Below are 72,089 nucleotides of genomic sequence, written 5' to 3'. Positions count from 1 at the left end.
TAACATTTAAGGTTCATGGAATAGGATGCCTGCTGAATCAGATATAGCTGGCTATACATTATTTACAATACATTATTATTATGAATTCTTAAGGTTTTAATGAAAATTAAACATCATTGGAAATTTTGGTATTAAATTCCTTTCAAAACCAGTTTTTGATACATAGGCCTAGGGCTTGTGATATAGCTCAGTTGGCAAGTCTGTTGTCTCCTGAGCCGATGTCCACGAGTTCGAGCCCAAGAGTAAATATCGAACACAGTTGTACCGGATAGTTTTTCAATAACGATCCGCCAACTGCAACGTTGATAAAGTCGCGAATGCCATAAAGATGGTAAAACGACTATAATCGAAACAAAAAAAAAAAAAAATACATAGGCCTAAAAATGCTGTAACCCTGTATTACCTATACCATACACCTTAATGCTATCTATTTTGGTCAAAGCCAAGAAAACTTCAAAACGTGTTACTAATTACCAATTTTCGTCAAGGTTTATTGAACGCTGTACAGTGCGAGTTGTAAAAGCCTCAAATTCCAGTTGGTACGGAAGTAATCACACAAAAAACTATTCGATCGACTGCCTCTCAAAATTGACCATTGATAGCTTCCACCGCAAGACCACAATTATTGGTTACGGTAGTTAATCGTCAAGCGCATAAATTTTCATTCATTTTCCCAAGGAAGCGAGGAAGCAGTTTTCTCGAAACAACAATTTGGCTAGGACGGGTGTTTTCGGTCAGTGTCGATATAAAGAAAATCACATACATTTAACTATCATGATCGTTTCCGACTCAGAGTATAAGACTTTACGATTCTATCGATCACATCGTTTTATTGTTTCCTGCCTCGAATTTCAAGAAACCCTTCTCGAAGTAAAATGCAAAACTGCACCAAATAGAGTCATCATTCAATATTAACGGAGGCCCATCTGCAACTGTCTACCTTGAACTTAATTAAACAATGGATTCCGAGGGTGCAAGATTTTTGAAGATTGACGGTCCGGCTCCAAACGATCATCCGTTAGTTTTGACTGCAATGATCACCAGCCGACCAATAATAACTATGTTTCGCCTCTGGTTATTCTGTCGCGCCAGTACCTAATCGAATAACATTTTTCACACGACCGACAAAAATCGCAGATGGGAATAGCAACTTACCGTGACATAACGTTTCGGCCATTCGTGTCATATTTAGACGAACGTTTGGGACTGACAGTTGAAGGTCATCTCGGGTATGTTCACGCGCAAATTTAAAAATGAACCTATTCAAAAGGGTTTAACTATATATTTTTTAGCTAGAAATACCTTCAAACATAATTTTTTTATGTGGTTTGAACTGTAATATGGACTGAAATTCGTAGTTGATCAATATTGATGGAATACTTTTTACAAATTATCTTGAAATATAATATGAATTAGGTTTTTAAATTGGATCAGGAAGATATTATGTTAAACCAAAAGGTTTCATTAAAACAACGGATAAATTTGAATACCTTCTGAATTGCTGATTTTATTTCAGTCTCTTAAGAGACAGCTCAGGTTTCTTTATTCTCTTAGGTGTCTTTAGTCTTTTAAGTCTCTGTAGTCTCTTCAGTCTCTTTAGTCTTTACAATCTAATTAAATAGTTTGTTAAGTCTCTTCAGTCTCTTAAGTCTCTTTAGTCTCTTTAGTCTGTTTAGTCTCTTTAGTCTGTTTAGTCTCTTTAGTCTTTTTAGTCTCTCTAGTCTCTCTAGTCTCTTAAGTCTCTTTAGTCTCTTTAGTCTCTTTAGTCTCTTTATTCTCTTTAGTCTCTTTAGTCTCTTTAGTCTCTTTAGTCTCTTTAGTCTCTTTAGTCTCTTTAGTCTCTTTAGTCTCTTTAGTCTCTTTAGTCTCTTTAGTCTCTTTAGTCTCTTTAGTCTCTTTAGTCTCTTTAGTCTCTTTAGTCTCTTTAGTCTCTTTAGTCTCTTTAGTCTGTTTAGTCTGTTTAGTCTGTTTAGTCTGTTTAGTCTGTTTAGTCTCTTTAGTCTTTTTAGTCTCTTTAATCTCTTAAGTCTCTTTAGTCTCTTTAGTCTCTTTAGTCTCTTTAGTCTCTTTAGTCTCTTTAGTCTCTTTAGTCTCTTTAGTCTCTTTAGTCTCTTTAGTCTCTTTAGTCTCTTTAGTCTCTTTAGTCTCTTTAGTCTCTTAAGTCTCTTTAGTCTCTTTAGTCTCTTTACTCCCTTTACTCTCTTTAGTTTCTTTACTCTCTTTAGTCTCTTTACTCTTTTTAGTCTCTTTAGTCTCTTTAGTCTCTTTAGTCTCTTTAGTCTCTTTAGTCTCATTAGTCTCTTTAGTCTCTTTAGTCTCTTTAGTCTCTTTAATCTCTTTAGTCTCTTTAGTCTCTTTAGTCTCTTTAGTCTCTTTAGTCTCTTTAGTCTGTTTAGTCTCTTTAGTCTCTTTAGTCTCTTTAGTCTGTTTAGTCTGTTTAGTCTATTTAGTCTTTTTAGTCTCATTACTCTCTTTAGTCTCTTTACGCTTTTAAGTCTCTTTAGTCTCTCTAGTCTCATTACTATTTTCAGTCTCTTTACTCTCTTTAGTCTCTTTAGTCTCTTTACTCTTTTTAGTCTCTTTACTCTCTTTAGTCTCTTTAGACTGTTTAGTCTGTTTAGTCTGCTTAGTCTGTTGAGTCTCTTTAGTCTCTTTAGTCTCTTTAGTCTCTTTAGTCTCTTAAGTCTCTTCAGTCTCTTAAGTCTCTTTAGTCTCTTTAGTCTCTTTAGGCTCTTTAGGCTCTTTAGTCTCTTTACTCTAACTGTTTAGTCTGTTTAGTCTGTTTAGTCTGTTTAGTCTCTTTAGTCTTTTAAGTCTCTTTAGTCTCTTAAGTCTCTTAAGTCTCTTTAGTCTCTTTAGTCTCTTTACTCTCTTTAGGCTCTTTAGGCTCTTTAGTCTCTTTAGTCTCTTTAGTCTCTTTAGTCTCTTTACTCTCTTTAATCTCTTTAGTCTCTTTAGTCTCTTTAGTCTCTTTAGTCTCTTTACTCTCTTTACTCTCTTTACTCTCTTTACTCTCTTTACTCTCTTTACTCTCTTAACTCTCTTTACTCTCTTTATTCTCTTTACTCTCTTTACTCTCTTTACTCTCTTTACTCTCTTTACTCTCTTTACTCTCTTTAGTCTCTTTACTCTCTTTACTCTCTTTACTCTCTTTACTCTCTTTACTCTCTTTACTCTCTTTACTCTCTTAACTCTTTTTATTCTCTTTACTCTCTTTGCTCTCTTTAGTCTCTTTAGTCTCTTTAGTCTCTTTACTCTCTTTAGTCTCTTTACTCTCTTTGCTCTCTATTTACTCTCCTTACTCTCTTTACTCTCTTTACTCTATTTATTCTCTTTACTCTCTTTACTCTCTTTACTCTCTTTACTCTCTTTACTCTCTTTACTCTTTTTACTCTCTTTACTCTCTTTACTCTATTTATTCTCTTCACTCTCTTTACTCTCTTTACTCTCTTTACTCTCTTTACTCTCTTTACTCTTTTTACTCTCTTTACTCTCTTTACTCTCTTTACTCTCTTTACTCTATTTACTCTCTTTACTCTCTTTTGTCTCTTTAGTCTCTTTACTCTTTTTAATCTCTTTAGTCTCTTTAGTCCCTTTACTCTCTTTACTCTCTTTACTCTCTTTACTCTCTTTAGTCTCTTTAGTCTTTTTACTCTTTTTAGCCTCTTTACTCTCTTTAGTCTCTTTAGTCTGTTTAGTCTGTTTAGTCTGTTTAGTCTGTTTAGTCTCTTTAGTCTTTTTAGTCTCTTTAGTCTCTTAAGTCTCTTTAGTCTCTTTACTGTTATTAGTCTCTTTAGTCTCTTTAGTCTCTTTAGTCTCTTTAGTCTCTTTAGTCTCTTTAGTCTCTTTAGTCTCTTTAGTCTCTTTAGTCTCTTTAGTTTCTTGAGTCTCTTTAGTCTCTTTAGTCTCTTTAGTCTCTTTAGTCTCTTTAGTCTCTTTAGTCTCTTTAGTCTCTTTAGTCTCTTTAGTCTCTTTAGTCTCTTTAGTCTCTTTAGTCTCTTTAGTCTCTTTAGTCTCTTTAGTCTCTTTAGTCTCTTTAGTCTCTTTAGTCTCTTTAGTCTCTTTAGTCTCTTTAGTCTCTTTAGTCTCTTTAGTCTCTTTAGTCTCTTTAGTCTCTTTAGTCTCTTTAGTCTCTTTAATCTCTTTAGTCTCTTTAGTCTCTTTAGTCTCTTTAGTCTCTTTAGTCTCTTTAGTCTCTTTAGTCTCTTTAGTCTCTTTAGTCTCTTTAGTCTCTTTAGTCTCTTTAGTCTCTTTAGTCTCTTTAGTCTCTTTAGTCTCTTTAGTCTCTTTAGTCTCTTTAGTCTGTTTAGTCTCTTTAGTCTCTTTAGTCTCTTTAGTCTGTTTAGTCTGTTTAGTCTATTTAGTCTTTTTAGTCTCATTACTCTCTTTAGTCTCTTTACGCTTTTAAGTCTCTTTAGTCTCTCTAGTCTCATTACTATTTTCAGTCTCTTTACTCTCTTTAGTCTCTTTAGTCTCTTTACTCTTTTTAGTCTCTTTACTCTCTTTAGTCTCTTTAGACTGTTTAGTCTGTTTAGTCTGCTTAGTCTGTTGAGTCTCTTTAGTCTCTTTAGTCTCTTTAGTCTCTTTAGTCTCTTAAGTCTCTTCAGTCTCTTAAGTCTCTTTAGTCTCTTTAGTCTCTTTAGGCTCTTTAGGCTCTTTAGTCTCTTTACTCTAACTGTTTAGTCTGTTTAGTCTGTTTAGTCTGTTTAGTCTCTTTAGTCTTTTAAGTCTCTTTAGTCTCTTAAGTCTCTTAAGTCTCTTTAGTCTCTTTAGTCTCTTTACTCTCTTTAGGCTCTTTAGGCTCTTTAGTCTCTTTAGTCTCTTTAGTCTCTTTAGTCTCTTTACTCTCTTTAATCTCTTTAGTCTCTTTAGTCTCTTTAGTCTCTTTAGTCTCTTTACTCTCTTTACTCTCTTTACTCTCTTTACTCTCTTTACTCTCTTTACTCTCTTAACTCTCTTTACTCTCTTTATTCTCTTTACTCTCTTTACTCTCTTTACTCTCTTTACTCTCTTTACTCTCTTTACTCTCTTTAGTCTCTTTACTCTCTTTACTCTCTTTACTCTCTTTACTCTCTTTACTCTCTTTACTCTCTTTACTCTCTTTACTCTCTTAACTCTTTTTATTCTCTTTACTCTCTTTGCTCTCTTTAATCTCTTTAGTCTCTTTAGTCTCTTTACTCTCTTTAGTCTCTTTACTCTCTTTGCTCTCTATTTACTCTCCTTACTCTCTTTACTCTCTTTACTCTATTTATTCTCTTTACTCTCTTTACTCTCTTTACTCTCTTTACTCTCTTTACTCTCTTTACTCTTTTTACTCTCTTTACTCTCTTTACTCTATTTATTCTCTTCACTCTCTTTACTCTCTTTACTCTCTTTACTCTCTTTACTCTTTTTACTCTCTTTACTCTCTTTACTCTCTTTACTCTCTTTACTCTATTTACTCTCTTTACTCTCTTTTGTCTCTTTAGTCTCTTTACTCTTTTTAATCTCTTTAGTCTCTTTAGTCCCTTTACTCTCTTTACTCTCTTTACTCTCTTTACTCTCTTTAGTCTCTTTAGTCTTTTTACTCTTTTTAGCCTCTTTACTCTCTTTAGTCTCTTTAGTCTGTTTAGTCTGTTTAGTCTGTTTAGTCTGTTTAGTCTCTTTAGTCTTTTTAGTCTCTTTAGTCTCTTAAGTCTCTTTAGTCTCTTTACTGTTATTAGTCTCTTTAGTCTCTTTAGTCTCTTTAGTCTCTTTAGTCTCTTTAGTCTCTTTAGTCTCTTTAGTCTCTTTAGTCTCTTTAGTCTCTTTAGTCTCTTTAGTTTCTTGAGTCTCTTTAGTCTCTTTAGTCTCTTTAGTCTCTTTAGTCTCTTTAGTCTCTTTAGTCTCTTTAGTCTCTTTAGTCTCTTTAGTCTCTTTAGTCTCTTTAGTCTCTTTAGTCTCTTTAGTCTCTTTAGTCTCTTTAGTCTCTTTAGTCTCTTTAGTCTCTTTAGTCTCTTTAGTCTCTTTAGTCTCTTTAGTCTCTTTAGTCTCTTTAGTCTCTTTAGTCTCTTTAGGCTCTTTAGTCTCTTTACTCTCTTTACTCTCTTTAGTCTCTTTAGTCTCTTTACTCTTTTAGTCTCTTTAGTCTCTTTATTCTCTTTAGTCTCTTTACTCTCTTTACTCTCTTTACTCTCTTTACTCTCTTCACTCTCTTTACTCTCTTTACTCTCTTTACTCTCTTTTGTCTCTTTACTCTCTTTACTCTCTTTACTCTCTTTACTCTCTTTACTCTCTTTACTCTCTTTACTCTCTTTACTCTCTGAACACTCTTTACTCTCTTTACTCTCTTTTCTCTCTTTACTCTCTTTACTCTCTTTACTCTCTTTACTCTCTTTACTCTCTTTACTCTCTTTACTCTCTTTACTCTCTTTAGTCTCTTTACTCTCTTTACTCTATTTACTCTCTTTACTCTCTTTACTCTCTTTACTCTCTTTACTCTCTTTACTCTCTTTACTCTCTTTACTCTCTTTATTCTCTTTACTCTCTTTACTCTCTTTACTCTCTTTACTCTCTTTACTCTCTTTAGTCTCTATAGTCTCTTTAGTCTCTTTAGTCTCTTTAGTCTCTTTACTCTCTTTAGTCTCTTTACTCTCTTTACTCTCTTTTATTCTCTTTACTCTCTTTACTCTATTTATTCTCTTTACTCTCTTTACTCTCTTTACTCTCTTTACTCTCTTTACTCTTTTTACTCTCTTTACTCTCTTTACTCTCTTTACTCTCTTTACTCTCTTTACTCTCTTTACTCTCTTTATTCTCTTTACTCTCTTTACTCTCTTTACTCTCTTTACTCTCTTTACTCTCTTTACTCTCTTTAGTCTCTTTACTCTCTTTACTCTATTTACTCTCTTTACTCTCTTTACTCTCTTTACTCTCTTTACTCTCTTTACTCTCTTTATTCTCTTTACTCTCTTTACTCTCTTTACTCTCTTTACTCTCTTTACTCTCTTTAGTCTCTATAGTCTCTTTAGTCTCTTTAGTCTCTTTAGTCTCTTTACTCTCTTTAGTCTCTTTACTCTCTTTACTCTCTTTTATTCTCTTTACTCTCTTTACTCTATTTATTCTCTTTACTCTCTTTACTCTCTTTAGTCTCTTTAGTCTCTTTGATTAATACTGTTAATTTTCAGCAGTAACAGTTCACATAGTGAAGAAATGAACTGCAGCTTCTTGAGGGTCAGTCAAAACTGCGTCACTTTTTTGCAAGAGACCTTCAAGAAGTGAAAATTCTGGTGCCATGGGCAGAGCGCTTGACGAAACTTCTTACCGCTGCGTCTGAGTACAAACTTCATTATTTATACTGTTTTCTATTTATTAGCAACGAAGAAAAAACTACCGGTGGCTAACCAAGCCTAGGCCTGACAGCAAGTGTCGTCGCCGTTGTTGTACTACCATTCTGATGCCTTGGAGCGATGCCTTCCATCGCTCAGCATATGCTGCTAGGAACGATTATTGTACCGATTCGCTCTATGCTCATTACTCTAATTGCTAATCGCGTTTATGAAGCGTCGATCGCTAAGCTAAGGCTGCATTGTGGACGATTATTGGTTGCAAAATTTGTCTTACTTTTGCAATTTTCATTGCTGCGAGTGAATACTTTTTTCTTCGTTTTTGCAAGCTAGTAGATACACGTATTGCAGCAGCTGTCGATGCAGAGATCCAAGCGGCTCTAAAAAAAACCCACCAGATAAGCATCTTTCACATTTGCAAATTAGACGAACGAAACGAAAAGTGTCAGTTGATTGGCAGATGAAAATGATCACACAATTGCCAGGCAGTGACGTCTTAGTTTAATTTTTCGATTGTGTGAAAATGTTAGCCATAACATAAGGACAACATTAATGATATTACATAAATTTTAAGAAGTTGCATAAAAAGATAGTTGAATAAAACAAATTTAAAATTATGAAAACAAAATGCACTGACCATAGCTCAACATTCTAAATTAAGTTTATTAATATATCTCCAGGTTAGTAATATGAATGCTAAATTTGTATTTCTTATTAAAATCTTAACGTTTTCGTTACTGAAAGACTCTCAAATGTTTTGAAAAAAATCGGAACTTCTTGAAATGTTCTAGCAGTTGAACTAGCCATTAAAAAACTGAAAGTAAACCTGACTAAATAACTACACGTTAGCAAGTTAAACGTTGCGGTTGAACTGACACTCGGAATCAATAAGAAACGAACGACTCTGCAATGTAAAAATTCAGGAAGAAGAGAAGTTCAGTTTCACGAGTTGGGATGTACCTATACCGGTGTGGCTAGCCGAAAGGGCTAAGGAAACGATTCAATTTATTTTGCTTCACGCTCGAAAAGCGTGTAGAATCACACCTCAATTACTACCAGCTGATTGACAAGGCACCGCTTCTTTGGTAACCAATTGCATGTCAGACAAAGCTGAGAAAACCGCACAGCCCGAAGAAAAGTGCAAGTAAAATAAACACAATTTTCTTCCATTTACGAGTTACAGTTTTTCCCATTCACTAATCCATGCACTCAATCATTGACCGAACCCATTGAAGATAAACGCAAACACATATTGCGGTGCTGTATAATGCAGCACTATATGTACGTTTAACGTTGCCATTTATTAGTCTTTGGAGGAGATTGTTGCATGCCTTTGGCAACTGACAGCCCCTGGCTCAAGAGCTCCCCATATGGCATGAGACTTGGAGGCCAACAAACTATTTATTCTCTCTCCGCTTCACCCCAAGCCATTTGGAACCGATCATCGGTGGCTAGCAAAAAAAAACCCCGTCAAATATAGCAAACCAAAAAAGCGCATCGAATCTAGTCCGTTGGCCTCCAAAAGTTGATTCCGATGAGACTTACCTCGATCGGAGAGCTGCCTCGTCGATCAGCTGGTTGGGCTGAAGCCAACACGAGGCCCAATAAACAGTACACCAAGTGCAGCCACCAGTCAAGTCACGCAAGTAAATCTCCACGTGGGCATCGGTAAAAATAACCAGACGAAAAACGAGATACAGAGAAAACCAGAATAGCTGGCTAATCAGTTCAGTGTAGTTGCCAAATTGCCACAGAGAATCGACCTAATCGCTAACCTGTGCGTGAAAATTAACAATCAAAAATGGCTGTAATCCATTGCAGAAGTCACACATACCCACATTATCATGAGCGATCCGGGGCCGGCCTGTTTTTCTCCGCAAATAACAGACAAAAACATAGTCTAACAAGTTTTTCTACAATTTCATGTTTTCCAGCCACATTACAAATACGGCTAGGGTAGGTGTGTTAAACCAATGTTAAAAACTTGCACCTTCAAATCGAACCGACTGACTTCTTATTGCAGCAAGATGCTCGGTGCAGCAAGAGCATTATAAACTGGGCCAGGTGAGGCTCCTCGAAACGTGGAACCATCATCAGCTGAGAAAGCATTGCGTAATGCGCGTAAATATTTCTATCATGAGCTGGTTAAACCGGCATTTAAGCGAAAGGTATAGAACGCTTAACAGTTTTGTTATTTCTTTTTTGATTGATAGGTACATGCCTAGCCACAGAAAACAGATGTTTTCAACAGGAATTTGTCTCAACTTTTTTTTTTTTTTTTGAAAATTTCAGTAGAATTTTCACGAGCCATAATTTCCCCAAGATCAATGCTCCAGTACCGGAAGCATTGGGTTCTGCTACAGAATTTTTTGCCGTTAAGTTTGAACCGAAACACGCACCAAATTCTGTTGCAAAACCCAGCTCACTTTACCTCATTTAAGTTCCACTTGAGGCTAAACGAGAAATTTCGAAACATTTTAAAAACATGAACCCTATAAATAAAAGGTCTGTATTCTGTGAACTTCTATTGTAGATTCTCTATGGAAAGATTTTTAGAAAATGAGCTATTTGGTGGTAAGAAGTGCAAGCCCCTGTTTTCAAACTTCAAAATTGGATTAAAGTGGTTAGGAGGTTTAAGGGGAATAACTTAGGCTGACCATTTTCTTGTAAAACTAAAAAATATTTCAGACAAAAAAAAATGTGTGTTTTACTTCGGACTAATATAATCTGTGTAAAAAATCATCATTCATCAATGCTTCTAACTTTAAAAAAAGTAATTTATGCAAAAAGCTCCGAAGTGCAGTTTTCAGCAGGAGTCAACATTTTTTCAGCAAATGACAAAAATGACAAAAATGACAAAAATGACAAAAATGACAAAAATGACAAAAATGACAAAAATGACAAAAATGACAAAAATGACAAAAATGACAAAAATGACAAAAATGACAAAAATGACAAAAATGACAAAAATGACAAAAATGACAAAAATGACAAAAATGACAAAAATGACAAAAATGACAAAAATGACAAAAATGACAAAAATGACAAAAATGACAAAAATGACAAAAATGACAAAAATGACAAAAATGACAAAAATGACAAAAATGACAAAAATGACAAAAATGACAAAAATGACAAAAATGACAAAAATGACAAAAATGACAAAAATGACAAAAATGACAAAAATGACAAAAATGACAAAAATGACAAAAATGACAAAAATGACAAAAATGACAAAAATGACAAAAATGACAAAAATGACAAAAAATGACAAAAATGACAAAAATGACAAAAATGACAAAAATGACAAAAATGACAAAAATGACAAAAATGACAAAAATGACAAAAATGACAAAAATGACAAAAATGACAAAAATGACAAAAATGACAAAAATGACAAAAATGACAAAAATGACAAAAATGACAAAAATGACAAAAATGACAAAAATGACAAAAATGACAGAAATGACAAAAATGACAAAAATGACAAAAATGACAAAAATGACAAAAATGACAAAAATGACAAAAATGACAAAAATAACGAAAATAACAAAAATAACAAAAATAACAAAAATGACAAAAATGACAAAAATGACAAAAATGACAAAAATGACAAAAATGACAAAAATGACAAAAATGACAAAAATGACAAAAATGACAAAAATGACAAAAATGACAAAAATGACAAAAATGACAAAAATGACAAAAATGACAATAATGACAAAAATGACAAAAATGACAAAAATGACAAAAATGACAAAAATGACAAAAATGACAAAAATGACAAAAATGACAAAAATGACAAAAATGACAAAAATGACAAAAATGACAAAAATGACAAAAATGACAAAAATGACAAAAATGACAAAAATGACAAAAATGACAAAAATGACAAAAATGACAAAAATGACAAAAATGACAAAAATGACAAAAATGACAAAAATGACAAAAATGACAAAAATGACAAAAATGACAAAAATGACAAAAATGACAAAAATGACAAAAATGACAAAAATGACAAAAATGACAAAAATGACAAAAATCCAAAAATGACAAAAATGACAAAAATGACAAAAAATGAAAAAAATATGACAAAAAATGAAAAAAAATGACAAAAAATTAAAAAAAATGACAAAAAATGAAAAAAAAATGACAAAAAATGAAAAAAAAAATGACAAACACCCTTTGGAGCAAGGCCGTGCGAACGGGGGGGGGGGGGGGGGGGGGGGGTTTAGGGGTTTAACTTCCCTCCATGGAGATTTTTTCTAAGTAAATTTCAACGTTGTAAATGGAAATTACTTGATCTTAAAACGTGTTGAATAAGTGTTAACAAGAAAATCCGAAATTTTTCTCGCCTCCGGCGGAAATTAGTCTTAGCTCTCCCTAGATTTGGGACATTTCATTTTACAAAATTACATATATGCGTTCCCGAATTTGAACTTATTTTTAATTGTAAATTTCGATTTGCAATTCAATCAACATATTATATTTAAACTTTAAACTTGACGATAAAAAACACTACCTCATCTTTAGAATGATTTTTTATTAAGAACGAAGTGTAACGAAGTGTAACGAAAGAAATTCAGAGTAATGAAACGAACCATTTTACCATCAAAATTGATCGAATACTAATTATATACATCAACAAGTTGGAAGCCATGTATCATGACTCATGATGGTCATCAAAAATAGCAAAATAAAATTTAAAACGTAGTATCCTCTACTTTATTACTAAAAATTTTGAATTACAAAAACATCTTGCTGATATGAAATATTCTCCAAGAAACCAATTTCAGCCTCAAATTTATTTTGTGTTCTTGTTCTTCTAAATGGTCAACATCACATTCGAAAGCGATGAATGAAATTGAGTTTCAGATATTTTTTAAAAATATGCGCAAAAGCTAATCGTTTTGCAGGTTCGAACAAATTTTGTTAAATGAATTCTTTTTTTAAACTTTATTTTGTAATGTCAGAAATACTGTAATGACAGAAATAATGATATCTTTCCAAATTTTTCAAAACTGTAAAATTTAGCTTTTTCATATCATGCATCATCTTCTTTGAAATATTTTTCCTTAATTGAATTTAATTGAGATTTGTTATTTCATCAGTTATCAATGATTGATTTCACCTAAAACTGATACATTTTAAAGCTTATGAACTCTATACAAAACGCAAGGTGAAAGATAAAATTTGACAAATAAAACGAGTTCAGCGCGCTTAAATCTACCAAATCAACGATTCGATCAAAGACACCAAAATGCTGCTCCTTCTTAGCTATAAATCAAATTCTATCAATAAGTTTTTATAATGGTTAAACGAGTTTGTTGGAAAACAAATTTCTTCTTCACATTTTGTTTTAACTTTCGAATAAATTTACCGAATTTTAAAGTAAAAATATTTAAATTAAAGGAAATACTTTTTATAAGTTAGTTTTTGTTTTTTTATTCTACAATTTTGTTTTCTGAAAACATAATTTTCTTGAAAGCCTTTGAAACTAAATTTAAAAAAAATAAAATTTAAGTTTCCAATATATGTCCTTTTCAGAACCCAATATTCTAAGTGAAACCGACAAAATATTAAGAGTTTGAAATTTTAAACTTTAAAACCTTCGATTCAAAATTTATAAACTGATAAATATAAAAATTTAATTTTTTAATTTTTCATTATATTATATCATTTATGAAACGATCATGATTTTAAATTTATCGTTATGAAGATCGAAAATTATTTGAAGTAGCAACTTTACAGTTAAATGTTAATGCTCAATGTTAACTTAATTTCTATAAACTTTGTATTTTCGATGTTTACAAAAATACTTGAAATAATTTTTTTTTATTTTATCAATTTCTTATTGATTATGCCCAATCTGTAATTTGTCAGTTTAATTTAACATGTAGTATCATAAATATAGAAAGTTATTTAGCTCATTTTTATCGACTGGCAAAATTTAAATATGGAAAAAGGTTTTAGCTTTGACTTTGATCACTGGCAGTCTTGAAATAAAATTATATATTTTCTTGTTTTGTATGTAGTATGTATGTAGATAATCCACCATGGGTGCACGGATTCACCGCAGTTTCGCCAACGTATGCGCTAAATTGCATTCTTTAGATTATAAGTTCGGCCAATCTTCAATGCAAATAAGCACATACCCGACACCATGGCTTCGTGTGAACTGTCATGTTATGAATGAATTTCGTGTATGTGTATGTCTTATTTGTAGAACGAGCAAACAGTTTCGCAGCCGTATAAAATTCATAACATTCTCAGTGCTATGAATCTACGACAGGTATTCCGCATGCGTGTAGATACCTGCCCAGCTGGCAACTGCTTGAACGTTCTTATATAATATAATCAATAAATGAAATAGTTATACAACAGAATAATCTCACCTTTATACCCAATTTACCTCAAGACACACTAAGCTTACCTTTAGCTGTAACCGACCTTAATCAGTATGATAACCATATTTATTTCCATCTGATCTGAAATGAACAATTTTTAAAGTATTAAAAATTGCGATGCAAAATATTAGAGAAAAAAAAATCGAAAATGATAGTTCCATTTTAAGTACAAAAAACTAAGAACAGTAAACATGACAACGTCCTACTAATAATTATTCAAGGAAATTTTATTGTTAAAATAAATGAATAAAAAAATTGTTATAATAAATGTTTACATTATGTTGGCGATGTACATGCTGTAGGTAATAAACAATTAAATTACATGGAATTCAGACGATAGTATGTATGTATGTATGTAGATAATCCACCATGGGTGCACGGATTCACCGCAGTTTCGTCAACGCATGCGCTGAATTGCATTCTTTCGATAACTAGTTCGGCAGATCTTCAATGCAAATCACCACATGCCCGACCCCATGGCTTCGTGTGAACTGATATGGAATGAATGTGATATGTGTGAATGTAAGTATCATTTGGATGAACAAGTCAATCACTTACGCAACCGTTATAAGATTAATAACATTTTTAATGTTAATAATCCAAGACAGGTATTACGCATACGTTTAGATACCTTCCCAGTTGTCGAGTGATTGGTTGTTCTAATATTTGTAAACAATAAAACAACATTCATTGAATTATGCAATCTTACCTTTTTATGCATTCCAAATCTTACCTTTTGCCTTTTCTTACCAATATACAAAAATCCTTACCGCAACTTTAACCTCAGTTCTGTTTACCGACCAAATCCATCTTTTCTGAAAAGCTGAATATTTTGAGAAAAACGTGAGACCTTAAAAACTAACTGGGGACAATCTAGAAAAAAATTAAATATTTTCTTGTTTTCTAGATAAAATTCAATTATCAATTATTCAATAAATTCTTTTTTTTTTTTCGAGAATCCACATTTCAAATCGTGATTATTTTTTTTTTCAAAGTCAAGATAGTACAGCGGAATTTTTTAATCAATCCGTTTACTGAAAATGAAGAAAAAAATGTGAAATAAAATTAATAGTAAATAACAATCATTATCAGTTTCAAACAATTTCTAATCATGGTTGATTTTTAACCTTATCTGACATTTATTTGAGGATTCAGTTTTTTTTAAATCTTGAGGTAATACATTTTATGTATTTTATTTTTGTGTATTAATTCTTGAGCCCGAAGCTTTATTCGAAATTTTGATTTTTATTCTTTTCCTGGTGCTTCGGAAAAAAATATTTTTAACTTTGAAAACTTGACTGCTTAGAATTCTGTTCCAAGCAAATTTATAGTTCAGAATAAGAAACATCATTTTGATAAATCAGTGACTTACCGGAAATAGCATTGATTTGAAACATTATTGATTCGGATTGGTTTTGAAAATTTTGATTTATTTTATCAGAAAAAAATGTGTTATGTTGTTTGTTAATCATAAGTGAAAAAATTGTTTAAAAAAATCAATTTTCTTGTTTATAGTATGTTTTTGGTGTTGTTATTATTTTTGGCAAAATTTGAATTTTGAAAATCCCCCCCCCTCCCCCCCCATGAACCTTCCTTCGCACGGGCCTGCTTTGGAGGTTTTATTTTTAAAATAACTTGATTCAAATTTAAGTGTTGCACTATATAAAAAAAATATCAAGTAAATTTTGTGATTGTTATTTAAACTCAAAATCAAAGTGAACCAATTATAAATTCGGAGATGAATGAAACTGAGGTACAAATTGCACCTTGCTGTTTTTCCGTTTCAGCAGCAGAAAGATATCAATAAACAAAGATACACACGAATTAAGTTGTAGCAGAAATAGTTCCTGATAAAAAAACAATCGTAAATCTTCTACAGGTGGGCACAAGCCAGAGCACGAGCCGAAACATGAAAAGAGACCAGACCAGTGGTCATCTTCAGTAGATTGAACAAGCTTTAAATTATTATTTTTGTGGATTGCTCCTCCCATAATCGTAAAACAATTTACCAAAAAACAAATGTTCAAGATACAGGATTGCATTGTCTGAACTTTGCTATACCCATGAACCTAGAGATAACACATCCAGTGGTCAAGAGAGAGCGTCCATGTGCGACATAAATTTTTGGTTTATTGAATCTACGATCCCGTCTCCCGATTGTTATCTAAAGCATATATCCTTGATTGAGGAAAAAAAATTATCGCTAACGAGAAATCAATTTTCAACGCCTCCCACATTTTTCCGGAATCGTTTGTTGTTTTTTTTTTTGCTTTCGTCTTCAAACCCACCTTCCATCGTCTAGTCTAGGTGAAAAAATTGGTCCCAGCTTTCACTACCTGAGCTCAATGCTAGTTTCGGCACGTTCCCTCAGAGAGACCACATCGGCAGTTGGACAAAATAACCAAAAAAAAAAAAATAGCACCAAACCCGGCAGTGAATCGGCGGCGCGGCGCTTCAGAAGGTCGCTTTCGATTCCGAACAGGTGAATTCATTAGCTCGATCACATTGCGCAGAAGGACGAGTTTATGTGCTGAGTACAATTGGCTCGGAAAAGAGAGGAAGTCCTTTTTGACGCCGCATTTTTCGTAGGTTTGCGGGTAAAGTGGCTTGATAAGTTATGAATCAACAGCACTGGTGCATTTTTTGAGTAAGTTAAAAACAAAAAAAACTTTTTAAAAAATGTCAAGGTTTTTCAAAGTTTGATCTAAGAAATTCAATCTTTGTTGTTCCTGTTTTAACACAAAAATCATCATCCTTTAGTCATTGTGAAAACCTCTTGGCGCAACCTGTCATTTTAGTCGCAGTGTGTCTTTTAACCAAGAATGGAATAGGAGATATTAATTTAGATTATTTAAATTTCAAAGAAAAACATGTTCATTATCAAGAGATTAGCTGACGGCAATCTACAAGGCATGCATTCATAAGCATGATCTTGTAGTGTTAGATTGGACATTGTAAAATATCGTATAATTGGGAGCTAAAACTTTATAATCCGAACCCTCATCAGTGGCGAAAAGTACGCATTAGTATAAAAGAATATCTCAGCTAATCTGCAAACGAATCGAAATTTGTCCTTGCTGTCGCAATAATGGGGCTTAAACTAATTTTAAGCGTCCATCAACATTTGAAACGTTCCATCGATCTGTGTGTTGATTGGTATAAGTCGAAAGCTCCGTTGCTATTATGCAGACAACGTACGTCATTACAACAGACAGCTCGGAATACCCCACGCAATAAGCGGTCAATTCCACGATTTTTAAGGTATTACCGTCACACATTGGCAATAATGCACATGTGCGCTGAATTTGTGTTCACTTTACATTGACCGCCATCTAAGACCGCGCCGCTTGTCAACTAAGTCGCTACGAGATCGGCAAAATAAATCGTGAGAAAAGTAATTTGGTGTCTAATTTTCCATTGAAGTTGGAATGAATGAATCGGTTCAAATCGATTGGCTTGACCGTTGGATATGTTCGCTCAGAGGATAAGCGTATTCGATCAGATCTTTTTATTTGTCTTCAATTACACGCTTTTTTATTGTCAATTAAAACTTTTAATTTTCACTATTCTCAGAAAACTGTTTTTAATGCCCATGTTTTTGTATTGTTATAATTTGACGTATATGTAGAATTTGAGGACAAAGCGCCTGGAATCGATTGCATTCCTGCTGAAATGCTCAAAGCCGACCCTGCCTTGTCAGCACAAATGTTGCACCGTCTTTGCAACATTCCCGGCCGACTGGATGCAGGGTATCCTCGTAAAGGTCCCAAAGAAAGGAGACCTAACCTAAAGTGCGGTAACTGGCGTGGCATAACTTTGATCTGTACAACCCTTAAAGTACTCTGCAAAGTGATCCTGAACAGGATCCAGGACAAAATCGACGCTACACTCTGACGGCAACAAGCTGGATTCCGATCCGGACGATCATGGGTGGACCACATCACAACGCTACGAATAATACTGTAACAAATCAACGAATTCCAGGACTCTCTTCTGCTGGTGTTCGTTGATTTCGAAAAAGCATTTGACCGACTGAACCACGAAAACATCTGGGCTGCTCTTAGACGACGAGGGTGTAGGGAATATAGTTAGAAAATAAGAATAAATATCTCTGAATGAACGATATATGAACAGCTAGAAGATTGGCAACACTTATTCATGAGAGCACGCTCCGATTCGTGTACTCGGAAATTTTGGTTTTCGGGAGCGTTCGTTTCAATAAGAGAGCCTGTGTAGAGTTTTCGCAGAAAACAAGTTGACAGATTCTACATGAGTGTAGAGAGCTTGGAAGTCAGTTTACAGACTAATTTTGTGAGCGACGGATCGCGTCAGCTTCGCGCTATTAAAATATTCGGTCGGTTTCGACAATGGCGTGGTCGGTTTGTTTGAACGATTCGTGTTTTTTTGTTTTGTGCTTGGAACATCTGAGAGACCTGAAGTCGGGATCTTTAGTTGGAAGTGGAACCGGTATTGAGGATGATGCGAATGGACGGTGAGTAGAATGGTGGAAACTGTGAAGAATTGATTTGAAGGATAGAAGATAAAAAAGAAAGGAACGAGAGTAAAATGGCGGGTTTCGGTGTACTACTACTTCGAGGTGATGTTTTTTTGATTGTTATTGATAGTGTGGAATTTTGTACAATACAATTATTTTCGGGCATGTGAAATTTGAATGTGCATTAATGGGTGATGCAGCGGATTTTATAGTGATGCGGCAGATTTTTTCTGTCGGTTGTTGTTCTCCGTTCGTACAGATGTGAAATTTTTACAGCTGTATGGTTGTTTGTGTTAGACGGTAAGATCAATAATTTCGGTACTTATTGTCAGTGGCTGGTTTCCGAATCTGATAAGAGTCAACTGGTACGTAGTAGATATCGACGGCTTTCCAGCTTTATTTCTGAGGATTTTTGAGCTCAAAAATGGATGAACGTTTGCTTGAGAGCAGCGCTAACATGATGTGAGAGGTGCAAACCCCTGAGAGGGGCAGTGCCATGAAATGGGAGGTACAAACCCCTGAGAGGGGCAGTACCATGAAATGGAAGGTACAAACCCCTGAGAGGGGCAGTGCCATCAAATGGAAGGTACAAACCCCTGAGAGGGGCAGTACCATGAAATGGAAGGTACAAACCCCTGAGAGGGGCAGTGCCATCAAATGGAAGGTACAAACCCCTGAGAGGGGCAGTGCCATGAAATGGGAAGTACAAACCCCTGAGAGGGGCAGTATCATGAAATGGAAGGTACAAACCCCTGAGAGGGGCAGTGCCATCAAATGGAAGGTTCAACCCCCTGAGCGGGGCAGTGCCATGAAATGGGAGGTACAAACCCCTGAGAGGGGCAGTGCCATGAAATGGGAGGTACAAACCCCTGAGAGGGGCAGTGCCATGAAATGGAAGGTACAAACCCCTGAGAGGGGCAGTGCCATGAGATGGGAGGTACAAACCCCTGAGAGGGGCAGTACCATGAAATGGGAGGTACAAGCCCCTGAGAGGGGCAGTGCCAAAAAATGGGAGGTACAAGCCCCTGAGAGGGGCAGTATCTCTGTTGGGAGCATTGAGAAAGGCAAGTGAAATATTCAAAAAGGAAGCAAGAAAAAAAATTTGAAAAAAAAAGAAGCAAAAATAAATCTCAAAAAGTCAAAATGAAAACAAGAAACAGTTGAAAAAGCAGCAAAAAAGGATTGAAGTGAGAACGAGCATTTAAAAAAAAATTGATTCTGTGAACGAATATCGAAAAATAGAGTTTTGAAAAGCGAACAGGGAAAATATAATAAGAAAAATGGATGAATGAATGGTAAAAAAAAAAGCAAAATGAAGGCAAAAAAGAGAGAAACGGAGATAGAATAGATGAAAAATGGAAATTAGAATAAGTATTGGTAGTAAGAGAAGCTAAAATATGAATCCATGATTAAAAAAAAAGTAAAAAGAAAATAAAAAATGAATAATGTCTAGTGGAATACGAGACATAAAAGAATTAAGATAAAAAGATGAAAAGAATTGTATGTAAAAAGAGTAAACAGAAATCACTTAAAGGGAGTATGATAACAGAAATAGTTAGAAATGGAGCAAAAAATGGATAAAAGGGAGAACTAGCAATTAATAACATGGATTCTGTAAACGAAGATCGAAAAATAGAGTTTCATAAAGCAAGTAAGGAAAATATAATGAAAACTCCCGAAAGAATGGTAAAAAAGAAGTTAAACGAAGTTAAAAATAAAATGAGAAAAAAGAAAAAAAGCTGAAAAATCGTAATTAGAATGAGCGTATGTAGTAAGAGAATCTAAAATAAGTATGCAAGATTAAAAAAAAAAGTAATAAGAAATCAATAATTTGTAGTGGAAAACGATGCATAAATGAAACGAAAATAAGAAGAAAAAGTAGAGATAAAGGAGAAAAAAAAGAAAATAGAATGAGAATTCAAAGATTTCAAAGATTAAAAGTGAAGAAAAAAAATAAACACAACAAAAAAAAATCAGTTGAATAGCAGGGATGAAAAATTTACAGGATGAAAAACAGCTGGATGGAAAATGAAAAAAATAGGTTTTTGAAAAAGACGGAAGTCATGAGAAATGAAAGAAAAATGGATAGAAATGGGAGGTACAAGCCCCTGAGAGGAGCAGTACCTCTATTCGTAGCATTGAGAAAGACAAGTGGAATATTCAAAAAGGAAGCAAGAAAAAAAAACATTTGAAAAAAGGAGCAAATATAAATCTCAAAAAGTCAGGATGAGAACAAGAAACAGGGGATAAAGGAGCAAAAAAAGGATTGAAGTGAGAACGAGCAATTCAAAAAAAAAAAAAATGATTCTGTAAACGAAGATTAAAAAAAAAGAGTTTGGAAAGCGAGCATGGAAAATATAAAAAGAAAACTGACGAATAAAAAGAAAGAAGCAAAATGAAGGCAAAATGAGAGAAAAGGGAGAAAAAAAAAGATGGAAAATCGGGATTAGAATAAGCATTGATAGTAAGAGAAGCTAAAATATGGATCCATGAGTTAAAAAAAAGTAATTTTATGACAAACATAGCAAAATTTGTTGGAAAAGAAGAGTTAAAAAAAATTGATTCTGTAAAATGTAGAATGAACAATGGAGTTTGAAAAAGACAGTAGGAAGAATATAAAAAGAAAAAGGAGAGGTGAATAGAAGAAAAAAGATTAGAGGACAACAAAATTTAGAACAAAGGAACTTAAAAAAGAAGGAAAATTGAAAATAGAACTAGCATTGAAAATAGCAGTTAGAGGGAGTTGAAAATCATGTATAAAAATCATATATGAAAAATGTACAGTAGGAAATGATGAATGAAAAACGAAAGTATTGATTATGGGAGATTATGAGTGGAAGATAAAAAAAATGTACATTAGAAAATTGGGCATAAAAAACGAGAGTAATTATTATGGGAGATTATGATTGAAAGATGGAAAACATGCACCATGGAAGAGATATCGAAAAAATTAAAACGGATCAAGGGATAAGGGACCCGTGATAAATGGAGATGAAGATATTCAGAAAGAATAATTTGAGGAAATAAAAAAAAAAGTATCTAAAAAAGAGGGATGAAAAAAGATATGAAGAGAAATTTAAGTAGAAAAATAAAATAAAAATGACAAATGGGAGATGGAAAAGGAATAAGAAAACATTAATAAGGAATTTTTCATAAAGGAAGTTTCACAAAAGTGGAGATTGAAAAAGGAATAATGAAACTACTAAGAGTAAAAAAAAAATTGTTTAATGGAGAGCACAATAAAATTGTTTTTATAAAAGAGTATAGAAAATTGCGAAAAACATGAACAGTGAAATATAAGAAGGGAATATTTAGGACAAAAAATTTAGAAAATGAAGGAAATATAAATAAATATAAAATAGAATGAAAATGCAAAGATCAAAAGTGAAGAATAATGTAAAAAAAAAACAGAAAACATAAATACAGAATGAAAAATAGTGTACAGAAAAAGAAAAAAAAACAAAAAGGTGAAACAAAAATAAAGTAAAAGAAATCAGAGTAAAGATCGGCAAATAAAGGATGTAGAATTTAATAAAGTATGATGAGATACGTAAATAAAAATTAAAGGAAAAATTGAGATAGAGTAAAAATGACCAGCACGACTTTAAAAAAAAAACCGTGAATGAATATATGAATATGAATGAGCAAAAAAAAAATTGGAAAATGAGAGTTTTACATAAGTGGTGATTATTAAAAGGATGAATTAAAGCAGAAGAATAAAAAACATGTAGATGAAGCAAATATAGAAAACTGGGAAAGAAAAAATATGAATGAATGGAAAGATAGGAAAATGGAGAAAAAAAAAAAGAAATAGATTAAGAATTGAAAGATGAAAAGAAGAGAATAAAGTATGGATAATGGAGGAGAAGTCCAAACATAAAAAAGTCGATACAAAAAGGAAATCGAGTAGAAAAAATGTACCATAAAGTAGGACGAACGGAAGTAAGGAGATTCATTGAGAAAGAATTATAAAAAATATTTAAACAAAGATAGAAAAAAATGCATCATGAATACAGGCATAGTAAATAAATGGAAAATGAAGAGAAGGACTTTTAAAAATTATTATGTTATTTGAGAATGAAATTGCGACATACAGAATGCAAAATAGTGTACGAAAAAAAAGAGATTGAACTCAGGGAAATCAGAAAATAGTGTTTATGCAAAACGGGAGTTTTAGGAGCAGCTGAGAATAAAATAAACAGCAATCTTTCCTAAAAGTAAATAACAAGGGAAAGCGTAAGGACAAGTGCCTATTTGGTAAAATTGTAAAAATAGAAGACGAGGAGTCAGCATTTTATATAAAGGGAGAAATGTGAATCACCTATTAAGGTAGTAGGATCGTGGGATAAGTTTAAACAAGGAATAGAAATTCTCTTATAATGATAAAGTATTTTAAACGTTCAACGAACATCTGTGGCAGTCTGTCGCTTAGAATGAGTAGGAGTAGGATCAGAAAAAAAGGAGAAAAAAGATGGCTTAAGGCAACCTATGCACACCTGAAAAAGAGCAATGTGATGAGAAAATGAAAAAGTACCTTTTAATACCTGAAAGAAACAGTGGATTTTGATATTGAAAGTGATAACACAGAACCGAACGACGTAAAAACGAAAACAAAAAGAAAAAACACATAAGAAAGGAAAAATTACAACAGAAATTTAGAGAGGAGAAATCTTTTTCAAACTAGTTCAGAAGTATAGAGGTGGAGGCGAATGTAGGGAATATAGTTAGAAAATAAGAATAAATATCTCTGAATGAACGATATATGAACAGCTAGAAGATTGGCAACACTTATTCATGAGAGCACGCTCCGATTCGTGTACTCGGAAATTTTGGTTTTCGGGAGCGTTCGTTTCAATAAGAGAGCCTGTGTAGAGTTTTCGCAGAAAACAAGTTGACAGATTCTACATGAGTGTAGAGAGCTTGGAAGTCAGTTTACAGACTAATTTTGTGAGCGACGGATCGCGTCAGCTTCGCGCTATTAAAATATTCGGTCGGTTTCGACAGAGGGGTCCCAGAGAAACTAGTCCATCTCATCGAAGCACAGTACGAGGCATTTTCGTGCAAGGTCTTGCACGATGGTGTCTTGTCCGAACCAATCCCGGTCACTGCTGGAGTGAGACAAGGATGTATTTTGTCACCGCTGCTTTTACTCATCGTAATGGATGAGATCTTGACTGGATCGATTGACTGTAGACCAAACCGAGGATTGCCGTGGAATCCTTCAACCATGGAGCAACTGAACGACCTTGACCTGGCAGACGATATTGTTTTGCTCGCCCAAACACAACAAGACATGCAGAGCAAACTCGACGACCTCTCCGATAGCTCCAAGACAGCAGGTCTCAAAATCAATGTCGGAAAGACCAAGTCGATGGAAATCAATACAGAAAATCGTTCCAATTTCGTGGTAAATGGACAACAGGTTGAGACTGTGGAGTGCTTCCAGTATCTTGGTAGCCAGATTACGCCTGATGGTGGTACCAAGAAGGACATCGAAACCCGGATCAGAAAAGCCCGATTTGCGTTTCCGAGTCTCCGAAACATCTAGCGGTCACGCCAGATCTCTCTACGAACTAAGATCCGAATCTTCAACTCAAACGTCAAATCCGTATTGCTGTACGGGTGTGAAACTGGGTGCACATATGCGGTGACGACTCGAAAACTGCAAGTTTTTGTGAATCGCTGCCTGCGGAACATCATCCGCGCTTGGTGGCCTGACAACTGGATCTCAAACGTTGAACTTCATCGCCGGTGTCATCCTAAGGCGCTAGAAATCGAGATTCGGGATCGTAAGTGGAGATGGATTGGGCACACGCTGCGAAGAGATGAAAACGAGATTTGCAGAGAGGCGCTTGACTGGAATCCAGATGGGCATCGAAGAAGAGGCAGGCCCAAACGCTCGTGGCGGCGAAGTCTAGCCGCTGAAATCCGCACAGTTGACGAGAACCTTGGCTGGCAGCATCTCCACTGCTGGCTCCGGATCGCCAGCAGTGGAGATCTTTTATCTCAGCCCTATGCGCCGGTCAATCGGCGCTGGACCCTTAGGTAGGTAGGTAGGTATTTAAAAAACTAAAGATGCAAAAATGTGCCAAATTATGTCAACTTCCAATAAAAAATGTATCTGGTGTGACTTATAGGGTACCGTAAACTGGGGGAACTTTGATCTCCGGGGTAACTTTGATCAACATGCAATTTTTGCAGATAATCATCATCTATGTTTGAAAGCCTATAAATTAAGTTTCCAAAAGCCTCAATTTGGTTTGAAGTTAGAGATTATTTTATTAATTAAAATGTTATTTTAAAATTTTAAAATATCGGTTTTTTTTCGAAAACTTACAAACAAATATCCCTTTTTATAAAATGATAGCATCTAAATGTAAATAGGTTGTTTTATGAGAAAGTTCAACTTTTTTCCTTCGTATACTGCCGTTCTAAGCAAGATTGTCCCATGTGGAAAAGCGTGCAAACGAGAAAAACGCGATTGAAATATCAGCTATATTTCCATTTTTTCTTTCAAACTAAAAATTCACCGACAGTTTTTTCGTAGTGAACAGTTCAAGTTAATCAGTTTACGATGTTTTCTGCCAAAAAAAAACTACATTTCCTACAAAAAAGAACAGCAAATTAGAGCCAAAAATGCTCCGTGTGACACTTTTGCGTAGAATCAGAACGCATACCGATGCTAGTTCTACGAAAAACTGTCACACGGCTACAATTTTTTTATCATTTTAAAAGCTTGCATAGTTTATTTTTTTCTCAAAAACTTCTGCTAAACCGTAATTTAAGAAATACGTTCCTTTTTGTTCATAAAAATGTATAGTTGAGTATGGATCCTGTAATTAGTGCCTACCGGAAAGTGTTTAGTGAAAATTTCCCTGAATAAAACACTCAAGGCTTCTCGCTCCTCCTCTGCCCTCTTTTCAGTGTTCTTTTCAGTGAATAACATAAAATTCAACAGTTTGAACTCATCTTAGGACAATTTTTTGAGAAAATTTGCATTTTTCATAGAATTTTCCCTAGTGTGACATTCTTGCGTTTAACTATCAACATAGAGACAACCACCTACACAGAAAAAAAATCTGAATCCTTAACAACACTGAAATTGAAAACCTGTATCATTACATGACGTGGAACGCGATTTAATGATGTAAATTTACAAATTAAAAAAGTTGAATCCTTAACAGCACTGAATTCGTATAACACAAATATTACTTGACACGGAACGCGATTATTTAATGTAAATTTACATCACATATGATGTAAATTAAAAGAAGCATCACATACGACGGAATTTTCAGTGCGAATTAAATATTACACGTCTTAATATTTTACATGTCTTTCAAATTTTACACGTCTGTTGAAGTTTATAGACGTGTAATATTCAACCCGCACTGAAAATTCCATTATATGTGATGCTTCTTTTTTGTTCCATCATATGTGATGTAATTTTACAACTTTTTTTTGGTCATACAAAATAATCAACAACACTGAATTGGAAATTTCTTAAAATTACACGACATGAAATATTACAATACACTGAACGTGATAATGTCATGTAAAATTATAAACAGTGAAGAACAGGACCAGACAAATGTGAGAAAAACTGTTAAGTCAAGTCGTGCGCCAAAGTATTTTCCCCGCGTGCGAGTAAGTTAATCGGTTTTGATGGTTCCCGGAGATCTTCGAGAAGCAGGGATGCGGTTCAGGAAGCGGATCCACGTTGCTCAACTTTGAATCCGGTACGTCGGGGAAGAAAATAAAAGTAATTAAACTTATGTGTGAGATAAAAAAAAATTGTATCCTAATAAAATGAATTACATATATTAATTATAGAAGGATTTCTATTTTTACTAAGAGACGAGAAAATTCCAGTATTGAATCATATTAACGATAAATAAAACAAAACAAAAATCCAATTGGAATGTTTTTCTTCCAATATTCAGTGATTTTATAATTTACATCATTTTTATTTTACACGTTGCTAAATTTTAAATCATTTTTTATTTTACATGCTGCAAAATTCGGGTTTGGAGTGTTCAATCAAATTTATAGTGCCTCCTACAGTCTTCAAGCCCCATGCTCAGTGTATACAGCAGAATTAGCAGCAACTCATTGGGCACTAGACAACGTAACCTCTCGACCTGTTGAACACTACTTTATTGTAGGGTTACCATATCCTTCATCGCCAAAAAGAGTACGTTGAAATCATATTTCCAAATATTTAGGAGAAACGGGAGAAACCAGGAAAGGCCATTCAAATAGTGGCAATTAGTTGTTAGTTATGTTACTTACTTGACAACTATGACTTTTCAAAAAATACTTTAACAAATTGAAAGTTTTTGGTTTTTGTTCAATTTCTTGCAGAGTTTTAGTGAAAAGTCAAAAAGTCGTTGAATTATTCGAAGAGATAGATATCAGAATATCGCAAACATGAGGAAATGTTGCATTTCAAAAAGAAATCAAATTGATGTAGTGCTCTTTGCTAACTGCTTGGGCGCTTATTGCATATTTGAAGGCGTTGATTGCCAGCTCAGTTTATCTCGACGCCTGGGAGAAGCTTTTCTTAAAAGCGGTTTTAAAACTTTCGAAGTTTTTGTATTTTACTTATAGGGTACAGCTGATGAAATAGCAAATTTGTTAATAACGAAAAAATTTAGATTTTAATCGATTTATGATGCTTTCCATTTTGATTGATCGTTTGGAAAACTCAACAAAGTAGAGAAACCTGAAGTACCGTGCCATGCATGCATAAAGTGTTGCACTTCTTTTGGACTTCTTGTATATACAGGAACACAAACTTAAGAACTGGAAGAAATATGTTCGTTTCTCTGATAAAATGTCTTTCATAAAAAAAGAGTACATTCCGCCCGATTCCACAAAAAGAAGAGTACGCTCGTTTCTTGATGGAAAAAGAGTAAATGTACTCTTAAAAGAGTACGTATGGTAACCCTACTTTATTGTTACGGATAGCCTAAGCTCTGTCGAGGCTATTCGTTCAATAAGACCCGGAAAGCACTCGCCATACTTCCTTGAGAAGATACGGGTAACATTGAGTGCTTTATTTAGACAAAGTTTTTTAATCACCTTTGTTTGGGTCCCTTCTCATTGCTCAATATCAGGCAATGAGCGGGCAGACTCTCTTGCAAAGGTGGGCGCGGTTGAAGGCGATGTTTATCATCGTCAAATCGCCTTCAGCGAATTCTAATTTTTGGTTCATAAAAACGCCCTTGTCAACTGGCAGCGCAAATGGAACGAAGATGAGTTCGGCCGGTGGCTTCACTCGATTATCCCGAAGGTAAGCCTCAAACCCTGTTTCAATAGGTTGGACCTTAGTCGAGATTTTATTCGAACGTTTTCCCGTCTTATGTCCAATCATGGTTCCTTAGACGCGTTACTCTATCGTGTTAATCTTGCTAGCAGCAACTTGTGCCGTTGCGGTCAAGGTTACCATGACATCGAGCATATTGTTTGGTCGTGTGAGGACCACCTTATCGCCAGAGCGAATTTAATAGACACCCTTCGGGCCCGAGGAAAACCACCTAACGTTCCAGTGAGGGATGTGTTGGCTGCGGTAGACCTAGACTACATGTTCGAGTTATACCTTTTCCTAAAATCTATCGATCTTCGTATATAAATCTTTTTTCCCTTTGCTTTGTTCTTTCTCTAACTAACGTAGTTTAAATCAATGATTTGTAAATACAAAAACAAGAGTTTGGCTCCTTAAAACCAACGGTCAGAGCCGTTTCAAATAAACGAAATTATAAAAAAAAATGCTGCAAAATTTTACTGGCGTGTAATTTCCAACTGGCACTGAATACTCCGTCATATATGATGCTTCTTTTTATTTACATCATATGTGATGTAATTTTACAGATTTTTTTGGTAGTGTGTAGCACTGAAAATTCCGTCATATATGATGCTTCTTTTTATTTACATCACATGTGATGTGGTTTTACAGATTTTTTTTTCGTAGTGTGTAGGTAGATATACACACTAAGATTGCATTTATTCCGCTCGGGACCATGATTCTCCGAACCACAGGGCAACTGCTCAATTTTCACGAAATTCGCACGAAAACGCACCCGAATTTCGTGACACTTCATTTTTCCTGAAATTGAGGATGACATTTCTACGAGTACACAGGAACTCGAACTAACTCTGTGAATTCAGGACAGATGTGCTCCTGAATCCCAGTAGACACATTTCTTGTCAAATTTTCTTTCTCTTGCACTCCTGTATTAAAAAAAAACAACCGAATTTCTTTCTCTTTCTTACTGGTACTTAGAAGTAAAAGCCGCGAAAGAGTTCAGTCCGTTGTTTCTTTTGCTGTTACCGTTCGTTGCTGTTGTTCTAAATTCGAATAGTTAGATTTTGCATAAACAATTTTATCCGCGATTAAAGACAAACCCAACGGGAGCCACGTAAAAGGCATCTCCGGTTCCATCGGCCGTGTCGTATGCATCATCCGGATGAGATTCGGTAAGTTGCAGTTGTCTAATCTGTTGGCCCATACAAAATTAACGAAACTTTGCCCCGCAGATAATTTCGTTGCCTTAAGCGATCGTTTCACCGGCTTCTTCACCACCCGGCCCTAGGGTTTCAACAGAATGTCTCAGTAGCACCGAGACAAACGTACAGCGCTTGTTTAGCCGATTTTCAACACCTTTGGGGAATCACCAACGACCTCCCGGACTGCCTCCCCCGATCCGATTGAACAATTTCTTCAGCCTAATGGATAAGGAAAAGCGGTTTTTTGAGTCGAGTGCATAGATTTTGTAAGTATCAATTTGTGTTGTGTGCTAAAAAAGATTGTGAAAATAAATCAATCAGTGTGTGAAAAAATGAAACATTGTTTTTTTTCATATACAAGGAACACCTTTAATTTAAGATTGAATTCTAAAGGGAATCGCGGAAAAAACAGAATCCCTTATAAATCGCGGAAAGGAACCGTCTCGAGCTTACAGGAGGTTTTAGAAGACCACAGTAGGAAACCGTTTCGAACTTACAGGACAGTTTGACAGTTGTTTTCCTGAGCGATTTTTCTGTCCTGAAATCGTCCTGTAATTTCAGCTGTTGAAAATACAGGACGATATCGTTCCGACCACAGGAGAAAAGATTAAGTGTGTACACAGCAAGAAAAAATCGTGTAATTTTAGACCGAAAACGATGCACGAAAACGGAACTTCGATTTTGATGTAAATTCTAACGATGTATTTTTTCCAAGAATGTTATTTTTGAGGCGTGTAAATTAAGATCGAAAACAATGCACGAAATCGGACGACGAAAGCCGTCGTGTAAAAATACACAGGGATGTAAATTTTAAGATTTATTATCGTAAATATTAGAAATCTGCTAAGTATTCAGGTTTTGCTGTTGTCGATGAATGAATACGCTGCTTTTAAAATTTTAATTTCGCTTATATTTCCAAAAATTACCAAAAAAATATGCATCATCACGCACAGCGTCAAGCCTGGAATTTTGTTTCAGATGACCGTCACCAGGATCCTCGATTCGTCCCAGAACACCATTATTTTTCGGTCAGCGTCACCTCCGCCTGACGAAAATTTCTCCGAAAAATCACCGCCGCTGCGAAAAATCTGATCTTGCTGCAATGGAGAGAAAACTGATTAATTTCAACAGAATTCTTTTTTCAATATGACATTTTTTATGAACCTACCAGCTTTTGAAGAATTCTGGAAATGCTAGAGCTACGCCTACGACTCGTTTTCGAATAATTTTCTTACTTGTTTATACTTTGTATCCGACGCGTGCCACACAAGTCAAACATACAATTTTACACTGTTTGTGTTATATAATTCATTGACCGCTTGATCAATGTAACAATGTATTTTCCCGAGGAAAACCACCTAACGTTCCAGTGAGAGATGTACTAGCTGTGCTAGATTTGGACTACATGTTTGAAATCTACTCTTTTCTATAAGCTATCGATCTTCGTCTATAATCCTATTTTATTTTCATTTTTCCCTTTCTATCTTCTATTTCTTCTAAAAAAAGGTGCTAAGCTAAGAAAACGATTATAAAAACAAATAAAGCGAGTTTGGCTCCTTAAAACTTTATTGTATGAGCCGTTTCAAATAAAGAATCATATAAAAAAAAAACAATGTATTTCTATTCACTTTTTGAAAAAAGACTAAAATTACATAAAAAGGAGTTGAAAATTACATCGTCTTCGATTTACACTTGTAAAAAATTAGACTATTCGTGTTTTAGATTCCGTATACTTTGAGAAATTTTTTGCTGTGTAGTTTAAGTGCTATTTTAATGGTCATTCTGTGATAATTTTTGGATATTAAAAAACGTTATTTATGTTTGTTACTTTAATTTTTCGGGCCTGTACAGAACAAACGGCTAAAAACCCTATCAAATGGTTAAGATTGAGGTAAAAAAGAACATGGGAAAAGTGGAAGCCTAGGGAATTGCATGAAGGTTGAATCTAATTTGTTTTTAAGGCCAAAAAATATTGAGAAATGTTTATAATTTTTGCCCCTAAATGTATGCAGCAACATTATCGATCTTTTGAGTTTATATATATATTTTTTAAGAAAACTTTGAAAATTCAATAGAGTCCAAACAAAAAATAACTGTCATTAATATTTTAAGCCATCAGTGCTAAATGGCATCAAAACAACAATTTTGAAGATGTTGAGGTACGTAAAAACCATAGTGATCAATATATATATAGTCAATTCGTTAATATGTCTTAAAAAAGTTGAGAATATGCTAATTCGACATTTACGATTTCAGTGAAATGATTCACGATAAATGAGCGGTCCTTCAATTGACACACAATCCGGTCTTTTCCTTTGACCGGTTCGTAAAAAGAAAATCTCACCTATAGAGCTATAGCTTGGATCATCTCAACTGATGAGTTGGCATCGTGGTAAGATATCGGTCAGCGAACTCGAAGAACTCTGAGTTCAAATCTCAGTCGAGGAAATTTTTTTTCGTTAATTTTGCTTTCTGTGGGAAAATCGAATCGTTGGAATCTTATCATTGTAGATAAGTGGCCTCCACTGTTGTAGCTTTATGCTATTTTGGTAAGTTTAATACAATCTTTATATCTGGTGTATTTGTTTGAATAATTCTGTTGTTCCTGCGTTGTACCTTCATAAATGTTTGCTGGGAATTGATGACCTCGATCAATCACGGATTAGCATGCATTGACTATGTGGAACTGGTTCTTCTTAGCCACGCCGGCGATCATGGAGCTCGAAATGTAATCAATATGTTCTTTTGAAATAATCAAAAAATTATAATGTTTGCAAAATAATATAAAAGAAGCATTTCGGGTTCAATGGTTTAACGATTTAACTTAGCTGTTTACTTCGCAAAAGACTGGAAAAAAGTGGCCAAAACCATTGCAAAACAGTACGTGCTGAAGCAAATCAGTTGCCTTTGTTTAAAAACTCGATCACTGGTCTACGATTACCTGAAATCTAATTTTTTTTATTAATTCACTGGAAAAAAAGTAGGTTTAGAAAACATGAAAGTGAAAAAAATAATAATATGCTTCTAAGTTGTGTTTCAAATGTTCATTTTAAATCGTGCTCAGACGTAATGGGACACCCTTCATACAATTTTGACGGTCTATTGATTGACGGTCCATTGAAAGTACGGTTTTTACACCACTTTTTGCATTTTTTTGTGGTCATGATTTAAAAAAAAAAATCTAATAAAATATATCCGTGTGCGAAACGTATTGCTTCCAACTTCAGCTTTCTTGGACACTAAGTTAATTTTTATTTAGCATTCCGCAGCTTATGTACTCTACAGTCTTTTTTTTCGAAGCATGTATTTTCGGATTTTTTTTTTCTTAAACTTTGAATAACAGAAAACTTAAGTATTGTAACTGAATGATGTCTGACAATCATATTTGAGTTACATTACGAGTTTTTTTAACCATAAATTATGATAAAATCGATTGAGAAACATCAGAGATATAGCAGCTTTTAGCGAAGAGTGTCAAATTGACACTCAAGGTCTGATTTGGGAGTTTTTCCTGGGCTTCCAGGGTGCGTCCTTAAAAAAAAGTAATGATGCAAAATTTAAGATTTATATAACTTTTTGAGGAACCCCTAAGTTTTTCGGATGCACTCGAATAAAGTTACAAGTCGTCAAATTCTTATACTGTCATATCGACACTCAAGAGCGAATTAGAGTTAAAATTTAGAAAGATTAAATATACACATTTTATGCCGTTTAAGAGTTTCTCAATTATAAAACCAGGGACAAATACCAACGAAAAAAAAAACAAAAATAAAGCAATTATTACCTGTTCAGAATATTTTTTTAGACTTTCAATTTTATAATTTTGAATAATCATTCATTCGATTTCATTTGAAGATTTCAGAATTTTAAATTGAATCAATATGAGCAAAATTTCACATTCCACACGCTTATACCGGTCAATAGTGATTTTTATTCGTTCGCGTATCAAAAAATTTCAAACTTGTCTATAGTTTTGATAATTCAAATCACATTAAACCAACGGAAAAAAGAGAAAAAAAAAATTAACATATTTTATATAATTTTGAAAATCAAATTTTTTGTTGAAAAAAGTTATGATTTTTACAACTTTTCCAAAAAAATTCATTAAAATATATGAATAAATTTGTTTTGGAAACATTTTAATACGTTTTGAAGCCTGCTTCATTTTGCAGGAAAAAGAATTTGTTGATATCCTATGTGGTTACTTTGAAAAGCGAACAACAACAGTCGCAAATGAGTCACAAAAGAAGGGAACTTTTTAAATTTAAAAAAAAAAAACTTGAGCTTGAGCTTGAGCTTAGATAAACCGTACATTTCAGTAGTTGCTACTCCGTGATTGACAAGAACCACCAAAATTGTACATAGATCCAAATAAATGGGGCTTGGGTTTAGCTTACCATTTTCTGTGTACACGTTTCGAAGGTTCCTTATCTTATATGGTCAATAACGGCGCCGGCCACGTCCTTACGGTTCATCGGGGAAAGGGAAGGATTGTTAGTTCGACTTCCGTTGCTACTAGAGACCGAATACACCTCTAAATCTCCACGGTCGTCACAGGAAGGGTGGTTTGTTAGTGGGGAAGGTAAATAAGATCTGGATTCCCCTTGGGAAGGGATGTGATCAAAGCAAAGTTAAATATTTAATGATCGTAACGTCACACACTATCGAGTACATCGCGTTTTTATTTAGAGCAAATACGTCCTAACGTGGCATTGTTATACACGTACAATGTACTTATAGCACCGGTGCGACTCACCAATTTTACCGCGTGCTGATAACGAGAAGAGCAAAACGCCCTAACTTCAAAACTTTATGACGAATTTAAAAAGTTTCAAAGAAATTCATTTGTTCAAAGTTAAACCCTTTCCATTCAACATACTAAAAAGGAAAACAATTTGATAATATAAAAACTTCTACATATTTGTCCCTAGGTTTCTTAAAACATGAAACTTAAAATTGATTTCAGTCTATAACTTAAATAGAAACAAAAACTTTTAAGATAACAATGCAAAACAAGCTACAGCAAGACTAAAACTGAATTATATATCGCTATTTAAAAAAACAGAACAAAAATCTGTAAAAATATTATGAAAACATTTGTCGTTCCATTTTCGCGAGATTAAAATTGTTTTTGTTTCAATAGAATATCAATAAAAGTTTTAAATTTAACGAATTTCAGTTCTGTCTAATTTCAACACTTGTTGGAAATTCTATGTCTCAATCGGTAAAATATTCAGTCACATGCTAAGATAAAATTCAAATCATTCTACAATATTTTTTTGTCTTCAAGTATTTCATTTGTTGCCGTACTAATAAAAACTTTTAATTTCCTATTATTTGTTTTTTTTTTCAACCCTTTTCGTACCTATGCGTTTCGAATAAAATCTCTGAATTGACGTTTTACATATTATCTTTTAATATTGGAAAGACTTGATATCTGGCATCCCATCATTCAAGTGAATGCATCGATGTAACCGCAACTCACTTGTTCATCGATTTTACACAAGCTTCATATGAGCTTTTCGTTAAAAAAAGCTCATCGAGAAACGAACCATGTTACTGTTTTCAATTGAGTGATTTGTATTGAACATCTGATGCCGATTTCGTAATTATTATTTTAACTATCGAGAACGAATATAACAATATAATATACTTATCTTAGAATTGTGCATGTAGGTACTTTCACGGTGTAGAAAACAGGCTTTTTAGAATATCGATAAACATATCGATAATTCGAACAACGATCGACATTTGCTGAGCTTTTAGGAATAGCCCATACGCGAGCACCACCTACTATAAAAATTTATAAGCTTTGAAAAAAGCTCTCTTCGATGGCGTCATCGATTAACCAGTTTTAAGAACGCCGCACAAAATTCAACTTTATGCACTATTTGAAGCAAAAATTGAGTCGCAATTGCATGCATTTCAAGAACACTAATATCACACATTGAATTGTTAGAAACAAGCACTTTTTATCACTATTTTCACACGAATTTTTCATGAAATTATCAGCCGATATAAAACCGTGACTGCAGTCAAGCAGTGCTCCCAAGAACCTCTTTAAATTTAAAAAAAAAAAAACTTTGACATTTTCAGGCACAAAAAATGAGATCTTCTTTGAAAATGGTAGGAAAATTCTAAAACACTAAATTTTCTTAAAATCGGTTAGAATCTAGCTGAGTTACAATAGCGCGAATGAGTGAATTTATGTCACAAAATTTAATTTTTTGTAAAATTTCATAAGGGGAATATGCTCTATAAGCTGTTTTGACCCTCCAGATGGTCGGATTTTTACAAATCGAGCATAGGTTAGTTGATTTTTCAATAGATTCGTTATTTTCAAATAAAAATACCAAAAAAATAAAAAAATGAAAAAAAAATATTTTGGTGAATCTTTCAATGAAGACTGTGAAAAACAGTAGTAATTTTAACGTATGATCCCTCAATATGTTGCTATTCAAGTGCCATTCAAATCAAGGAAAAATTTAAATCAAGGAAAAATACTGAAAATTCATGATTTTACAAGTTGGAACAACAAAATATCGTTTTTAAAAATGCACATATAATTTGAAGGCTCTGAAGAATGGTTCAGAATAACTAGATATTTCGTGCCGTGAATTCGATTAAATATCCTGTTCTGTTTAAACCGAGTGAATTCACGTCACAACTAAAAATAAGCATAACTTCGTCGTTGTTGTTCAATCGAGGAGTTAAGTACATCAAATTGTGAGTAATTGTTTTTTTTTACGAATCATTCGAAGATACTGATATTCTATTTCCACAGAGAGAACAGGAAATCAAAGTTGTATGTACTGAAGTCAAAAATGGTCATTTCTAGCGTGAATTTACGTCACAAAAGAAATCGATCATAACAAAAACAACTTAAATTTTGTTAATGACCAAATTATATTCATTTTTAAGAAAATTTAATTTGCGACCCTTTGCTACATTTTTTTTTCATTTTCAAATAAATTGGTTGATTTCTAGAATGATAACAGTTCAGAAAAGTCCGGAAAAGCGATTTCACGTCACGGTGGAATGTGTCTTGTGTACTTTTTTCCTCACCGTCAAAAACAAAGCAAAAGTAAAAAAATAACGCATATTAGACGAAATAAATTCAATATTAAAAATCATGTTATCGTCTTGACGTTTTGAGATTCTTGATTATGGAAATGGTTTTGATGATTTTTGCTCCTCCTGAATTTATTTATCTTTTGTGTTAAAACGTGGGTGCGGATAAACTTAAAATCTCATTTTTATGATAAAAGTTAATATTCAGTAGGTTCCTGTAAAAAATCACAATGCTGAGGTCTATTAAGCCAACGGTGCTTATTTTAATCTGAATAGATTTATCATTTTAAAATATATTATAAGAACAGACAAAACATAAAAGTAAAACAGTTTTAAACAATAATTGATAATGCTAATTTGATCCGAGTTTAGAAAAGAAACAACAATATCCGTACACGGATTTATATTCCAAAGGCAAATAACATAGGCCTTGAGTGAAGAGCTTTATCAAACCGAAGTTGGTACCTACCTATAGTTTCTCATGAACATAACGAAAGTTCTTCTCGGTAATAACAGTGCATTGAAGATTTATGGTCGACTATTTGTTCCATTCATTGTAGGGATCGACTCTCAAGAGGCATCAACACCAAGGGTCTATGTACTTGAACACAAGTTGTCCTGCATGAATCAACAACCATCCAAGCCCCCCAGATTCCCTAAGTATTTATTGTCACCTAGGGATTCTACCGTAGAGCGTAGGACTTGAGCACCTATACGGAGGAGAGTTAAATATGTAATTCAGTTGCGTAAAGCCGAATAGGTGCCTAGGTACCTTCTAGGCTATACAGCAGCTATGAAGCTGTTCTGCGACATGTTAGTGGTTGACTCACTCAGATCAAAGATCTTGTGTCATTGCAAAATAGCAATTTTGTGCTGACGACCGACCGACTTGCTAGACTTGCCTAGCGCTGAACGAAACTGAACAAGCTTTCAGTTCAGTTGGGGGCTCATACAAACTTATATAGAGGTGTCGCTTAGCGCCGTTTTAGTAGTTGAATTGGGTTTATGGGTTTCGAAATTGCGCCGACTAACCGGGCCGGGCCTAGAGCAGACTGACTGCGCAGGAAGTGGACTGATGATTGATTTCTGTTCGACGAAGGTGTTCTTGGGCAATGTTGATGGAGTTCTTTCTAAGGAAAAGCAACATGCTCGATTGGAAGGGTGGATTCGAAAATGTAAAAAAGGTATGCTTTGGTTTGTAAAGATAATAAAATTAGCAATAGCGATATCGAGCCTGTATTTTTTTAAGTTCCACGAAAACAGAACTGAAACTACAAAACATACGCAAAAGAGTTTTTTTTTTAATTTTCAAACCTGTTCGAAAAAAAATTCAATTCGTAAACCGTTATTCTGAAAATGAAATCAGCTAGCTGATGTGAACATTAAAATTTAAAAAGTGGTCTATTTAATTCAACGACGACGCATTGAAAATTTTGGCTTCAAACGTTTTTGGTGGTTCAACCTAGAAAGAAAAATCGGCAATCAATTCGAAACTGTTGAATCGAAAACTGCGATTACGTACCTGAAAGCGATTTTTGTGTGTGCCACAAAAGCGGCCCAACTGTGGAGATTCACCTTGGTGTATATAATAGTTTGGCAATTTACAATTTCCTACCGCGATGCAGCCGAGCAGACATCACACATCGAGATTGGGCAAGAAAGCCCAATCGCTCACACTTTTTTTTCTTCTAGCAGGCCCGTCCGTATATAAGTTGAATTTTCTGCAACAGATCGTTTTCCATTGATGCACCACTGGGTTTTTCATTAATGAATTTCGATCGAAAGCTGTGTACAACTGGGGTGAAAAAATAAATTCATTGCATGGTGCTTGGCTTGTACGAAGACCCTCATGCTGGTTTTTGTTAGTTTCGTCCAAGGTAGAAACGATTCGTCCCCAAAACCGAAAGCTTTCTCGGTTAGATGAAGGATTATCATAATTAATAATAATGGCGCAATTAGATTTACTAGCTTTGACCACAAAGCCTTAGTGCTGGGAGCCCCACGCAAAAAAATAATATGAATCATGTGTTTGGACAACGAGAAGAAAAATGGGCGAACATGAAAAACACCCATTCCGCACGACAAGCACATCCAATAAAACAAAAAAATCATGAACTTCTGGGGCAACTCCGAGCCATGAGGTAAAAGAATCTATTCCGGGCTTCCATAATCTTTATTTATCATGTCAGAAATGGATAGCATAAAATTATTGATTTCGATCATAGTCATAAACTTGACAAGCGATATAATTATTCGAAAAAAAACATTTTTTTTTTCATTATATCAGTTAAATGTTGAAGACAAGTTCTTTTCAACAAACCTTTAACCCTCTTTAAATAAATGTACAACAACAACAACAACAAACCTTCTTAAAAAAAAACCAATATCGATTAACCTCAATGAGTTGCAATGTGCAAATATTTTTCAAATATTAATTTCAACTTGTCAAGAAAACTGAAAAAAAATCGAAAGTAACTCCATTACCTTCCTGATGAATCTCAATTAGCTAAGCACTAAATACTGAGAAGTGTCGGCTTCTTTCTGTTATTATGATATAAAAAACAGTACGCACATGAATAAAATCTTTTTTTCAAACATTAATCAAGTTTGGCTGTAGGTAGGTGCAGTCTAGGACGTGTCGATTTGAACGTCAAGAACGAGTTTTTGAAAACCTTCAGTGCAGAAGATAATGAGTAAACATGACTCAACGGTTAGCCCCTAAATTTATGCATCGGTATAGTTCTTTCAAGTTCAAATTGATGGACTATTGTTACTTGAAAAATACTTATCCTAAGTAAAAAATTATTCTCAACAAAATCAAAAGAAAAAGTTAAAAATATATGCTGTCGTTTTCGTCTTATACAAAATACTAAATACTAATAGGCTCTTCCCATGCAAAAAAAAACAAACAATTTCTAAAACGAACTTCTGAAACCACTCCCCCAGAAGTAATTTCCTCATCAACATGCTCTATTCCAGTAGGCACATCATCTTCCGGGGCACATAAATATCATCTACAGTGCCAATAAAACCATAACAAGCGACTCATTAAACGAGGACGGCGCTTTACTAGCCCTAATTTTGTTTTGTCCGGTATTTTCACCTGGCCTATGAACTCACACCTCTATGTGATAAAATTTGATCGGTAATGAACAGTTATAGCTCCACAGTTTACTGTTGCCGCTATGCGACTGCTGGTTGAAGTCTGCTTCTACCATCCGTGATAGAAGAAATACGATATTATCTCCTATACCTAAAGACACATATAACATTCATTATTGGACAAAATATCTGAAACTCGTTTCATACTTTCATCAAATTTTGAAAATACATAAATGCCTATAAAAGTATAAACATAAAATTCAGTCTTTTTGGAAATCATGTCTTTGAAGAACTGCAGCGAATTTTGACCCAGTTGTTTGAATAATGGGATGAATAATCCAAAAGGATGAAAATCCTCGAAAAAAAATTTGAACCGGTTGCCCAGCGATGTGACTTACATTATGATTATAAATTTTCTCTTAAAATAATCTTGTACTATAAATACCTTAATTTTGTGCATGTTGATTACTCTTTGCATACTCAAAGGCGCTAATCACGCTCACTAAAATGCATGTTTATTAAAACAAAATGTTAAAGTAACTCGTTATAAGCTTTATTCCTTTCATATTTTTTGCATTACATGTGAAGCAACTTCTCAAATTGGAAGAAGTAGTTGGTTTTTCTGATAAAATTACTTTCAACGAAAAAAGAGAACGTTTGGTAAAATTTCACAAAAAGAAAAGTACGCTCATTTCTAGAATCTAGAATCGAGAGTACATGTAGGTACTGCTCAAATAGTACGTATGGTATCCCTACCCTAGCCTAATAAGACTTGTTCAAGAATTTGCTCGAAATGTAGACGAATTTTTATGCATTGCATTTGAATTTTAGTCCAAGTTATTCCTTAATTTTGAAACGGAGGAATGCAAATGGGCTCAAAATATGCGGTGTGTTTTATTATGAGGTAATCATGATAATAAAAAGTCCATTTGAAAAATTTGCACAAACAAAACCTTGAAAGAACATTCTCTCAGGTGTTACTGAGCAGTGTTTAAACATGTTGCTCGTCGAGGTTTATTAGGGTTAGTTGCCCTACTTTGGACCCTTTAAGCGGTGGTTTTTTTAGAATCATATTTTTCTCATAAACAAACGGGAGCTTTATACCTTTCAAGAAATTTATTTATAGTTCATGATCTTATCTACCAGTTTCACTGAGAATTTTCAACATAGGTTTCGCCATTATTGAAAGATTAGCAAAGATACTGATGATCAAAATTTCCATCTTTGAACCTACTGTTCCTATTTTGGAACTGTATTGGTACCTTTAATTGGACCTATAACTAAAATTATTAGAAAAAGTATGATTTTTCGAAAATAAAAAAAGAATTCATTAAAAGTGTAAACTTCTATCAAATATTATCAGAAAAAATTATTACAGCTTTTAAACGACAAAAAAAAACTTACATTTCTGTTATGAATATTTTCAACACTTTTACTCCCTGTCACCTCTATCAGCAAAACAATAGCTTAAACTTTTTTATGTTAACCAACTTGTAGTTTATTTGCGTAAAGCTAACAAAAAATGTAAGTAATGCTCAATATTGGTTCGGAATTATGCCTCAATTAAAAATTCGCACTTTTGTTGATTTGTTTGGTATTCAAACAAAGTTTTTGTAATGTTAGGTCTAAAAATGGAACATCAAAGTCAAAGTCTCCTATATTTGGACCCTTTACAAATTTTCTGGGTTTTCCATTGATTTTCTTTGATTTTAGTAAAAATAGGTAGTCTGGTTCATATTCTCCACAGTGAAAGTAATTACCCTTTAAACTTTGGCTTGGACACTAAAAAAACGTGGTTTTTCTTTATTCTCTCTGATTTCTCAAAACGCGCCCCACTAATTGAGCTGTCTAATTTACCACTGAATAGGAGGCACATTTTTAAAAACGTTGAAAATTTTATCAGAAAGACTTTTTATGGCAAAAAGCAGTATGGTGGGATTCAGGAAGAATAAGAGTTCATTGTGCACATAGCAGCATGTTTATACTACGCAACCAAAATGACTTATTTACAATTTTCGGCATTTTAGGACTAAAGTAGGCTCTAGGTCCAAAGTAGGAGCACTCACCCTATCTCAATTTATCTGGACATCAAACAACACTCGTTCGATGTACAAGCAAGGAAGCGTGCCATGGGTATTGAAAACTTATTGAACTTTTTTTTTATGAACGTTTAACCATGTTTATTGTCGGTCTCGTTGTCAGCTATCAATTTAGGCTTTAAGCTGCTTGTAGATAGATTGGAACAACAATGTTTATCGATTACTTTTATGTTGGAAGTAATCGTACAAGGCTACAAACTGTTTGAGCATAGGTGAAGTTTGAGTGCCTAATTGTTTGCAACTTAAGGAATTCAGATTATATTCTCTTTATAAAGATTAAGAAAATTTCATCAAGATAGATAAACTTCTCCCCCCTCCCTAAACTAAAAATATTTATTTCAGCATGTCAATCATTGCACTATATACAATATGAACTTCATAATGAAAAAGGATTTAAAAGATTGATTAAGTTAAATCTATAGTTTAAAAAGTATACTATTACTATAGGATTGTAAACACATTTAGATTTCTCTCTTTCTACACGGAAAAAAATTGAGTGGTCATCCCAAAGACGCTGTCATGATAATTTTACCATTTCAGCGCTATAGTATTTTCAACCACGAAAAGTTTAACATCGATTTTGTGAAAGTGCGCATGAAACAATATTGAAATTACTATGTACCTGGTAATTTTCGATAACTCTCAATGTTTGTTGTCGAAAATACTATGGTCATGATAATTTCATCATAATTTCTATCACAACTACCGTCCGCATAGTAATTTTGACATTGTGGCACCAATTCATATCAACAAAATACTACGCACATCGTACTTTTGAGAACAAAACATATTTGACTCAAAAACATAAGTGCGTATGATAATTTTACTATGGTAAACATTCTTGTTGTTTATACTAATTCAGGATCATTAATCATCAAACCCGTTTGTAAAAAAAACTAATTTTGAGCTGCTTTATAGCTACATAACTTTGAAAATCATTCCAGAGCATCGGGAGAACACACTAACATTGACCGACGTGTGTCGGAAGTGTGAATTTTCATGTTTCAAATAATGTCATAATGCATGCATGCAAATAAACAAACAAACATACATAGTAATTTTACTATTTAAATCAAGCTCCTCGCTCCTCCTAATCTTTATCATAACACATACTAGTTTCATCATGAAACATATTAATTTTACTAGGGACGAAGTAAAACAATGCATCATTTCATTGACAATTTTACTAAAACGCAGTCGAATTTACTATGCGCAGCCAAATTGAGCACATGGTAAAATAGCTATGCGTATGGTATTATAAACAACAAAACATATTTGACTCAAAAATATGGTCGCCTGTTGTTCGTTTAAACCACGGATTTAGTAATTTTACTATGCTTTTTTTTTTGTGTGTATAAGACTTAAAAACTGAGAAATTAATAGTAGTTGCCGAAGATTACGGTCCCTCAAATGAAGGATCATAACTCCTTTAACTTAAAAAATCTAGCTTGAGCTTTCATTACACCGAATGAAACAAAATCTGAAAAACTGAGATTTTCAATTAAAATGCATTATCTACCTATTTGACTATTTCGATGTTGCTTACGTTTCTTCTTCCAAATGACAAATGTGCAAAGGAAGAAAAACCCACACAAATAGTTCCGATGGATATTGCGTATTTTTTAAAGGGTTATCGGCGAACGAATAAAAATAAGATTTGAAAATTTCATCAAATTTCTGAAGCGTTTTTCTCGGTTCGCTGTTTCTATTTCATTCAAAAAATGAAGAAGAAGGCGAGTTGCCAAATTTCTTCAAAAAAATATGAAGATGAGAACAAGAAAATAGGATAAATTCTCCTCACTCTTCCATATTGAGTCAGCAGCATAAATAAAGGCGATACACTGTAAGGGAAAACTGAACAAGACGCACCAGTTAAGCATAATTACTATTTGCAGCAATACCAATCATCAAAGAACCAAATTGAAAGTATTCGAAGATTCAGGGATCAGATTTACGTATTATCAACACGAATTGGATTTTATTTTTTTATAAAATACCAAGTGTGGTAGAAATGGAATAATGATTATACGGAATATAATAATTGAAACATCAAATGTTTAATTACATGTTCATCGTATTTTTGAAAACTAATCATACTTTGGATAAAAAAAACATTTATTATTGATAAACTTATCTAAAATTTCGCTTTTCAAATACACCTTAGGTCGAATTCACAGTGAGCGCGGTGCGAAGTGCGAAGCGAATTTCCAATTCGCGCGAAAAACCGCTTCTCATTGAAACACGTTGAAAAAACATCGACCGGCCACAGTGCAAGCGAATTTTCGTGCGAAGACCCGGCTGGATCGCGCGAATTCATTCTGTTCATCTGGACATACACTGAAAATATTCTCTCGGAAATGTTTTATCGTAAAATGATTTATCATTGGTTTGGCATCACTCGCCGAAGGCGGTCGCGTTTTTATCGCTGCTAGTGAAAAAAAAAAACAATTTCGTCGAAAGAGTGGTTTTAAAGTTTATTTTTGAAGTGCGACTACAATAAAACCGTGGGTGCAATATTACACCGATTGGAAAAGGATTATTCCTTACCAGCAGCCGGATACATCCGAATAAAATCTCCCGCAGCGCCGGTTGGATCTTATTGGAAGCCCGAATAATTCGGACTTTGATTGCCGTTGTCGGGGAACCAACTCATCCTGGTGACCACAATTGTTGACCATCTACGTCCTGATCAAGGCGGACAGGCAGTACGGACGGACGGACATCCGATCGAAAGAAAACCACGTGGCGGTCGGCCATTGTTGACGTTAGATATTTGGACCATCGCAGACACTGAAGGAAATCGTCGTTTTCGAATTAAGAAACAAGTTTGTAACTTCTTTTTTTTCTCTTTTCCTACCCTATCATTTTCACTATTATATTTTGAATTTTCAGTGCTTCGTTCATATTTTGAAAACGGAAGACACTTGTGTCTCCGTTGATAAAAATGGACGAAGGCGGGGGGTTAAACGCCTCAACTGAGGACGATGAGAATTCCACCTACGAGAATGAAGAGCATTTGGAGGATACAGATGATGCTGGTCCCTCAAATGTGATCCATTCTCAGGTGGGTGATAATTCTTCATCGCCCTCGGTTGAGAGTGGAACAACCCGGCTCCGAAAATACACAGAGGGCTCATCTCTCACTGGACCTTGGGTGGTTTTCATCCGGCCCAAAGTGAATGGTAAGCAACTAAATGTGGTACAGATCACCAAAGATCTGGCGAGGTGGCCCTCTGTATCTAGTATTACAAAAGTACGTCCGAACAAGCTGCGCGTTGTTGTGGCTGACCGGAAAGCCGCAAATGAAATTGTAGCCAGCAATTTCATCAACCTTGAGTACCGTGTTTACATCCCGTCTCGAGACGTAGAGATCGAGGGCGTGATCACAGAGATGAGTCTCAAGGAGGAGTACATTAAATCCAACGGCGTTGGGAAGTTCAAGAGCCTTGATTCAACTTCGGTTGAAATCTTGGATTGTCGCCAACTCAGAACTACCACCGTCGTTAATGGAGATAAAAGGTACACTCCTTCAGCCTCATTTCGTGTTACCTTCGCAGGTACCGCCCTCCCTCACTACGTCTTGATTGACGGAGTTTTGAGGCTTCCTGTGCGGCTCTTTGTGCCTCGCCCAATGGAATGCAAAAATTGCATTAAATTGGGGCATACAGCTTCCCATTGTTGCAGCAAGAAGCGTTGCCCCAACTGTGGGGAGGTTCATGGGGAAGGAGCATGCTCAGCAATAGAGCAGAAATGCGTCTATTGCGGGGGCTCTCCCCATGATATCTCCTTGTGCGAGGCATTCAAGAGCCGCTGGGATAAACAAAGGCGCTCTTTGAAGGAACGGTCAAAACGTTCCTATGCCGCAATTTTAAAGAGCGCGGCGCCCCCGACCCGACCCCAATGCAGTAACATCTTCTCAGTGCTGTCAGTTGACAGTGAAGACACTGATTCCACTGATCAGGATAAACCAGTTATTTTCGTTGGAAACTCCCGGAAACGTGCAAAACCTGCTCCTAAAATCCCCAAAATTCCAAAAAAAATACCTACAATATCTACAATAAATGATAGACAAAAACCATCAAGTTCGGGAAATGCCAAAACAGGCCCCCCTAGATTCCCCATGAAATTTGTACCCCAGAGTAAACCAGAAGTGGCAGGGTCTTCGAAGTCTCCAATACCCAACGTAGTTTCGGGAGAACTACCCTCCCAAGCGGGAATTTTCAAGCTAACTGATATAGTTAATGGAATATTATCGTTTTTCAACGTATCTGAATCCATAAGAGACATTGTTTTCGCAATGCTCCCCTTGGCAAAGACATTTTTGAAGCAATTGATGCAAACCTGGCCCCTTCTTTCAGTGTTTATCTCTCTCGATGGCTAATTTAAGCCAAGAGGTCGGAGATATCACTGTTTTACAGTGGAATTGTCGTAGTCTAATTCCTAAAATGGATCCGTTCAAATATCTTCTTCATGAAATAAATTGTGACATTTTTGCGTTGTCCGAAACTTGGCTTTCTTCTCAATCGAACATCTCATTCCACGATTTTAATGTTATCCGTCTGGATCGTTACGATTCTTATGGAGGGGTGCTTTTGGGGATCAAAAAGAGCCACTCCTTTTTTAGAATCCACCTTCCTCTATCAGGCGGAATTGAAGCTGTTGCATGTCATACGACTGTAAGAGGTAAGGACTTATGTGTTGTCAGTTTGTACTGGCCTCAGAGAGTTGCAGTGGATCGAAATCACCTAGAAGACCTGTGTTCAGTTTTGCCTGAGCCAAGGTTGATCCTGGGTGATTTCAACTCACATGGAACTGTCTGGGGAGAACAAATTGACGATAGTCGTTCTACTCTTATCTATGACATTTGTGATAGTTTCAATTTAACAGTTTTGAACACGGGAGAAAAAACACGAGTACCTAAACCTCCTGCAAGACACAGTGCAATTGACCTCTCACTCTGCTCAACTTCACTATCATTGGATTGCCAGTGGAAGGTAATCCCTGATCCCAATGGTAGTGATCACTTGCCGATTAAAATTACAATCACCAATGGAGTCAGCTCTTCAAATTCAATAAATATGGCATATGACCTTACAAGACACATCGACTGGAAGAAGTACTCGGACGAAATAACATCAGCTATCGGTTCTACGAATGTTTTACCTCCTACAGAGGAGTACCACTTTCTTTCACGTTTAATACATGAAAGTGCACTTTGCGCTCAAACAAAACCCATCCCAGATTCATCAGTTCCTCGAAGGCCTCCAAACCCATGGTGGGACCAGCAGTGTTCCAAGCTTTATAAGGACAAATCAAAAGCATTCAAAGATTTTCGGAAATATGGAACTCTCGCCCTTTTTGAAGTATATGTTTCCCTTGAAAATCAGTTTAAAAAATTGATCAAGGGGAAGAAAAAGGCGTATTGGAGAAATTTTGTGGGTGGCTTATCACGAGAAACATCCTTGAGTACCTTGTGGAGAGTGGCACGAAGCATGCGTAATCGATCATCTACGAATGAAAGTGAGGAATATTCACATAGATGGATATTTAACTTCGCACGGAAAGTCTGCCCAGATTCCACGCCTGTACAAAAAATAATCCGGGATGTGCCTCCAGATAGGTGTGGTCTGGACTCCAGCTTTTCGATGGTCGAATTCTCACTTGCCCTCCTCTCTTGCAACAATTCAGCTCCGGGAATTGATAAAATCAAATTTAACTTGTTGAAAAACCTTCCGGACGCCGCCAAATTTCGCTTGTTAAATTTATTTAATCAATTCTTGGAGCATAACATTGTACCCCAAGAGTGGAGACAAGTGAGAGTCATTGCAATCCAAAAGCCCGGAAAACCAGCGTCCGATCCCAATTCGTACCGCCCAATAGCGATGTTGTCTTGTATACGCAAATTGATGGAGAAAATGATTTTGTTTCGTTTGGATAAATGGGTTGAAACAAATGGTCTCCTTTCAGATACTCAATTTGGGTTTCGAAGGGGCAAAGGGACAAACGATTGTCTTGCTCAGACTTGTAAACCATCGACATTTTCTCTGACAGTCGCACAGCCTGCTTTTATCAGTTTCATTGTTCGTGCCATCAAACGAATGCGACCGAAAACTTGCCGAACAGTCGACTACCATCAAACGAAACGACATTCATTCTTCTTTGTGTGATTGTCGAACGAAATTTCGTGTCTTGGTACACGAGAGGGATAATTTGATGGTCAAACGACCATAATTCCCGACAGTTTACGACATCGCCTATCTCTTTCACGCAGCAGAACCTACAGACTCAATAAGCAAATGCAATCTTTTCTATTCACTCCCTCCTGTTGAAAAAAAATTCGCCACTCTGCAGCACCGGATGATGTTTGGATGTGTTGGTCGAACAATGTGGAATGATTATCTCGATCATCTACGCAAGAGGGATGAAAGTCGAACGACTAACCACCACAAAGATCAAAATTTCATTTGACATTTTTTTGCTCTCCGATCAAACGATTGCGCTCTCCACGATTGTCACGAATGATGTGTGGTGATGGTCTCCGGAAAAATTCAAACGATGGTGACCACTTACAAGCCTGGTCTTGCTTTGCTTTCTTCAGAGATACAAATGGCGTACGCAAAACGTGAGCAAATGGCTTCAGTGTTTCTGGACATAAAGGGAGCTTTTGATGCAGTCTCAATAGAGGTGTTGTCAGACAAGTTGCACTCCCGGGGTCTGCCTCCTCTCTTGAACAACATCTTATACAGCTTGCTTTGTGAGAAACATCTGAACTTTGCTCACGGAGATATTGCAATTAGAAGAACCTCTTACATGGGCCTCCCGCAGGGTTCATGTTTAAGTCCACTTTTGTACAACTTTTACGTAAGTGACATCGACAGTTGTCTCTCAGAAGGCTGCACTCTAAGACAACTTGCAGATGACGGCGTGGTGTCTGTCACAGGATCTTCTGAGTCTCATCTGCACAGACCTTTACAAGATACTTTAGACAGATTGTCTTCCTGGGCTTTGGGGCTTGGGATTGAGTTTTCTCCTCAGAAAACGGAGATGGTTGTTTTCTCTAAGAAACATAGACCTGCTCAACCTAAGCTTCAACTCCTAGGCAGAACGATCACTCAATCGAGGTGTTTCAAGTATCTTGGGGTTTGGTTTGATTCCAAGTGTACCTGGAGAGCCCACATTGAGTATCTGAAAGGAAAATGCCAACAAAGAATCAATTTTCTCCGATCAATCACTGGCACCTGGTGGGGAGCCCATCCAGAAGATCTTTTAAAATTGTATCGAACAACTATTCTCTCAGTGATGGAGTATGGTAGCTTCTGTTTCCAGTCAGCTGCTAAAACTCACCTCATCAAACTCGAGCGTATTCAATATCGTTGTCTCCGCATAGCGTTGGGCTGTATGCCCTCAACGCATAACATGAGTCTTGAAGTTTTAGCAGGCATACTCCCACTAAAAGATCGTTTTAATTTATTATCACTCCGGTTCCTCATCAGGTGTGAGGTCATGAACCCATTGGTGATCGTAAATTTCGAAAGGCTACTTGAGCAAAATCTTCAAATAAGATTTATGTCTATATATCATGTCTTTATGTCCATGCAGTTTAATCCTTCTTCGTACTCTCCAACTCGTGTTTTCATCCCTGACTACGACACCTCTTCTGTCCAGTTTGATTTGTCTATGCAGCAAGAAATTCGTGGAATCCCGGAATCGCATCGTCCACTTTTGATTCCAAGAATTTTCGATGCTAAATATAGACACGTCGATGCTGATAAAATGTACTTTACCGATGGGTCTCTAATAGAGGAATCAACGGGATTTGGAGTTTTCAACGAAATAGCTAGTGCCTCATATAATCTCCAGTCAACATGTTCTGTATACATTGCAGAGTTAGCAGCCATTTTTTGGGCGTTGGAAAGCGTCGCATCACGGCCAACAGAACACTACTATATTGTAACGGACAGTCTTAGTTCTGTTGAAGCAATCCGTTCAATAAGATCGGGAAAGCACTCGCCGTATTTCCTCGGGAAGATACGGGATATTCTGAGTGCTTTATCAAAACGTTGCTTTGCCATCACCTTTGTTTGGGTCCCCTCACATTGCTCGATAATGGGTAATGAGAGGGCAGACTCTCTGGCAAAAGTGGGGGCGACAGAAGGCGACACGTATCACCGTGAAATCGTCTTCGACGAATTTTACTTCTTGGCACGAAGGAACTCTGTTGTCAACTGGCAGCGCAAATGGAAAGAGGATGACATGGGTCGGTGGCTCCACTCGATTATTCCAAAGGTAAGCCTCAAACCCTGGTTTAATAGGTTGGACCTGAGTCGGGATTTTATTCGTATATTCTCCCGTCTCATGTCCAATCATTATTCCATGGATGCGGTACTCTATCGTTTAAATATTGCTGGCAGCAATTTGTGTGGCTGTGGCCAAGGTTACCACGACATCGAGCATATTGTTTGGTGGTGCGAGGTCCATCTTGTCGCTAGAACGAATTTGATAGACTCCCTTCGGGCCCGAGGAAAACCACCCTATGTTCCAGTGAGGGATGTGTTAGCTGTGCTAGATTTGGACTACATGTTCGAAATTTATCTTTTTCTAAAAGCTATCGATCTCCGTCTATAATTCTTTTCAATTTCCTATTTCCCTTTCTATCTTTTTCTCCTCTTGAAACAAAAAGTGCTAGACCTAAGTAATCAATTGTTATAAACACAAAACGAGTTTGGCTCCTTAAAACTCAAAGGTATGAGCCGTTTCAAATAAAGTAATTTATAAAAAAAAAAAAAATGATTTATCAATTATCATTGCCGTTTCTGTGTTAGTAATAAAAAATGTACGGTTTTTTAGCGCGGATTTTCGAATAAAAAACGCGGTTTCAGTCTTTATCAATTGAAACAAATTCTAACTGGCAATAAACGACCGGTGGCATGGAAGCCCCACAATACGTGTATAGGGCGCAGGGGCTGAACGGATAGAAGTTGGAATTTGTTATCCGACGCCATCTTGAAATCCAATATGGTTCCTTCCACTCAACTTTAAAATGCTGGAAGTGACTAAAAGCAGATGAAACTCCCACAATATGGGTATTGGATGAAAGTACTCAATAAGTAGAAGTCGAATTTGGCTGTCCGACGCCATTTTGAAATAAAAGATGGCGGTTCCCGCTTAATTCAAAATGCAATTAAGAACTGAAAATCGTATGGTCCATCCACAATACAAGAAATGAGTGAAAGGGATAAAAATTTGATGAAAAATTACTGACAAAAATTTAACAAAATTTAAAAAAGCATGAAATGAATAAACAAAAATATGACAAGTGTTATAAAACTAAAGTAATATTGACAAAAATATAACAAAACTGTGGGAAAATATGAATAACTATTACTAAAATTTAAAAATATGACAAAAAAAATCAAGACAAATGACAAAACTTTGAATAAAACACGACAAATGTGGTAAAATAATTATGCCAAAAATATGACAAATTTAAAAAAATTAGACAAAAATATGAGGAAAAATTCACAGAAATAGCAGCAAAACTATGACAAATGAGAAAAATGACAAAATAATAACAACAAATCTATATATATATAAAGCAATTTCTGTATGTTTGTTTGTTTGTTTGTTTGTTTGTTTGTCCTCTATAGACTCAGCCATCTTAAGGGCTAGAGAGCTGAAAATTGGCATGGATGCTCATTAGGACCAGGAAGGATGAAAAATGTTTTTAGATTTTCGGATGACCCCTTCTAAAGGGGGTCGTCGATAGAAGACAAATATTGTTTTCGCGATATTGACGTTACTTTTCGTCGGATCGTGTTGAAAATTTGCACATGAGTGTTTTGAAAGACGAGCAATTCAGAAGTGCATCTGGAAAATGCTTGGCAATTAGCTTTCATACAAACTGTTCATGACATATTCCAAGTTGAAAGCGAAACGGAGTTCGTATGGGATCAGCTAGTTTACAATAAAATCACAAAAATCTGACAAAAAATTAACACAAAATTTAAAAAAAATGACATAATGTTGAATATGTTAAAAATGTAACTCAGTTGGCAAGTTAGTTCCCTCCTAAGCCAATGTCCGTGAGTTCAAATACAAGAGTAATCATCGAATGCAGTTGTACTGGGTAAGACTTTCAGCACTGACCACACTGACTTGACTCTTAGAACAAAAATTCAACCATTTTCTGTCTAATTTTTTGTTGTCAGATTTTGCAGGTTCGCAATACCGACAGCAGGTGGCGAACCTGAAAAATTTGACAAAAAATGCCCTGTAGGAAAAATGGTCCTGTTTAGCCCGATTTTATCGTAGAAATTGCGTGTTTTATTTTTAAAGTTGGGTGGCATTTCCTAACTGGGATAGCATTTCTTCAAATCGATCGATGCGCACTCTGGAATCGACATTGCGTACTGTTGGAAAAATGATTTTTTTTTTGTTTTTTTTTCTGGAAAACTTATCCAGAAAACGAAATCGAGTGTCCAGTCAGTATGGTCAGTGCTTTCAGTATGAAGAGAAGATGTGAACTGTTTTCTTATCGTTGTTTTGTTAAATTTTTATCATATTTTTTCATAGCTTTGTTACATATATATTTATTACATTTGTAAGATTTTTTTCATAGTATCGCCAGATTTATGTTATTTTATTGCAAAATTTTGTCATATTTGTAAATTTTGATTAGTTATTATATTTTTCATATTATTATTTCAATTTTCATATTTTCCATAATGTTGTCAAGTATTTGTTAAAGTTTTTATTTCGAGTTTTGGAATTATTGTTAATTTTTTGTTATTATTTAGTCAACTTTATTAATTTTTGTCAGATTTTTTTAAAATTTGGTCAAGGCTTTGCCATTTTAATGTCAAATTTATCATAGATTTGGTATATTTTTATCATATTGTAATATTTGTGTCACCTTTGTCATATTTCTATCAAAGTTTTGTCAGCGTTTCGTAATATTTGTTGTTATTATACTGTAATTTTTTTTTTCATTATTTTGTTATATTTTTGTCATAGTTTTGGTAGATTTTTTTTCTTGCGATTTTAAGTCATTTAAAATATTTAAAAGTTGAGCGAAAGCTGCCGTATTGGATTTTGAAATGGCGTTTCATAGCGTCAGACTGCAAATTTCGACTTTTTCTAATTGATTCAGTCATTTAAAGCATGTTGGTGTTAGGCTGAAGCCGTCATACAGGATTTGGGTGTCAAAAATCTATTCTCCGACGTACTCATAAAGTCCAGGCAATTCATGACCTTAAGATTCCTTTTCATAATCCCCGCGGTCCTAGAACGCGCAAGGTTTTTCCGCCGTTTTCCGAAGTTAACATGGTTTTTCGGAATTAACGCGGATTATTTTTTTTTTGGCGCGGTACGTATCCCTCGCTCACAGTTTTGATTCTGCAAATTAATTTGCAAAGATTTTTTCACAAGTGATTAATTTTTGCAAAACAGAAGGTTTTTTTTCAGTGTTGAACCGCTTCGCAATTCGCGTACACTGTGGCCGGCCTTCAAAAATGAACTTGCGAAATTCATCCGGTGAATGAATATTTCGCTTCGCAGTTCGCTTCGCGCTCACTGTGTTCGTACCCTTATATTATATCCTTATAGGTAACACGCCTTAAGGTAGGCAACGAAATCCAATTTCTTGACTTATATCCCGGCAGAGATTTTTTTCGAGTCGAATATTGGTGCACCTTTATAATTTATAACTCGAACAAGGACGAAATCTGTTACAAATATGCGTTGTTATCGTAATTTGGGAGTGAGCAAATAATAAGAATGGCATTTTGTTTTGATATTCAGGTTTTCTCTAAAGTTAACAGTATTCAAAATTTGAGCGTAAAACATGTGGTCTTGTGGGCATTCTCCCCAATTTTGATATGATAGATTTTAGTTAACATTTGTGGGAAGTTAGTGAAATTCAACGAAATATTTATAGTCTTCCGAAAGTGCATGCGAGTGGAAAAACGATAAGCTGTAGTTTCATTAGATTGCTCAGTCTGGTTTACCATAAAAGCTTATATTATGTTACCCATGAAAAATTACAAGTTTCGCGCTGATTCCATCAATCCTTCGGTTCCCAAGAACTAAAGTCGTTTTTGTGAACTTTTTTATCTAATAAATAATAAAAAGGCGTTTTTTCTACAATAAAAATGAAGAAAAACACCATTCGAAGCCAAAGTTACTGTATTTTTTGAGAAAGAATGACATGGGCAATTTTACCCCGCCGGTGCGTCTTGTACAGTTTTCCCCTACTGGTTCCATCATCATTCAGGCGTTTGAAATGGGATACTTATCGTTTTCAGCCTAAAGCTGGTTGTTTGTGTAATAGGTGATGATTATCGACATTCAGGCGTTTAAAATGGAAGTTTTCGAGCACATCATGGTGATCGATTCTCTTTCTACAATGCCTTGAAGTTGATTTTATAACTTTTCGTTCCGAAAGCGTTAGTTATCAATCAGTTGATAGTATTATTTCGGTTATTTATTTTGAAAAGAGCGAATGCGCCAAATGTAAACAATCGAATTTATCAGCTGAGTGAAAAAAGTACGTGTGAAGAATTAAATTTTGTTTGTTTTAAGTCGGTATTAGTGACACTTTACACCTATGGAGCTATTCGTGTCATGACTCTTGATTAAATTTTGTTTGTACAAAGTTATCTGAAGGATATATGGCGCTCGAGAAATAAAGAAAACAAAAGAATTTTTCGCTTTTCTTGAAACAGTGATGTTCTAATTCGGCGTATTCATTATTTGATTGCGATTTATGATGATTCTTACCAGAAAAATAGAATACAGAGTACAAACAAGCCGCAGCCCGTGGCGTAGAGAATAGCCTTCAAGTCTTTTAAGTCAGTGGGTATGAGATCGAATCCCGGTCACACGGCATACATAGTACACTTTCTGTGGGTTTGTGGTTTTAGCATTTTTAAGATGCTAGCCATCATATCCTTAAAAGATCTACGTTTAGAGTTAAGAAAAAGGTATCTCTTCGAGGAAACATCAAGTTTCATTGAGATCCTGTATGTGTTTGTGTTCGTTTAAAAACAAAATAAATAAACTTCCTATTCTCATATTCGTAAATCGAAACTTGAAGTAGAACGTTTTTTAGTGAATCGTGTATGAATCCCCTGATTAACTTTTTAAAGATGTAGTTTGAAGTGGTATGAGCTCTTGAATTCACTTCTAAAATATGTATTAGTGGGAACTTTGAAATTCGTTTTTTTTTTGTAAGTAGAAAACCGCATATTTACCTTCTTAACAATTTTGAAATTATTTTTTTTTAAACCGTTAAAACGGAAGATGCCAACGAAAGTGGTATGTTTGACAAACTGGCTTCAAGAGATGTTCGTTCTTCGAAAAACCAGACATTTGACCCATTCGAATTCCGAGAGCTCAAGTCCACAGCAAGTTTCAGCAAAAAAATACCACAAATATAACAGAACAGTTACCCAGATAAAATCGTACCACTAGTTTTAACTTGCTTTATATTTTCCACTTAATATAAGAATCTTAAACCTAAGGTTGAATATAATAGGTAGTAAAAAGCCATCGATTAATTTCTGACATTGCAGCTGAATAAAAATCGTTACATTTATTCAAATATTAGACAAATTGCTTACTTCCTAAACAACACTTTGTTTCAACTTCAAAACTCATTATAAATGTGTGAGTAGTGAATCTTTCCTGGTTAGAGATAATCGGTTTTTCCTGTTTACTTATACAAAACGATAATGTACTTTTGAAGGAAGAAACGCAGGTTGCGCGGCAGCCCGGCAATGATGTACTTTTGTAACGCTAGAGAACCTTCTATTACAGCTGACGGCAAAAGATAGCAGAACGTCAAACACTCGCTTATGCCTCCACATCGGCCTGGATCTTGGCCAGGTAGTCGGACTTGTGCTTGGCAATCTTTGCCTTGCGGGCCTCCAGGGTAAGCTTGGCCAGGTTGTGTCGCTTCTTGGTGACCTTCTTTTCTGGCTTCTTGCTGAACACTGGGTCTTTGCGGATGGAGGCGTGAGCGTTCTTGTAGATGGTTTCGATCTGGAAGAAGAGAAAACGAGATTTTGTTAGACGAAAGGTTACAAATAAGAATGGATTTTGAATTCGTAAGATAATGTGCGACAAAAATTAGGAAGTTTTTCAGATTGACAGCTGAAACACTCCGAACTGATTGTCAACGTTTTGATGTGGTCCATTTTCGGAATCGGCTGGGCCTAACATTAGCCTACAGCAGAAATTTGGGAATGGACGTGATGTGATGAAATATGTTTGGGACACTTACGTCGTCAGCCTTGATTCCAAGGTTAATGTACCGGCTGAACTGGCGCTTGTAGGCGTCCTCGTCCTCTTCCTCCAGGGTGCGCATATAATCGGCGACGTGTTTACCGAAGATGTGGGCACGGTGAACTTCAGCGTTGAAGCTCTTGTTCTCGGCATCGTATCCTGGGAATCGCTTGACGGTATGCGGGATGTTCAGTCCTCCATCGACGGCACCCTTCATGGCACCGAAAATACGGGCTCCAGTGGTGGTGCGGGCAAGACCGACATCCAGGTAGCAACGGAAGGCTCCTGGGCCTTCATCGACAGACTCGACATTGTATTCTTCACCGGTCACATCGGTACATCCGGTGTACACTGTGTCCAGGCGAAGCTTGTGCAGGATTCGGCGAGCCGCCAGAAGTCCAGTGCAGTAGGCAGCGGCGTAGTTAGTCAAACCGACCTAGAAATAAATCGAAATTTTATTAGTCACAAGACCATCAAAATTGAATTAGAAGCCAGAATCACTCACCTTAACGCCATAACGAGGGAGCTCGTGCGAGTAAGCAGCACAGACAATACGGTCACCCTCAATGCGGGCGTACGCGATCTGACAGGTGATGTCCCGGTTGCTCAGACGGACAATCATACGGTACTTCGGAGTGTTGTATTTGTTTTTGTCCTGGAAGATCAGACGCTTGCGGGCATAGTAGTCGGTTTTGCCCTCGCGACGTCTGCGGAACCTGACCTGGTACCGCTTGAAGTACTGCTTATTTTTGACTACCTTGACGAAACCCTGTTGAAAATAGAAAAAAAAATTAGCCACGGTATCAAAACAAGGGATATCGAAATTTTCTAGGTTATGAAATTTTTCCCACATGCGAAAAAGGGCCACTGCTAGACGAGTTCTAAAACAATAATTTAGGGACTACCGAGTTGCATCTGGGTAGCGTCTAATAGCAACTTTCCATTGTTTAAACATAAACATTAAGGGAAACACTTAAATCATGCTATAAATAGCTCGATTCGCTTCAAACTTCGCCCAAAATGGTGTCGCAACTTCTTCGGATGAACCGTGTCAGGAAACAATAAGCTACAAAACTCCGTTTTCAATGGGATATCAAAAACTTTGGCATCTATCAGTAGCACTTCAATAGTAAAAACTTTAGAACGTAAAATTAAACAGAATCGCTCACCATTTTACCGGAAAATTGGGAAAATTAGACACACGGCAACGAATCACACGTTTTCTACACGTCGGTGTCTACGGGAAAAAGAACTATTTCAAAGATGGCGCTTCTAAACTGAACGAAGGGTGCCGAAAACAAAAGTTTTGACAGTTCGTTAAGTTTTTCCGAAATGGGGTTGCCCGATTCCTTAACACCGAAACAAATTGTCGCTCAGATTTTTTTTCAAAAGATCCACAATTTTCTTTTTAAAAATTTTAGTAAAAATTTCCAATTTTTTCGAGGGAGCTTTCATTACGTCGAATGAAACAGAAACACCGAACCGAGAAAACGCTTCAAAACTTTAACAAGTATATTTCAAATCCTATTTTTATTCTTTCACATATAACTCTTCAATCCATGCATTGAAACTATAATTCTCGCGTGAGCTTTCATTACGTCGAATGAAACAGAAATACCGAACCGAGAAAAACGCTTCTGAAATTTGAAGAGCGTTTTTCAAATCCTATTTTTAATGCTTCGCCGATAACCCTTCAAAAACTACGCAATATTCATGAAAACTAATTGTGTCAGATATTCCACATAATGAATTTAATTTATTGCAATTTTTAGAGCTATTTTTTGATCATATAGGAACATACGACATATTCAAACATAAATCGTTCATACGTCTGAACACATTCGTCGTTTGGAGGGGAAATTTGTTTCATTCGTCTCTTTTCTTTCGTCCTTATATTCGTTCAACTTGCACTTACGCCCAAATGTTTCAGATGCAAATACTATGGAAAATTTTCAATTTTCTCGGCGTAGTGGCTGTTTAATAAGTGAAATATCCAGTGTAGCTGTAAATTGGTAAGTAAATGCATAATGAAATGTGTGAATCAGGTGCGCCATCGGTCAAACCAGCTCGCTGCTGCTGATCAGCTTTCTGTTGCCGATCAGCTGGAGGGGAAATTTGTCTCATTCGTCCTTTGATTCGTTCAACTTGCACTTACGCCCAAATGTTTCTGAGGCAATTACCGGTAAATTTTCAATTTTCTCGGCATAGTGAATGTTAACTTAGTGAGCTGTCAAGTGTAGCGGTAATTTTATTTGTGAATGCGTAATAAAAGTGTTAATCGGGTGATTGGGTGACTAACAGCAGCAGGCTGCTGCCGACCAGCCAGCTGCTGTTGTTAGGTTTTCTGCTACTGCTGCTGTTCGGTTTCTTTTCCTTGCTGCATTATTTTACAGCGTTCGAAAGCCTGCTTGAATATCGATTTAAGAACGCTTGAAAACTAGAATCTGAAATAATATTCATTGCCAGGTTGGTATTCTGATAACCTCTACCTGTATACACTTTGCTCATGGATTCTAAGCGAATGTGCTAGGTTTTTCTTCCTCTGCACATTCGCCGCTTGGAAGAAGGGACGTAAGCAACATTGAAATTGGCGATCAAGGTTTTGTTTCATTCGTCATTTTGAAAGTCTTAAATTTTATATATTAAAAGGGTTTAAATTTATTGTTTTATCATTCACATAGGTAGATAATGTTATAATGAAGCGTTTTTAGTGAATATCTCAGTTTTTCAAATTTTGTTTCATTCGACGTTATGAAAGCTCACGCGAGAATTGTATCACTGTCAGAATCGTTGTAATGAATTTATTATTTTTTTTATCAATTTTCATTTTTGAATCATTTATGAAACATGCGACATTTTGAAATATATGTAAATAGTTCATACGTCTGGAAATATATTCGTCGCTTGGTGGTGAAATCTATCTCATTATAAATACGACAAAAGTTCCATTTCTGTTCCTTGAGCGGCGGGAGTAAAAGCACTGATCACAGTAAAAGAGAAAAACAATGAACAACATTTTAATTGTCTTTTTGATTTTTTTTACTAGGCTCTATGAGTCATTTTGTATATCCCAGATCTCACTACGTCAGCCAGTCTAATACGTTAATTGGGCGTTCAATCGATTTTTAATCGGAAGTAAAACTTTTAGTGTATCATCAACTTGACGAAACCTCGTTTCCGCAACGCCGTTTTATTTTCACTGGGGTTGTTGATATTTTTTTTTTGTATTTTTTGCGACCAAATTTTGACAAGTTTTGCGGCATTAGCGTCTGAAATTTCAAAAAATTGTTTGTCATTTGCTGAGCAAATTTTCCAGTGTCTTTAAAGCTTATCTGCGGTTTTATTCTATCCAAAAGGTAATATTTTATGTACTTATACTGTTTCCAAACTGTATTAAGTGTTGAAACTAGTAATAGCTGTAAGATTTTCTGAAATAAGTGAAAATAATTTGCTATGTCATCAAAAACATAACCTCAGTTATATTCGATAGTAATTCACCCAGTTGGTTTTCCCATTTTCATAACCGTTCACAGATGTTCCTGACCAGATCCGAGTACGACCGTGGTGTCAACACCTTCTCACCAGAGGGACGTTTGTTTCAGGTAGAATATGCCATTGAAGCCATCAAGTTGGGCTCTACTGCTATTGGAATCTGTACACAGGAGGGTATGAAGAAAAATATTACCAGATTTCCATGTAACTCATATTAATAATCTTGTTTTTGTTGCAGGAGTTGTTATGGCCGTCGAAAAGCGCATAACATCACCGCTGATGGAACCGACGAAAGTGGAAAAAATCGTAGAGGTAGATCGCCACATCGGTTGTGCCACTTCCGGACTGATGGCCGATTCACGAACCTTGCTGGACCGGGCTCGTGTTGAGTGTCAGAACCATTGGTTCGTGTACAACGAACGTATGTCGGTTGAGTCATGTGCCCAGGCTGTGTCCAGTTTAGCCATTCAATTTGGTGACAGCGATGATACCGGATCGGCCATGAGTCGTCCCTTCGGTGTAGCAATTTTGTTTGCCGGCATTGAGAACGGAGAGCCCCAACTGTGGCATATGGATCCGTCCGGGACATACATCCGATACGATGCCAAAGCCATTGGTTCTGGTAGCGAAGGCGCACAACAGAACTTACAAGTAGGAATAAATTTTTATCTTACAGAAAGTAAGGAATCCTTAAAAAACTACTTTTCTTTCACAGGAATACTACCTTCAAACAATGACCATCAAGGAAGCGATCAATCTAGCACTGAGCACTTTGAAGCAGGTCATGGAGGAAAAATTAAATTCTACCAACGTTGAGGTCATGACCATGACTTCCGGGCAGTTGTTCCGAATGTTCACCAAGGAAGAAGTCGAAGAGTACATCAATAACATGAGCTAATTGTGTAATTTAAGAATTGGAATCAAACGTTCTTTTTCCTTTTTGTCAACATAATTTATGGGAATATATTTGAAATTTTCAAAAAGCTAACAACTTTTCAGTATCTAAGCATGTAAAACATATGAATACATTGAGGAGTTAAGCATTACACAGGCCCATTTATACCAAAACATTTTACTTCGAAATCCCCTTTTCATGCTGTTTTGATACAATTGTCTATAATATCAAAATCGAGTTTTTATACACAGCTTTTTTAATGAAAATCTGCGATTTCTTATTTCAGTAATTGACTAAATAAGTAATATCAAAATGATTCTGTATTCAATTACTTTCATATACAGTCGAACCTGGATAAGCGGGAAAACTCATCCGGTTCCGTGATTTTTACACCACAAAACCTCTATAAGCGAGATTCGTGGCTTTAATAGGAAAATCATAGAGATAAACTCTCCTAACTGAAGTTTTGGTACTAAACTTATTTCTGAAACCTAACTGACAATGTGATACCTGAAAAAAACTGACGTCGAGGTACCAAAATTCGGGTATGGCTAACTAAAAAAAATAAATATTCGACTCTCGCTTAAAATGCAAGAACTTAATATAGTTGTACTTTGCGCTTATTATGCTGACCTTATTTCTGTGTTTCGGAATAAATTTACATTAAATTTATTAATTGGCAAATAATTCTATACTTTTTTTTTAGATCTATTGGTTTACTGAAAGACTACTTTGACTTGCAAAAAAAACTTATTTTGTGTCGCAACGGAAGAACCGTCCTATTAAACCTCAACAGTAAAAATTAAAATTTAATATTTTTTGTTTATTTTTTTTTTTTTTTTTTTGTAAATCTTTATTTGAAACGGCTCATACTTTCAGGTTTTAAAGAGCCAAACTCGTTTTTGTTTTTACAATTATGTGCTTAGCTTAACACTTTTATTTTAAAGAAAAAGAGGATAAGAAAGGGAAACATGAAAATAAAAAGAATTATAGGCGAAGATCGATAGCTTTTAGAAAAAGGTAGATTTCGAACATGTAGTCCAAATCTAGCACTGCTAGTACATCTCTCACTGGAACATTAGGTGGTTTTCCTCGGGCCCGAAGGGAGTCTATTAAATTCGTTCTGGCGACAAGATGGACCTCACACGACCAGACAATATGCTCGATGTCATGGTAACCTTGACCGCAATTACACAAATTGCTGCCAGCAATGTCAAAACGGTAGAGTACCGCGTCTAAGGAATAATGATTAGACATGAGACGGGAAAATATACGAATAAAATCCCGACTCAGGTCCAATCTATTAAACCAGGGTTTAAGGCTTACCTTTGGGATAATCGAGTGGAGCCACCGACCCAACTCATCCTCGTCCCATTTGCGCTGCCAGTTGACAAGAGAGTTCCTTCGAACTAAGAAGTAAAATTCGTTGAAGACGATTTCACGGTGATACGTTTCGCCTTCTATCGCCCCCACCTTTGCCAGAGAGTCCGCCCTCTCATTGCCCATTATCGAGCAATGTGAGGGGACCCAAACGAAGGTGATGGCAAAGCAACGTCTTGATAAAGTACTCAGAATTTCTCGTATCTTCCCGAGGAAATATGGTGAGTGCTTTCCCGGTCTTATTGAACGGATTGCTTCAACAGAACTAAGGCTGTCCGTTATAATATAGTAGTGTCCTACCGACCTTGAAACGACGCTATCCAACGCCCAGTAAATGGCTCCTAATTCTGCGATGTATACCGAGCATGGTGGAAGGAGGTTATATGAGGCGGTAACTATTTCGTTAAAAACTCCAAATCCCGTTGATTCCTCTATTAGCGACCCATCTGTAAAGTACATTTTGTCAGCATCGACGTGTCTATATTTAGCATCGAAAATTCTTGGAATCAGCAGTGGACGATGCGAATCAGGGATTCCACGAATTTCTTGCTGCATAGACAAATCAAACTGGACAGAAGAGTTGTCGTAGTCAGGGATGTAAACACGAGTTGGGGAATATGAAGAAGGATTAATCTGCATGGACATGAAGACATGGTATATAGACATAAATCTGGATTGAAGATTTTGCTCAAGTAGCCTTTCGAAATTTACGATCACCAATGGGTTCATGACCTCACACCTGATGAGGAACCGAAGTGATAATAAATTGAATCGATCTTTAAGTGGGAGTATTCCTGCCAAAACTTCAAGGCTCATGTTATGCGTTGAGGGCATACAGCCCAAAGCGATGCGAAGACAACGGTATTGGATACGCTCGAGTTTGATGAGGTGAGTTTTGGCAGCTGACTGGAAACAAAAACTACCATATTCCATCACTGAGAGAATTGTTGTTCGATACAATTTTAAAAGATCTTCTGGGTGGGCTCCCCACCAGGTGACAGTGATTGATCGGAGAAAATTGATTCTTTGTTGGCATTTTCCTTTCAGATACTCAATATGGGCTCTCCAGGTACATTTGGAATCAAACCAAACCCCAAGATACTTAAAACATCTCGATTGAGTGATCGATCTGCCAAGGAGTTGAAGTTTAGGTTGAGCAGGTCTACGCTTCTTTGAGAAAACAACCATCTCCGTTTTCTGTGGGGAAAACTCAATCCCAAGCCCCAAAGCCCAGGTTGACAATCTGTCTAAAGTATCTTGTAAAGGTCTGTGCAGATGAGACTCAGTAGATCCTGTTACAGACACCACGCCGTCATCTGCAAGTTGTCTTAGAGTGCAGCCTTCAGAGAGACAACTGTCGATGTCACTCACGTAAAAGTTGTACAAAAGTGGACTCAAACATGAACCCTGCGGGAGGCCCATGTAAGAGGTTCTTCTAACTGCAATATCTCCGTGAGCAAAGTTCAGATGTTTCTCACAAAGCAAGCTGTATAAGATGTTGTTCAATAGAGGAGGCAGACCCTGGGAGTGTAACTTGTCTGACAAAACCTCTATTGAGACTGCATCAAAAGCTCCCTTTATGTCAAGAAACACTGAAGCCATTTGCTCACGTTTTGCGTACGCCATTTGTATCTCTGAAGACAGCAAAGCAAGACAATCATTTGTTCCTTTGCCCCTTCGAAACCCAAATTGGGTATCTGAAAGGAGACCATTTGTTTCCACCCACTTATCCAATCGGAACAAAATCATTTTCTCCATCAATTTTCGAATGCAAGACAACATCGCTATCGGACGGTACGAATTAAAATCGGACGAAGGTTTCCCAGGCTTTTGGATAGCAATAACTCTCACTTGTCTCCAATCTTCGGGAACAATGTTATGCTCCAAGAATTGATTAAATAAATTCAACAAGCGGAATTTGGCGGCATCCGGGAGGTTTTTCAACAAGTTGAATTTTATTTTATCAATTCCCGGAGCTGAATTGTTACAAGATAGGAGAGCAAGTGAGAATTCCACCATTGAAAAGCTGGAATCCAGATCGCATCTGTTCGGAGACACACTTCGGATGATTTTTTGCACAGGTGTGGAATCTGGACAGATTTTCCGTGCGAAATTGAAAATCCATTTATGCGAATGTTCTTCACTTTCGTTCGTGGAAGAACGATTACGCATGCTTCGTGCCACATTCCACAAAGTGCTTAAGGATGTTTCCCGCGACAAACCTCCCACAAAATTACGCCAATGCGCACGTTTTTTCCCCTTGATCAGGTTTTTGAATTGCTGCTCAAGAGAAAAATACGCGTTGAAGTTATCCAGGGTTCCGTGTTTCCGAAAAACTTTAAAAGCGTTCGATTTGTCCACGTAAAGTTTAGTACACTGACTGTCCCACCATGGATTTGGAGGCCTTCGTCGAACAGATGGATCTGGAATGGGTTTCGTTTGGGATTGAACTGCACTGTCATGAATCAAGCGAGCAAGAAAAGTATATTCCTCCAACGGAGGTAACACATCCACAGAATTGATGGTTGAGATAACTGCGTCCGAGTACTTTTTCCAGTCGATGTGTCTTGTTAGGTCATATGCCATATTTGCTGAATTTGAATTGCTGACCCCATTGGTGATTGTAATTTTGATTGGCAAATGATCACTACCATTGGGATCAGGAATTACCTTCCACTGGCAATCCAATGATAGTGAGTTTGAGCAGAGGGAGAGGTCAATTGCACTTTGTCTTGCAGGAGGTTTAGGCAGTGGTTTAGGTACCCGTGTTTTTTCACCCGTGTTCAAAATTGTTAAATTGAAACTGTCACAAATATCATAAATAAGAGTAGAACGACTATCGTCAGTTTGTTCTCCCCAGACAGTTCCATGTGAATTGAAGTCACCCAGGATCAACCTTGGCTCAGGAAGCACTGAGCACAGGTCCTCTAGGTGGCTTCGATCAACTGCAACTCTATGAGGCCAGTACAAACTGACAACGCATAAGTCCTTACCCCTTATAGTTATATGACATGCAACAGCTTCAATTCCTCCTGATAAAGGGAGGTGGATTCTAAAAAAGGAGTGGCGCTTATTGATCCCCAAAAGCACCCCTCCATAAGAATCGTTGCGATCCAGACGGATAATGTTAAAATCGTGGAAGGAGATGTTTGATTCGGAAGAAAGCCATGTTTCAGAAAGGGCAAAAATATCGCAACTAGTTTCATGAAGAAGAAATTTGAACGGATCCAGTTTAGGGATAAGACTACGACAATTCCACTGTAACACAGTGATATCTCCGACCTCTCGGCCTGAATTAGCCATCGAGAGAGATAAACACTGAAAGAAGGGGCCAAGTTTGCATCAATTGCATTAAAAATGTCTTTAATATCGGAAGCATAGAGGTAACAATGTTTCTTATCGATTCCGAGACGTTTAAAAATGTGAAGATCCCATTTAAAATGTCAGATAATTTGAAAATTCCAGAATGAGAAGTTGATTCTGGCAAGATTACGTTAGGAGAGGCAGACTTAGAAGTTCCCGCAATATCTGGTGTATTCTGTGGTGGCATATTAATACGGAACCCGGGAGGGACTTGTTTTTCTTTTACTATAGATGTCGGTTTTTGCTTAACACCATTTGAGGAACAAAATGTTGGAATTTTTGTTGGAATTTTGGGAGTCTTTGGTGCTGGTTTTGAGCGTTTTCGCGAGTTAGCTACAAAAATGACCGGATGATCTTCGTCGGTAGCATCTGATTCTACATTGTCAACTGACAGCGCAGAAAAAATGTTACTCGAATGAGATTGGATCGGGGGCGCCGCGCCCTTCAATATGGCGGCATACGACCGTTTTGACCGTTCCTTCAAAGAGCGCTTTTGGCTATCCCAGCGACTCTTATATTCCTCGCACGAGGAGATGTCATGGGGTGAGCCCCCGCAATAGACACATTTCTGCTCTATTGCTGAGCACGCTCCATCCCCATGATTCTCCCCGCATTTGGGACACCGTGGCTTGTTACAGCAGTGCGACGCAGTGTGTCCCAACTTATTGCAATTTTTGCAATCCATTGGACGAGGAACAAAAAGTCGCACAGGCAGCCTCAATATTCCGTCAATCAAGACATAATGAGGGAGGGCGGTACCCGCAAAGGTCACACGAAATGAACCTGAAGGTGAGTACCCTTTGACTCCATTTACGACGGTGGCAGTTCTGAGTTGGCGGCAATCCAAGATTTCGACCGAAGCCGAATCGAGGCTCTTGAACTTACCAACGCCGTTGGATTTCACGTACTCGGCCTTCAGACTCATTTCAGTTATCACGCCCTCGATCTCTACGTCTCGAGACGGAATGTACACGTGGTATTCTAAGTTTATGAAATTGCTGACAGCAATTTCATTTGCGGATTTCCGGTTGGCTACTTCGACTCGCAATTTGTTAGGTCGCACCTTTTTAATGCAGGTTACGGAGGACCACCTCGCCAGATCTCTTGTGATTTGAACCACATTCAATTGCTTTCCATTTTTTTTGGGCCGGATGAAAACCACCCAAGGACCAGAGAAAGTAGGGCTATCAGTGTAGACTCGGAGTCGGGTAGCTTTACTTTCAACTGAGGATGACTCAGAATTATCATCCATTGGAGAATGAAATTCATTAGAAGGACCCGCAACAATCGAATCCTCTAAATGCTCCTCATCCTCATAGACGCTATCCTCCTCATCCTCAGTTGAGGGGATTGACCCCCCGCCTTCGTTCATATTTCTTCACACGAACACGAATGTCAAATGTTAAAAATATGAACGAAGCAAACAATGTTCGAATTATAGAGAAAAAGATAGTAAAAAGAAAAAGAGAAAAATAATGAAGAAGAACTTACAATTTTTTTCAAGCACTTCTTAACGAGCTAATTTTCTTGAGTGTTTTTTTTCTTCGGTACACAACCACGTGTTCTTCCGTTGATCGCAGCCGGCCCTGGCGATGACGACGGCAATGATTTTTCCTCGGTTGATTGATGATGGCTCGATTCACCGGGAGAGAAAAACCAATCAGATTCAGACTTGTGCAATGTTTCCGTTATCCGATTACGGCAATTATTACCGGATCTATCGGACAACCGCCCACACAGTAATCAAACCTGGATTGGAGGAAACAATTTGCACTCCTCTGCTGATGGTCCTGGTGCTGATGGTGACGACAAGGCAGCCTGATGTTCCAGCAAGATGTGGGGGTTGCGCACCAGCGCTGCCGGGGGAAACACAGCTTGTCACTTCCGTTGCTGAACTGATTCGGCAATTGACGACCGAATGATGCAGGATAACTGCTTGTGAAAACTTCCAACTTTTAGTTCACTTTTCTATAAAGCACCCGATAAATAGCGAAACAAAAATACATCCGCTCTTGCCAAGCTACTGGGATGGAATGATTTTTTTTTTTTTGTTTATTTACAACTAGATTTTTTATAGGCATTATAAGCCTTGTACCACAGCTTGTACTTTAACTAAACTTTGTTTTGTCGAGTGTGTCTATAAACAGTTACTTAATATTTTACTGCAGGTTAGTAGGAGAGGGGCCCTTATAATAGTCGCGGCTACTCAACGGTTAGAAAATCACTAGAACGAGAAAGAAATTAAGAAGAGGAATTAAATTTTAAATGGCAATAATTTTAATTTTTTAAATTAGAATTAATACATTTTTTCTCTCAGTGTAAACACGTTCAAATTTGAACCACAAAAACAAATTATCTTGAATTACAAACGGTACCGATAAATTTTCTTGTCTCACATATACAATGTCAGCACGCAGCCAAATTCGCCGAGTTTTGACAGTTTGCGTCATCGAAAAATCAACAAATTCACGGACACCGAAAACTACCTACTTTTGAATACTTTTGACGTAATTCGCCACCTCAGTGCAGGAACTCACTCGTGACTTAAGACGCAACAACGTAAAAGTAGGTAGTTGCGCTTTAAGGTACCAGTGGGTAGAAATGATTTATTTTGCAAAATTTAGGGAAAAATTTAAAAAAAATCTTTAAATAGCTTTTAATTAAAGGAATTTATACTGTTTCTACATTTTCTTTTCTAATCATTCTTGAGCTGCCAAATAGGGTTATAAATTAAGAATGAATAATTGGAAAAAATCATGATTTAATAGGAATTTATTCGCAATTTTTTTTTCTAATAACACTTCGTATTTTCACGCATTTTTTCCACATGTATTACAAAAGTTTTTATAATAGCGATATTTAGCATATGCACTTTCAATTCATTATATTTGTAATGATTTCTTTTTTTTTCATCACTCATTACTTTTCAGAGTATTTTTGTTTTCTGTTTTAAACTAGCCTTCTTTTGATATATTATTTCATCGAAAAACATTTTTATACATATTTTTTAAAATATTAACAATTATTTTTAAAAATTTTCCCATTTTTCAATTTTGAGTCGAGAATAACAACATGATCGCTGTTAGTTTTTGCAAAGTTATCTAACACTTCCGCTGAAAAAACTCATTTGAATGTTAAATGTAAATTTTTAATCAATAACAATTCAGGTTTTTTAACATTATGTATGAATTTTGTTAACATAATGTATGAATTTAAAAGCTATTCAAATTATCTAATGCTTTGGTTTTTGTGTGTCATTGCAATGTGTCTTAAGTTTTAGCTGTGCACACAGATATTCTTGAAATACATGTATAAATCAACTATACTACTAAATATAATCATCTGAATTTCCTACATTTCAATTCCAGTAAAATTAATATTAATTTTATATTGCACCAACTGTCTCTCTCGGAGTATTTAAGTATGAATGGGAATCAAGCCGATAATAACAATCCTGACTCTGCCTCTACATATGCTTACACACAACTACTGCTTTAGGTGTCAAAAAATGGATATCTTTAAAATGTCGAGGCCTTGTATCTGTACCGTTTCCATGTCCAACGCAAACGCCTGGCCCACCGTTCAAAATTGAACCGATTGATAACTCGACACAATCCTGTGTGCCTTCATTAAATCTTCCAGGCAGTGCTGAAAATAATGAAAATTTAGTAAATATTTCATACGATAATTTAGCGAGATAACTATAGAAAATACAATTTCCGTTAATTTTTGGCCGTAAGTAGAAAATTTCGATGGGCAAAAATGCAAAGCAAATTATTTGTTGTTGTACCGTTGTTCTACCAACTCTTTCGCCGGCTGGTGGCTGCTGCTCAGTAGTTTGAGGTTATGTTTGGACGGGTTGGAACTGGATGGATCCGGATGGGACGATTCCGATAAAGTTGATGCCAGGCACCAATCGATTGTCCCTTCATTAAAGGCCACACCTAACCGTACTTTAACCGCGTTACTGCGCTGTACCGACTGCGGATCAAGCACCTCCAGTAGGACGTTTTGCGATCTAATAGGGGAAATGTTTATGGCCAAAAAAGTGGCAATAAACTCTTTTCATTTTAAATTCTATAAAGATTTTAATGAGAACTCACCTCAAGCTTCAACCGATAAAAACAAAACCATCCGATGGAGTGCGCAGTATTCTTATTTTTGTTCCGGAATTGCAGCATAAATTTCACCAGCACTCGCGTCTGTTTTATTTCCAAAATGTCGGACTAGTGAAAAGAGATAAATTCATAGCGAAGTTATGTAGTGGGTACTTTAAACTAAGTTTGGGTTTTGTGGTCAAAACTCCCTCAGTAAATCAAATCTACCCACCCGAAACTACGCACTGGTGCCTTAATCAATAACAACCCAGCAGTGAGTAGTACAGTGGGTAGTTTGCTTTTGTCCGTGAACGGGCTCAAAAATGTGTAAAAAAGAAGCAGCAATTCTAACACCAGTTTAGGCTAGCAGTAAATTTTTCGCACAACGAAAGAAAAAAAGTTGATCAGATCAGCCAGCGAGTCGCGAAAAAAGTCAATAAGATAAAATTACCCGTTTTAATCCGTTCTGTAGGTGTTTTCCGGCAGTGGAAAACGTTTTCCGTTCTAGTCGATCGCGCTAGCTAGGTTTTGGACAGAAGATTTTCTCCCGGGACGTCGCGATTCCGTTGTAAACGGCACTTGAAGAAAACCCACGACCATCATCTTCACACATACTACTCGGCCATCTTGAAAGTTGATCCCCCCGTTTAGTTTTTTTTTCTCATTGCGCTGTTTAGTTTCGTTTCATCGTACGCTCGGTTCGCGTTATTTTTTAATTTCGTTACTTAAATATCGGAGTGGCCACCGTTGGGCCATAAACTGGTCGTGAAGCCAGCTATCGGTCAATCTGGAACGCTTCGCCAGCGGAATCCGCCCTTAGAAGCGCTGTCAAAAACAAAGGCAACTGGAACTCCCCGTCATACGAAAGGCGGATAATTACTAAAAGTCGCCGGTCAGTCAGTCAGTCAATTTATTGTGAAACCGGATTCGTCGCCGGGGCTGCAACAGTTCTTGGGGTGTCCGCTTTGTATGTTCGGATTATGTCTGATTCCCAAGACCAGATGTCAACATAGCCATGGCTGCGACGAGAAAGTTGCAAGGTAACAAATGCCGAACGGATTGATGGTAATCACGGAAAGTCTCCTGGTTTTTTTTGGAGTCCCGGAAGTGGAACTGAATACAGATTTTCTTGCAATTCATACGAATAGATCTGTTCCAGCTTTAATTAACTCTTACCGACAACAGTAATTTGAATTTCTTCTATTCTTTTTAAAATTACATTCGGTCAAGCCAGAGAAATGTGTAAATTACAGCACAATCCAAACTACTGGCCTATAATATTTCAATTAAGTTGAAAATTTTTACCTGAAATAATTTATATTGTGGACCGAATGTCTAAAAAGGTCCTTAATGAATTTGAAACAAAAAACTAGATTGCTTTTCAAACAAATTTAAGTCGTACAGTAGACTATACGAATATACAAGTTCATAAAGGTAAAGCATAAAGGCCCAACCTCTGTTTTATATGCTCGCGAGCCAAGACAGATAAATTGAAAATTGTAACTCAGATCTTATAGCTTATACTACTAAACATTTTTACAAAGTCTTTTTGTAATTGTAATTTTTATCTACGAGACCCTTGAACTTACAAAAGGAATTTTATAACTTGGTTTTTGCTTTATTTAACTTCCCCAAAATCAAAATGCAACTTCTTTTGATCAATGGTTTTTTTTATTTATTTTGTTATAATTTTCCAATGTACGTTCTTCGAAAACCGACTATTTACATTTTGTAGATTGGCCCTGATCTGTGTAAAATCACCAAAAGGGGGAACCAAAGGAAATCCGGGAAATCGAATTTTTTTTTTGATGCCAAATAACTTAGAACTGCATGAAACGTCGAGATTTGATGTTATTTCGAAAAATTTTTCTTGTCAAATATCGACTTTCTGGGACAAACTTTTTTTTTCGATGTTTTGTGCATTTTAATTCATTTGGCATCAAAATTAAAATTTCGATTTTTCCGATTTCGTTTGTCCCCCCTTGGGTGATTTTCGATAGTCAAAAAACCGAAACTTTGACGTAGGTTCACCGTCTAAGTCGATTCCGATTTCAGCTAACAGACTGAATAAAGATTATCACCATTTGCACTTGCACTTTTTTGACACCAAACAATTCCGAGATTTTGCCTAATTCGTGCACATTTTTTGGTATTTTGCAAGTAGTAGTTCTGAAAAAAAAAAAACATTTCAAGTTCAGACTTTAAGAGAATTTTAACTTGATCAACCAGTTTCCCTAACATTATTTGAAGGCAATGAAATAGGAGAACGAAATATTTAGAATAAACAGTAGGATGACAATTAGTAGTACCTACATGCCAAAACATCTTACGCTTCATCCGGTACATGCGTAAGGACATGATAGATGGAAACAAAAATGCTTGAAACGTTCGAAACGCGTTAACCGTAGAAACGTAGTAGATTCTAATTTTTCACTAAATTCTCTATAGAATGTTCGTCGCAGTCGTACAAATCAAGAAAAGGTAAAATAAAGATAGAAACAAAGTTCAATATTTCGAGGAATATTGCTTTATTCACATTAGATAATTAAATATCTAGGATATCCCGTTGAAAAAAGACACGGGCATGTTTTTGCTACAAAAAATCATCAAGCGTTACAGTCAAGATCTCGACAGTGACATCTGGTAAAACTGGGATGATTAAGTTGGAAGTTCCAAGAGGTTTTTTTAAAAAAAAAAATTATCATAAATAACACTAAAACTATGATTCTATCGAAAAAATGCTTTTGGCATTCAGTCCGGTCTGGTCGAATCCCTGTTATATGTATTCGGGTCAAAAATTGTTTGTTGCCAACGGATACGTTAAAAACGAAGAATACCATACTATTTGCCATTTATTATATTTAGGAGTTAAAGATGAAATTAAAAAGGTTACCCAAAGTACCCCACACTCCCTCACGTTTTTTTATTTTTTAAATAAATACCTTCACTTAAATTTTTATTTTTCAACTCCTAACCGATTTTATATTTAAGCCTTTCCATGTATCTTGTTTAATCTGAAGTAGGAATATTAATTTTCGCAATTTAACACATCCAGAGGACGATGCATAACAAGTCTGCATTCTGCTATAGTTTTTCGCCTCAGATTGAATGCTTCCACGATTCAATCCATAAACAGCGCAACAGAGTGCAGTTTGCCTTTCGTTCCGATAAATCTCGTCCTGTTTTTCTCAACCTAAATATTTGGTCACCAAGTAATCTACAAAACCGAAATATTCGAATTTCCTAACTACCAGCTTATTGAAGAAGTCTAAAACGATGCTACCCTTCTTTGGAGTAGCAATTATCGTTTTCTTCCTCACCAGCTCGCATCAGCGATTGTCATAGCAGCTAATTATTTATTTTCATGACTTTTTTTTAATGATTTATCTACGAGTGCAATTTGTTTTGTTTCTAAAACCTTCAATATTTTTTAAATTTTTTTCCAAAAAAATTTTTTTTTTGGATACATTGCACTGACTTATTACAAATGAAAGGGTATCTAGCCGTCATTTTGATACCCATGTTAAAATCTAAAAAAAAAAAACAGTTTCCGACGATCTTGATGAGCGAAGGTGGATCGCGATGATTCTCA

General features: G+C 36.0%; 3 protein-coding genes and 1 long non-coding RNA gene across 6 annotated transcripts in view; 2 read left to right on the top strand and 2 right to left on the bottom strand.

The window, feature by feature from the left end:
- Positions 1-54,695: 54,695 nt before the first annotated feature.
- LOC129745111 (60S ribosomal protein L5) lies at positions 54,696-56,579 on the bottom strand. The gene is made up of 4 exons (XM_055737956.1): positions 56,440-56,579; positions 55,776-56,039; positions 55,269-55,706; positions 54,696-55,027 (listed from the first exon to the last, which is right to left on the bottom strand). The coding sequence occupies exons 1-4, from the start codon at positions 56,440-56,442 to the stop codon at positions 54,839-54,841; spliced, it is 894 nt and encodes a 297-aa protein (XP_055593931.1). The 5' UTR covers positions 56,443-56,579; the 3' UTR covers positions 54,696-54,838.
- A 1,901-nt stretch (positions 56,580-58,480) lies between these two features.
- Positions 58,481-59,808, top strand: LOC129746947 (proteasome subunit alpha type-5). The gene is made up of 4 exons (XM_055740906.1): positions 58,481-58,626; positions 58,804-58,936; positions 59,001-59,413; positions 59,478-59,808. The coding sequence occupies exons 2-4, from the start codon at positions 58,804-58,806 to the stop codon at positions 59,658-59,660; spliced, it is 729 nt and encodes a 242-aa protein (XP_055596881.1). The 5' UTR covers positions 58,481-58,626; the 3' UTR covers positions 59,661-59,808.
- A 7,290-nt stretch (positions 59,809-67,098) lies between these two features.
- On the bottom strand, positions 67,099-68,812 carry LOC129748658 (uncharacterized). Of its 2 annotated transcripts, XR_008737782.1 has the most exons (4): positions 68,730-68,812; positions 68,504-68,626; positions 68,191-68,418; positions 67,099-68,048 (listed from the first exon to the last, which is right to left on the bottom strand). It is a non-coding gene; the product is annotated as an uncharacterized LOC129748658 (long non-coding RNA). The 2 variants fall into 2 exon arrangements; XR_008737781.1 differs by lacking the exon at positions 68,730-68,812 and having other exon boundaries at positions 68,504-68,710.
- Positions 68,813-68,863: 51 nt separating this feature from the next.
- LOC129741798 (CCR4-NOT transcription complex subunit 3) overlaps positions 68,864-72,089 on the top strand; it is an 8,680-nt gene continuing 5,454 nt past the window's right edge. For both annotated transcript variants that reach the window (XM_055733588.1, XM_055733587.1), the window contains exon 1: positions 68,864-69,537. In XM_055733588.1, coding sequence (XP_055589563.1) covers positions 69,513-69,537 — 25 coding nt within the window. In that variant the 5' untranslated portion in view covers positions 68,864-69,512. The remainder of the gene's footprint in view (positions 69,538-72,089) is intronic.

Source organism: Uranotaenia lowii, chromosome 2 (assembly GCF_029784155.1).
Source record: "Uranotaenia lowii strain MFRU-FL chromosome 2, ASM2978415v1, whole genome shotgun sequence".
Classification (NCBI taxonomy): Eukaryota; Metazoa; Arthropoda; class Insecta; order Diptera; family Culicidae; genus Uranotaenia; species Uranotaenia lowii.
This window is presented reverse-complemented; position numbering and strand designations above follow the sequence as displayed.

Bases quoted from the DNA above. Each gene is read 5' to 3' on its own strand.
- LOC129745111 (XM_055737956.1), bottom strand. The intron at 55,707-55,775 runs GTGAGTGATTCT...ATTTATTTCTAG, and splicing joins TCCCTCGTTATGGCGTTAAG to GTCGGTTTGACTAACTACGC. The intron at 55,028-55,268 runs GTAAGTGTCCCA...CTCTTCTTCCAG, and splicing joins TTGGAATCAAGGCTGACGAC to ATCGAAACCATCTACAAGAA.
- LOC129746947 (XM_055740906.1), top strand. From the start codon at position 58,804: ATGTTCCTGACCAGATCCGAGTACGACCGTGGTGTCAACACCTTCTCA. The intron at 58,937-59,000 runs GTATGAAGAAAA...TTTTTGTTGCAG, and splicing joins TGGAATCTGTACACAGGAGG to GAGTTGTTATGGCCGTCGAA. The intron at 59,414-59,477 runs GTAGGAATAAAT...TTTCTTTCACAG, and splicing joins GCGCACAACAGAACTTACAA to GAATACTACCTTCAAACAAT.